Source organism: Leopardus geoffroyi, chromosome B1 (genome assembly GCF_018350155.1).
Source record: "Leopardus geoffroyi isolate Oge1 chromosome B1, O.geoffroyi_Oge1_pat1.0, whole genome shotgun sequence".
Classification (NCBI taxonomy): Eukaryota; Metazoa; Chordata; class Mammalia; order Carnivora; family Felidae; genus Leopardus; species Leopardus geoffroyi.
Genome location: NC_059327.1, coordinates 117,642,778 through 117,714,866, shown reverse-complemented (window position 1 = coordinate 117,714,866; position 72,089 = coordinate 117,642,778). Strand labels below are relative to the sequence as shown.

Below are 72,089 nucleotides of genomic sequence, written 5' to 3'. Positions count from 1 at the left end.
TTACAACAACTTATTGGACATCTCCAGTCCAATATCACATAAGCCCAAATTTGTTGTGTCCAAAACGAAATGAATCTTTTCCCACAAACCTGATCTTCCTGCTTCCTCTTTACTTTCAGCTAATGATACTTCTAGGAACTTTGTTGCCCAAGGTAGAAACCCAGGGATTAACAATGGCTCCTTTTTCCTCTCACTATTGTCTTCATAAAATCCTTTATTAAATTTTGTCAGTTCTACTTTCTTATGCCTCTCAAGTTCCTCTGCTTCTCTGGATTCCCTATCATCCCCTCCCATTTCCAAGGTCACTACCATCTTCCAACAAAACTACAATGTTAGCTTACTACCTGTAGTCTCACCCCTCCCCACTGCATGCCCCACACTGTTTCCAACATGCCATTTTAAATGCAATAGTTTTCATGGTATTGCCCTACTGAAAACCCTCCAATGGTTTCCTATGTTTTCAGGATAAAATAGAAATCCCTGAACATGACAAAAATTCCTTCAATTATGTCACTCTTGACTACGTCCTCATTCTCAACATCTCTCCTAAGTTACACACACACAAAAAATGCCTTTTCCTAAATATGCCATTAGCATTTTCATGTGTTCCATCCTTTTCACATACTGCTCCCTCTACCTTTAACAAATCCCATCTTTCTCCACCTGGAAAAGTTATGCTGGTTCTTCAAGACTCAACTTATACACTGCTTCTCTCAGAAATCTTTCCCTGGCATCTCCAAAGTTTACTTAAGAGCTCCTCCAGTGTAAACCTTTAGGCAGAAAAGAGATTTATTAAAAGCATTTGGGATAAGTCACAGAATTGATTAAAGACTGAGAAACCAGGGTTGGAAAAAGACAGTAAATAGGGGAGCTCTGGAGTCTGGTAGCAAAAACCCGACACTGTTGTCAGAATGCCACCACTGAAACAAATTTACCCAGAGCTCATTTTTCATACTGATGTCATTCTTTCCTGATTCAAAGTCCCAGGAGAGACTCAGGTTGGTTTGAGTCACATGATGACCACTTAGCTAGAGAAAGGCATATTGGCATACATTCTTTTTTTTTTTTTTAATTTTATTTTGAGAGAGAGAGAGAGAGAGAGAGAGAGAGAGAGAGAAAGTGAGCTAGTGAGCGCAGGGGAGAGGCAGAGAGGGAGTGAGAGAATCCCAAACAGGTTCCGCCCTTACAGATGGCGGGCTCGATCTCACAGATAGTGGGATCAGGACCTGAGCAGAAGTCAAGAGTCAAGACGCTTAACTGATTGAGCCATCCAGGTCCCCCAGTTGACATACATTCTTACCGTCAGCGGTGTCAACATAACGTTCTTCCCTCAGCACTTCCTAGGCTTATCTGGAATGCCCCGACGTTATTCTGATTACCCAGATGCATATACAACTTGAAACACAATTTCCTCAATAGGCTCTTTAATTTCATTAACGGCAGTTATAGTAATAGTTTTCATAGCATACACACAGTGAGAAGGTAATACACCACAGTGAAACCAAGGTGCTGCTACAAGAAAGAAGAAAGAAAGAGAAAGAAAGAAAGAAAGAAAGAAAGAAAGAAAGAAAGAAAGAAAGAAAGAAAGAAAGAAAGAAAGAAAGAAAGAAAGAAGAGAAAAGAAAAGAAAAGAAAAGAAAAGAAAAGAAAAGAAAAGAAAAGAAAAGAAAAGAAAAGAAAAGAAAAAGAAAGTTCAAAACAACAAATATCCACTAAAGCCTTGAACCAAGTGTCCGAGTCACCAGACAGGTGTCAGAAATATACTTTTTTCCCTCTAAAATGTGAGAACACACTGGAGAAAATCAGAGTGTCCTGTGAGCTGTCTTGTTTTCAAGGGAAGTTGGTATGTCATTATAACAATGACCTAATAAGTCAGCATTCATTAAAATGTGCTGCAGGCTAAATTCAGGGCCATTTCTCTAGTCATCTGAAATATAATTGAAAGCTCAAAAAAGGCATTTTGTGCTAAAGGAAGGGATATTTCTTTTAAAAGCTTAACCATGTGTGAGGAAATTTCTAGGTTAGATGAACATCTTATTTGTAGTCCCAGGGCTCATGAGAATAAGTGAAGGGCTCTACCCTTTTCTGAGGAGCAATGATCATCTTTCTGTTACCTCTTGTTTTTCTTAGGAGCTTCATGGAAGTCACATGGTACAGCCCACTGTAGCATAGATATACTCTGAATTTCAGCACACATCCACTGTATTTCCCCCTCAGCTCCTGACCTTGCCAGCCTCCCTATGTCACAGGCATATACTTTTATTTTTTTAATCAGGACACAAGTTTCCCATTTGCAAAAGGAATAGAGTCCTCAAAGACACATCTTGGTTCAGAAGCAGACTGTGTAATATGACAAATCTATAGTAGAGTGGTCACAGATAAGCCCCCTCTCGGTAGAACCGTTTGGAAAGATCACATGAAAGAAGCTTTAGTAAGTTACACTCTCATTGCAGTGTCAAAGTTCAAACCTAAATCTTGAAACGCCTAACAGCCTTGTTTTCTGTAAATCAAATACAAGGTATCTGGACAGCACATGGACTTCCACCAAGTTCACTGGCATTTACTTTTTACATTTATCTACTGATGAATATTAACAGAAGCAGACTACAGTCTGGTTCCCACAGTCTGGCTACAGTCTGATACCCCACTAATAGAAAGAGGTGCTTTTTTTGAAAAAGTAGCAGTAACTTTCAGAGAAAAAACTTGTGGAGAAAGACTGTGTTCTTATCCTGGCTTCTCTGCTAACTGGCAGTGTGACCTTGCATAAACTACTTAACTTTGCTGTTTCTAATTCTCTGCTGCGCATAGTAATATCACTTGGGAGAGCTCAATGTGGTAACTTACATAAAAGTAATTCAGAAAATAAAATAAGCTACCATAACCAAAGCAAGATGAGATCAGTGCTTTGACAAATTCACTAATGTACTCCAAAGTAATAATTCCCATCCAATAATAATCCTACTTTAGGTTCAGAAACTAGAGAACAGCTCCATTTCTTCCCACTGCTGTATAATGCAGCTACTTTTCAGCCATGACAAACAAGTTATCCTCCCGAGATAACTATTGAGTGGATTTTGGTCAGTGGATATTTTGGCTATCCCCCGCAAAAAAATAGGAAAATTAAAATTTTGAAAAGTTCACTGAATTAGATTACAACTTTTACTAATTTCACCTCTCTAATTGTTTAACTATCAAAATACCAACTCTTTAAGGAAAATTGGATACAATATGAGCCAAGTCAAATAAATATAAATGTTGACTATTCATGGGTACATATATGTTGAATCTAAAAATCATGTTTAGTTGATTCTGGAAGCACTTTTTGAAGTTCAATAAATGCTTCAGAAATCAGTTGGAAGTCCACAAATGGTAATAGTATTTAGCTCATTTCAATGGAAATGGTCTCATTAACATGTCAGCTGTTAAAAATGTATGAGCCCAGCCATGTCCTTTGCCTGCCTGGAGAAAAGAAACTCTACTTGCACAGTTTTGCTTTTAAAAATAATCCTTGTTTAAATTGTTAACAGTTGCTCTAGTGGTGGCCCGTGGCAAGAAATTCAAGCCCCTCTCCCTCTCTCTTAGATGAGCATTTCCAAACCCTTCAGCCAGCTTTTATACTGCCAATGCAAAAGGACTTTTCTGACTGCATTTAAACTATTTTAACCTGCTTTAGTGATAGACTTTCTTCCTCGTTGCAGAATATGCATTTTAACCCACAACTTCATAATGCTAAACTTGTGTGTTTTGTACAAAATGATCACAAAATCTCCAAAAGTAATGAGCAATATCAGTAATAACATCAGAATAGATATCCAGTAAAATAACCAGATGTCATTAAGTAAGCAACTCTTTTGGATTATCCGTTCTTTAAGAATTCACTAAATGGAGGGGCGCCTGGGTGGCTCAGTCAGTTAACCACCCAACTCTTGACTTCAGCTTAGGTCATTATCTCATGGTCGTGAGATTGAGCCTGGCATCAAGCTCCACACTGACAGCATGAAGTCTGCTTAGGATTCTCTCCCCTCTCTCTCAACCCCTACCCACACTCACGCACACACAGACTCTCCCTCTCAAAATCAATAAATAAAAACATTAAAAAATTAACTAAATGGAAACTTTTCAAATAATTTTATTCTTAAGGGTATGAAGTTTGCTTTAAAGTAGGTGGTTTCATAAGGGGTTTCATTTCTATATTTGGTGACTCAAAATAATAGGATATTTAGGAAAACATCATATAGAGTCTGCTTGGAATTAAAGCAATCTCAGCAAATAAAGCTCATATCAGAATTACAACTCATGGGAAATATTTTTTTAATGGACCATTGAAGCCTGCATCATTATCACTTTACATCCTTAGAACTGCTCATTTAGCACCTATGTTGACTATTTTGAGCCATTAGCTAAGCTCACATTCCAGAAATATTCCTTTCAAATTAAGGAAAAGAATACCAATTGAAAGAAGGAATATTTTATTTTTTAAATGTTTATTCATTTTTGAGAGAGACAGACAGAGAGACAGAGCATGAGCAGGGGAGGGGCTGAGAGAGAGAGAGAGGAAGACACAGAATCCAAAGCAGCCTCCAGACTCTCTGAACTGTCAGCACAGAGCCCAATACAGGGCTGGATCCCACAAACCATGAGGTCATGACCTGAGCCAAAGTTGGATACTTAACTGACTGAGCCACCCAGGCACACCAAAAGAAAGAATATTTTAATTACACTTCAAGATTAAAGCCCCCAGTAAGCAAATAAATGGAAAGATATTTCATGCTCATGTGTCGAAAGAATACATATGATTAAAATGCCCATACTACGAATGGCTAACATTACCAACTCAGGCAACAACAGATGTTAGTAAGGATGCAGAGAAAGAGGATCTCTTTTGCATTGTTGGTGGCAATGCAAGCTGGTGCAGCTACTCTGGAAAACAGTATGGAGGCTCCTCAAAAACCTAAAAATAGAACTACCCTATGACCCAGCAATTGCACTACTAGGCATTTATCCACGGGATACAGGTGTGCTGTTTCGAAGGGACACATGCACCCCCATGTTTATAGCAGCACTATCAACAATAGCCGAAGTATGGAAAGAGCCCAAACGTCCATCGATGGATGAATGGATAAAGAAGATGTGGTGTGTGTGTGTGTATATATATACACACACCCAATGGAGTATTACTCGGCAATCAAAAAGAATGAAATCTTGCCATTTGCAACTATGTGGCTGGAACTGGAGGGTATTATGCTAAGTGAAATTAGTCAGAGAAAGACAAAAATCATATGACTTCACTCATATGAGGACTTTAAGAGACAAAACAGATGAACATAAGGGAAGGGAAACAAAAATAATATAAAAACAGGAGGGGGACAAAACAGAAGAGACTCATAAATATGGAGAACAAACTGAAGGCTATGGGAGGGGTTGTGGGAGGGGGGATGGGCTAAATGGGTAAGGGGCACTAAGGAATCTACTCCTGAAATCACTGTTGCACTATACGCTACCTAATTTGGATGTAAATTTTAAAAATTAAAAATAAAATTAAAAATAAAATAAAATAAAATGCCCATAATACCCAAAGCAATCTACAAATTCAATTCAATCCCTATCAAAATTCCAATGATATTTTTATAGAAATAGAACACACAATCCTAAAATTTGTATGGAACCACAAAAGACCCCAAATATCCAAAGCAATCTTGAGAAAGAAGAACAAAACTGGAAACCTTATGTTCCATGATTTCAAACTGTATTACAAAGCTATTGTAACCAAAACAGTATGGTATTTTCATAAAGCCAGACACATAGATTAATAGAACAGAATAGAGATCCCAGAAATAAGCCCACACATGTATGGACATTAATTTATGACCAAGAAGCCAAGAATACACAATGGAGAAAGACAGTCTCTTCTTCAATGAATTGTGTTTGGAAACTGGACAGGCACATGGAGAAGAATGAAACGAGACCACTATCATATACCACACACAAAAAAAATCAGCTCAAAACAAATAAAAACTTGAAGACCTGAAACCGTAAAACTCTTGGAAGAAACCATAGGTGTAAGCTCCTTAACATCAGTATTGGCAATGAGTTCTTGGGTCTGAATCCAAAAACAAAGGCAACAAAAGCAAAAAATAAAAAAGAAAGCAGGTCTACACCAAATTAAAAAGTTTCTGCATAGCCAGGGAACCCATCAAAATGGAAGGCAACCTATTGACAAGGACAAAATATATGCAAATCATACATCTGATTAGGAGTTAACATCCAATATATATAAAGATCTCATACAACTCAGTAGCAAAACAAACAAACCAGAAACAAAAACAAAAAATAAAAAAACCAAAATAAGGCAAAACAAAAAAACCCAATCTGATTAAAACAGTCAGAGAATCTGAATAAATACTTTCCAAAGACATAGGTGACCAATAGACACATGAAAAAAAGCTCAGCATTGCTAATCATCAGGGAAATTCAAGTCAAAACCACAACGTAGTATCACCTCACATCTGTGAGAATGGCTATTATCAAAACGACAAGAAATAAGTATTTGTGAGAATGTGGAGAGAAGGGAAAGAAACACTTGTGCACTGTTGATAGAAATATATATTGGTGGAGCTGATATGAAAAACAGTATGGAGGCTCCTCAAAAAACTAAATATAGAACTACCATATGATCCAACAATTTCACTTCTAGTTATTTACCCAAATAACACTAATTTGAAAAATATATATATATGTACCCTCATGTTTAGTGCAACATTATTTTCAATAGCCAAGATATAAAAATAAGAGTCCATCAATAGATAAATGGATAAAGATGATGTGGTGCGTGCGCGCGCACACACACACACACACACACACACACTGGAATACTATTCAGCCATAAAAAAGAATAAAACCTTGCCATTTACAACAACATCAATGGATCTTGAGAGCATTATCCTAAGTGAAAGAAGTTAGGCAAATACCATATGATCTCACATATACGGAATTTAAAAACAATAACAAAAACCAAGCTCATTGGTACAGAGAATAAACTGGTAGTTGCCAGAAGTGTTGGGACATGGGCAGAAACGAGTGAAGTAGGTCAAAAGGTGCAAACTTCTAGTTATAAAATAATCAAATCATGGGCATGTAATGTACAACAGGGTGACTACAGTTAATACTGTATCCCATATTTGAAAGTTACTACAAGTAAATCCAGAAGTCTTCATCATCAGAAAAAATTTTTGTAACTATGTATGATGATGGAGATTAGATGTATTGTGGTGATCATTTCACAATTTAAATATTGAATCATGCTGCACACCTGAAATGAACATGTTAAACTCAATTTTACTTCAATTAAAAAAAGATTTAAGTGCCAAGAAAGTTCTTCCCATTTCTCACCAAATAATAAATGTAACTGATTAACATTTCAAAATATTGTAAAAAATGGCTTTTGCTTTTTCTTGGAAAAACCTACTGAATACCTCGGAAGCCTTCCTGACAAGTTCTTTAAAAGAAATCACTGGCTTTTTTCTTTGTTTGAATGTGAGGTTTCATACCAAATTTTCAAGGCTCCTGAACCCACCTTCTTTCTAATGCATCAAATCCAAATGGCAAGTCAGATGGCACAGAGCTGTTCCATGCAGAAAACAAGTCTCCTGACATCGAGTAACCTACTCTATAACTTCTGCCCCTGGTACCAAAGAATGAACAGAGAAAGAGAAAGAGGAAACAAAGAAAATATGCTTTGTGACCTTAGATTGGGCCAACACTTCTTGTCATGTACCATCAATAAAATACCCAGCACCTGCCCCACTACAAAAGGACTTCTTAAACACTGTACCAAAAGCAAGATCCATAAAAGAACAAATTGGTTAATCGTACATCACTGAAATTAAAAATCTGTTCTCTTAAAAACACCATTTAGACAGTGAAAAGGCAAGCCACAGACAAGGAAAAAACAGTTGCAAATTATATATTTGATGAAAGATTTGTTTAAAGAATATATAAATAATTCTTAAAACTCAATAAGAGATAAGAAAATTTGGGACCCCTGAGTTGCCCAGTCAGTTAAGCATCTGACTTGGCTTAGGTCATGATCTCAAGGGTTCGTGAGTTCGAGCCCTGCATCTGGCTCTGTGCTGACAGCCTAGAGCCTGGAGTCTGCTTCAGATTCTGTGTCTTCCTCTCTCTGTCCCTTCCCCACTCCTGCCGTCTGTCTGTCTGTATCTCTCTCTCTCTCTCAAAAATAAATGAACATTAAAAAAATTTTTAAAGAAATTAAAAACTTTAATAGGCACAAAATTTGAACAGACCTTTCCCCAGAGAAGTCATGCAGATTGCAAATAAATAGATGAAAAGATTTTCAACACCATTAGTCAATAAGAAAATACAAATTAAAACCACAATGAAATGCCACAGCACATCTAACTGGAACAAGATTTAAAACATAGCAAATGTCTGTAATAATGTGGAACAACAGGAACCCTTACACAATGCTGATGGAAATGTAAAATGGTGTAACCACTTTGGGAAAAAATGTGGGAATTTCTTAATATACACCTACTGAATGATTCAGCCATTCCCTTCCTATATATTTACCCAAGAGAAATAAAAACATCTGAACATATGAATACCTGTGTATCAATATTAATACAGCTTTATTTGCAATAGCCAAAAAACTGTAAATAATCCAAATACCATCAACATGTGAGTGGATACACAAGCGATCCTTATCCATATAATTCCACTCTGTAATACAAGAATGGCATATTGATATATGACAATCTCAAAATAAGTATAATGAGTGAAAGAAATTTTTAAAAGTACATATTGTAGATTCTCTGTATTGTAGATTCTATGTACTAGAAAGTACAAAGTAATCTATAGTAACAAACAACATATCAGGGGTGCCTTGGAAAGAGGACAGGAGTGGGGAGGTTAGGGAGCAGCAAGAGGGAAACAATTGCAAAGGAACACAAGAGAGCACTCAAGGGTGATGAATATGTTCATTATGTTAATTTTAGTGCTAGTTTCATGGATATGTATATATTTACAAATTTATCTATTGTACATTTGATGTATGTGCAGTTTAATGTATGTAACTTATACTGCAAAAAGCTGTATTTTTAAAAAAAGAAAAGAAAGAAAAACACTCTCCAGAAACAATGCTAGAATGTCATATAGAGGGAAACAAACCAAGTTGTCTGCTCTTGGCACACACTGAACTTCCCTTTCTCCCCTGATAATATCTGCAAATTTATGAACTATCAAATAAAGTTCGCAGTCTTCATGGATAATATACTTACATATGCAAAAGAGAGCCAAACAATTAGCCATTCTCCTTACTTGCCCAGGAGAATAATAATCAATGTCTGATGAATAGCAAAGCATACAAATTTGATTTACAACGTCTCCCTCCTCTGTGAGGGGGGGCCGGAAAAACATGCTTGTACATTGGGAAATGCTTACATACCACACGTCACCAAAGGGCCAGGTGCACATTTTTTCCCCAACTTCTACACCAGTAGTGATCTACTGTCTTGCATCCTGGATGGTTCTGTCAGTGGAGCATATGGAACAGTTCTTTCCTACTTCTAGTTAGATTTGATGCTCACTGATAAGATCAACATTTCCTCCTTGCTGAGTATTCTTGTTCACATGTGTTCATTTGGCATCGTACTTGCTTACAAGATGTTCTAGCGACATAGGTGCCAAGTCATAGTGGTTCTGCTCTGGGAAGTTAGGGGTCCTCAGGGTACTATTAATTCTGCCCTCTGTAGCTTCCTGAGGAGGAAGAACTGAAGGAAGGGGAGGAAGATAAAGCTGTAGACTTTTTCTGCAATTACACGGTTGATATTTTCAGATAAAAAGGTCTTAAGCTGAACTTATGAAGGTATCAGTTTTTGACAGCCTCAGTACATGACAGAGACCAGGTCTTTACCATTTCTGTTTCTCCCCTTAGGAGGGTGCCAATGGCTTTATTAAAAGGAAGGGGCCATTTGCCAGTTGGAACTGCCTCACATGCCCTGTGAAGCTGCCCAACATAGCTGGTGGGCCAAAGAACCCAGTCTCCATCCTGGAGCGTGCTCCTGCCAGAACTCACACCACCTAAGAAGCAACAGAGAAGATGGCCAAGATATGTGCAGTGTGTATAGCTATTTTCTTGGCACAAGTTCAGTTCAGTTTATACCAGTTAGTTCTGTCCCTGTAGAATACTTACTACATACACAAATAGGCAGTTAATATGAACCTTGATAGACATGGCAGTAGAGTTTGTACTGACAATTGACCTAGAACTGCATTCTGCCAGTTATACCATGATTAATCCACTGCGCTGGCACAGAAAAAAAAATCTCTGGCTGAACCTTTAGATTCAGGTTGAGAATCAGCCTTCCAAGAGTTCTACAATGATCTACTCAATGTACAGTGAACCCAAAGGTTTTGAATACTTTAAAACCATTTCCAATATACATAAAATAGAAAGATAGCATCAATACAAGCACTGACTCTTCCTAAAATTCCAATCCCTGTTGAGGTTGGGTTGTTCTTTTGTGGTCTGAAGTCCCTTGGAAGGTTTAAAATACATAATTAACCCTGGCTTCCAAAATCTTTTGGATTTTCAATGAAGAAACATATGCCAAGGAACATAATGCCAACAGTGAGCAAATTCCCTGAGATTCCTACCAGCCAAGGGATTTGGATACAACTGATTTGTCTCCAGAAATGCCATGAGAATACTGCTACTCAGTAAATGGTCTTTGCCTGTCTGTACTTCTTGCCTTTCCAGTGCTGACAGTATGATTTTGTTAAAAATCTCTCTTTGGGGGCCTCGGTGGCTCAGTCAGTTGCGCCTCTGATTCTTGACTTCGGTGCAGGTCGTGATCCTGGGATCATGGGATCAAGCACCACATCAAGCTCCATGCTGAGAACCCAAGCCTGCTTGGGATTCACTCTCTCTCTCTCCTAGTGCCCCTCTCACCTACTCACACTCTATATAAAATAAATTTTTAAAAATATTAAAAAAATTTTTTTTAAATCTCTCTTCAACATGAGGATGAAATGACTCTTAGAAACTTCACAGAACAACTTAACTCCTGAAAATATCAGGTAGGAAGGAAAGTGGGTCCTAAGGCTCAGACCTTCCCAAATTCCTCATACTGGCAGGACAGAATGACAATTGCCTTCCTCTAGAGAAGTCCTGAAATAGGTGGCTCTTACACATTCATACCCAACATAGATCAAGAAACTCGTGATCTGACAGATTCTCATCAAACCAACTGATGTCTCTTCCATGAACGTATTCTCACCTCAGCCACAAAATCAGAGCCACAAGTGCTAGGGGTTTAAATCAAAGATATATACAAAGTATTAAACATGTACCCATGGAATAGTTAGGCACAGTGGTATCTTTAGACACAAATCCACATCTTAATATTTTAAAAAAAGCTGATCGGTTCACATTTAAATTATTACCGATGTTGAAATTAAATTGAAATAGTCACAATTTGGTTACTCTTTGTCACCTGTGATTTTTTAAATTAAATATTCACCAAAGTAAAAGTTGCAAAGTATCTTTAAAAATATTTCATCCTGGAGCACCTAAGTGGCTCAGCTGGTTAAGCATCCGACTCTTGATTTCAGCTCAGGTCATGATCTCACAGTTGGTGAAACTGAGACCCATGTCAGGCTCCAAGCTGCCAGCACAGAGCCTGCTGGGATTCTCTCTTGACCTCTCTCTCTACCCCTCCCCTGCACATGCTCTCTCTCAAAAATAAATAAACATTAAAAATTTTTAAAAAGTAAAAACATTTGATGTATATGCAGAGAAAGCTCCAATTACTATGCTGTAATTCTTAAAGGTACAGAATTAAAACTTCACTTACTGTTCCAATTTTTAAGGAACTGGGAATCTTTCCTTATTTACAGTGGTAAGTAGTATTTGAAGATAAAAACTAAGCAAGAGTGTATGCATTTCATATAGTACATTTCTCCAAGCAGCTCACATTTAGTGAAGTCCTTCCCTTTCCTCCTTATTCATGTACTTCCTAATGTATAAAATATCCATTTAGTTAGTTTGAAAGTACACATTGCCATTGTCTGTGACTATTCAGGGCTAGAAGTGTGGGATGCTGTGGGCTATCAGTTGGAATGTGGGCACATGCCCCTGTTTGGTTACTAAATATTTTTAACATCACCGCCGATTACAAAATGTAATTGAAAGTTAGTAGCATATTTTTTTTCCCTACCATAGTGCTGAGTTATAAACTGCCCCTTTAGTGAATGCATTAGCATGGGCTATATTATAAAGGGAAGAGAAGAGCAGGAATCCTCCCTCAAAAACAGGTAACAGGGACTTGATGAGTACATCAAGTTGCTTCCTTGTTGTCTTAACTAGTGTGGGCTGCTATAACAAATATACCATAGACTGCATGGCTTATAAACAACAGAAATGTATTTCTCACAGTTCCAGAACCTGGGAACTCCAAGATCTCATGCCTAGACTGTTTGTTGGTTCATAGATGACCATCTTTTTACAGTGTCCCCACATGGTAGATGGGGCTAGGGAACTCTGTTTAGTCTCTTTTATAAGATGTTAGTCTTGGCAGGAGTGCCTAGGTGGCTCAGTCAGTTGAGTGTCTGATTTCTGATTTCAACTGAGGTCATGATCCCAGGGTTGTGGGATGAAACCCCACATCTGACTCTTCATTTCAGCTTAGGTCATGCTCCCAGTGTTGTGGGATCAAGTCTCACACTGAACGTGGAGCATGCTTAAGATTCTCTCTCTCCCTCTACCCCTCTCCCCTGCTCATGTACTCTCTCTCAAAGAAGAAATATGTTAGTTTTGGCAAAGATTTTTTATATGACACTGAAAGCATTCTGACATTGATCTTGACAGTGATATATTGGATATGACCCCACAAGGAGAGGCAACAAAGGAAAAATAAACAAGTGGTAATATGTCAATATAAAAAGCTTGTGCACAGCAAAGAAAACTAACAACAAAATTGAAAGAAAACCTACAGAATGCAAGAAAATACTGCGTACCATATATTAGATAAGGAAATAGTATCAAAATATGTAATGATCTCCTACAACTCAATAGCAAAATAAACAAACCATTTTAACAATGGGCTAAGGACTGAAAAGGCATTTTTCCGAAGACATGCACATAGGTGAAAGGGATTAATAGATGAACAAACTTGCACTTAAAAGTAAATTAGTCATAGAGATGAAATGTACAACATAGGGAATATAGTCTATATTATAATAACATTATGTGGTGACACATGGTAACTGTACTTATCATGACAGCATTGAGTAATGGCAAATCACTATGTTGTACATCTGAAACTAATAAAACATTTCAACAGTAAAAAAGAACATTAATCCCATTCATAAAGTCTCCACCTTCATGACTTAATCACCTCCCAAGGAACCCACCTCCCAAGGGAATACCATCCCGTTAGGCATTAGGATTTCAGCATATTGAAATTTTGAATTTTGAAAGCACATAAACATGCACCTGTGGTAATAACCAGAGCACCTGTGGTAATAACTTTGCCTGCATTTCTTAGCTTTTTGTTACTGTCACCTTTTGAGACCTGTAGGTCTTCATTGCATGTCTTCATCACAATATAAAAAATTCACAATCTAGGCTGGTAACAATAATAACTACCATGAGTTGAATACTTACGGCACACCAAATACTAACAATCCTCCCAGGTAAGTGTCATCCCTGTTTAACACACAAGTAATTGAAGGCTCAAAGAAGGCAAATCCTTTACCGACAGACATAAGGGTATTAGTAGAGAAAAGCTTCAAACATGGGCTGTCTACAAAGCCAATGTTCATCCTACTATGCTTTAGAGTATTTCTTCTAGAGAAGTGGTAAGGATTGTCAAGCTTTCCCTGGGAGTCAGCACATTTCCTCCATTCCTGCCACCTTCTGCTTTAATGAAAAGAGCAGCCATTCCCCTAGCTATTTTAATATGGTTATGTATGCTAACAATAACAATAATACCATATTCATGCATGACTCATTAAGGTGTGTTTTTTTTTGTTTCTTACCAGAAAAATGGCTCTGGAGTCGAAGATAACATAGACTAGAAGAGCCCAGCCTTAGCTGGAAACAGACGATAGACATAAAGGAGATAATTTCAGAAGTTATTAGTACTCTAAAGGAAACATTTCTTGGGTAATCCAAGAATTCGTTTTTTCTTAAACTAAAGTGATAATATAGATTCCTTAGCAAATCAGATAAAAACTATAAATTTGTGGCAGGAAGAGATGTACAGAGGTTTAGATACCTACAGAAACCAGTAAAAACTCTTAAAGCTGGATTCTGGATCTATTCTTTCTACCTTTTGTGTTCAGACTAATTTATAACTCATGTATAACTTTTGCTATTCTCAAAAGTGTTATTTTTCAAATGAGTAATTTATTCTTCCCTTCTGAAAGAAAATGGTAACTGTGGAACCTCTGGTAGGTTTTGTTTTGTTTTGTTTTGGGTTTTTTTTAAGTATTAAATATAAATTTATGTTTGGAAAAAAAATAAATATATGTATTAGGCACAGTCGAAACCATGGATATATCCAAATTAAGTTCATGTGATAAATGATACTATTTTCCCGAAACCAAAGTGTAGGTATTATAGATAGTAGAAATATATACTCTCATGTCTTGTTCTTTATTTTAACCATTTCTATGTGCTGAATTCAGTAAGGCTTACAAATATCCTTTTAACTTAAACATGTGGCATATAATGGAATTAATAACTTCAAGATTATTATTGCTATTTCAGGATAATCAGACATTATATTTAATCAAAACTACAACAATCTATTTTCACATGCCAATGTAAATAATCATAAAAATGACCATTTTAATTGAAAATTAGTATTATTGTACACAGTTAAGATTAGTTTGGTAATAGAGATAAATACCAGTGGTTTAAATTTCTTTAGACTTTTTTCTTTTAATATCCTAAAAGAAGTCTAGAAATAAGCAATCCGTGGCTGATACAGGAAAGCCATGATGTCATCAAGAACGCAGGCTCCTGTATTTCTGGTCCCGAATCATATCTTCCATTTTTAAGGTCATCCCATCATGCATGGAGCTCATGCTGGAATTCCAAGTGCCATATTCACATTGAAAGCAACAGAGCAAATGCAATAGCACAAAAAGGACTCCTTTCCACAGAGTTGGGTCCCTTTAAACAGCTTTGCCATAATTTCCACACAATATTTCTATTTCTATCCTATTTGCCTAAACTTAAACATATGGCCATACCTAGTTGCAAAGGAAGAAGAGAAATATGTCTCTCTGTTTTTGGTTTTCCAGGCAGCAGTGTGTCTGGGTTTGTTACTAAGGTGAGAGAGTAAAAGGTTTATCAGAGCAAGCAACTATTAATCTTTGTCACATGTTATACTTTTAAACTCTGTACTTTTTAAAAATCTAATGCAGTTCTTAATAAGAAACATTTACATTTACCACCAATAACCAATAAACCATTGCCATTTGGTTTATACAAAGAGGACAAACTATAGGAAAGTGTGAAGTAAGAAATGTATATATTGGTCTTTGTCTGCCAGTTCCTATTATCTAGCTCCTGTTAATGTTCTGCAAGATGAGCAAACAATTCTAATAAATTTTAGCTTTATAAATGAGTGATATCTTGCAATACAAGTAGTACATGACGCCGAAAGTCACATTATCACAACTGAGTTCTTCTCTCTCTCTTCACAATGGTACTTCTCTCTCTCTCTCTCCCTCTCTGGCTGTGGGATTGTGGGTTATCGGCTCCCATGCTCAGATGCTCAGCCTCAGGCTGCAGTGTTTGGCAGAAATCAGTAACTTTTCAGAATGGTGAAAGGTGCCCACAACTGACACTAGGGTATTTCTTGTCACTTCAAAGCAGTGGACCGTCCTATGGACAGTCCTTTGCTTTTTCATACAAGAGTAAGCTTAGGAATGCTTTGCTGCATTCTAGGTCAGGCTGCCTGCAGATATACACCCTTTCCTCTGCTGCTTTATCGCCAGTTACATTAAATACAGTATAAGAGTTGATTAATATTGTATGTAGTCAACATCCATGAGAGCATATACAATGGCCCCCATGCAGACGAAGGTTGAAAAGAAAGGCAGTAAGAAGAAAATGAGTACAATGGAAGTTAAGAAGGAATAGAGAAGTACAATTGAGGTATGTGAGTGGCTGAAATTGCAAGATTTATAAGTCCATGTCTGCATCTCATCTGCAGAGGAGGAAGAGAAAAAGGCAGAGGAATCCCTCACTTCAAATGAGATTAGGAACACGTGCAAAATGTGGGAAACAGTGCAACATTTTGTAGAAAAGCAACACCTGAATAAAGCTGTGGCCGTGTGAGCAATGAACCTGTTTAACGGCAATGTAAGGTCACATTTCTGCAAAATCCTCAAAAGGAGGCAAAAGCAAGTGTCATTGGATAGGCTCCTTACTAAAGTTGCATGAAAAGAAAAAGATTTCATTGAGCCAATAGACTGCACTGATTCCGTTAGTGATAATGAAAGTTGTCCTACACAACAACCCTCCTCTATCTTGTCTCCCTCACACCAGCCCCAAAAGTTTTCAAAGGTAAGTGCAGGTTAATTTATTTTTCTTTATATTTTGTATTTTCTTTATTATTTTATATTATTACAGTATTGTAATAATTTTATATGAATATTTTTGGGTTGTGGAACAAATCATCTGAGTTTCTATTACTTCTTATTGGGAAATTCACTTTGATATACAAGGGCTTTGGATTACAAGTATGTTTCTGTAATGAATTATGCTTGCAAACCAAGGTTTTACTGTATTTGGGTTTTGACCCCAGTTCCTGAAACAGTACTTCTTAATCCCTTGGAATTTATTGAGTGATAAAAATGTCTCTTGTTCTCATGGTCTAGACTTGTGGATATCTAGAGAGCCTCAGGATATGGACTGGTCACCAAAAAGAACTAATCCTTGATTAAATACTTAGAACTTTGAGAATCTTATTCATCATGTGGATAAGGGAGAAAGGCTGGAGGTTAATAGTCCATCATGCCTATATGACAAAACCTTCATAAAACATCCTAAAAGTGTGAGGTTTGGAGAGCTTCTGGCACATCCATGCGCCAAGATGGTGCACCCCAGTTCCATGGGGACAGAAGCTCCTGTGCTTAGAACCCTTCCAAATTTAACCCTTTATATCTCTTCATCTGATGGCTGTGTCCTTTTTATAATAAACTGTTAAATGTAAGTAAATGTTTCTGAGCTCTGTGAGCCATTCTGGTAAATTATGGAACCCCAGTAAGGGTTCCAGCCATTCAGTCAAAAGTACCACAGAAAATCTCAAACTTGTGATTGGCATCCGAAGTGGGGGCAGTCCTGTGGGTCTGAGCTCTAAACTCAGATGTGATGCCAAGTCCAGGTAGAGAGGGCAGCTGAATTGTGCAACACCCAGGTGGTATCACAGAATTGCCTGCTGTGGGTGGACGAAAAATATCACATCTGGTGTCAGAAATGTTGTGTGTGTGAGTAAAGGAGACACACAGGAGTGTTCTTGCTACACATTGTGTGTCTACTTAACTAAGAGAAAATGGTAATACCACTACAGTTCACATGCTTTCTGTTCTATTTGCTTAAACTCTCATGTACAAAATGGTGACTTACTCCAACCATTATTTTTCTCTTCTAAAACTCTAGCAAAATTATTGTTCATACAGCATACAATGACAGTTTTCAGTCTCTAATACAGCCTCCAGCAATCTGAAGGATCAAAATTATCTTTTTTATAGAAGAAGAGTCTGAGGTGTAGAGAGATTAGACAACCTGCCTGAACTCATGCACCTAAATCCAGCACTAGACCCCTCTGCAGGTCCTGTGACCCCTCGGGCCTCCTTATGACAATGTATGCCAAGTTTCTTTGGCACAGAGTCACTTCTAGGGATCTATTTAACATTCTGCATGGCCATGCAATCCTATGTCAGTTTCCTAGTGGCTAATAAGAATGTTTTTCATGGCACCTCAATTTCAAGGCATCACATGGGTACCATGTAGATCAAGGGCTACTCTACCAGTAATGATGATGGTGGTTTACTGTTTTATGTTGTTGATGGTGAATATACAAGTTTCAGCTATTATTATTGAAAGAGGACATATCGTTGTGGTTGAGAACTAATTCTGGATCCACATCACTTGGTTTGGAATCATAGCTACAAAATTATTGGCTGTATGATCTTCACCAAGTTAATCAACCTATGCCCCAGTTTCTTCATCTGTGAAATATAAATAAGAGTACCTACAGGGTTGTTGGAGGATAAATGAGTCAATATGTAGCACTTAATATAGTGCCTAACACATAGAAACGCCATAGTGTTTGCTATCATTACCCGAAGTATTTGTGTTATTAGTATTGTTATAGTCACTGTACAGAGGCTGAAGGGAGCAATTTTGCATAAATGGGAATACTCTGATGTGAGAGTCATAAAGAAGGAGGAATTCAGAAAATCATATAAAATGGAAATGCACTTAAGAATCACACAGACCTTAAATCAAATAAGATCTCAGATCCATCCTTATCCTGACTAGAGACTTACTGCTAGCTAGCAGTAGAGAAAAGGAAATGGTCTTTTTTTATTCAACAACTGTAAAGCTTAGCAAAATTGATTTTGCTAACTCAAACTGCCAAGATAACATTATAAATAATGACAACTGGCTGCAAGAGGGAAGGAGGGAATAAACCTTTGGGCTTGGGTGGGAGAGGGAAAGAGCACCCACACATTAGGGAAAGGTAGAAACTATTTAATGCAGAGAGACTGAACTACATGTCAGAGACAGAGGCCTGACCATAGTCAGCCCCAAACAGGATTTTTCTGAACATTTTCCTACTTCTGATTGACCTTCTGTTATCCTCCTGCATTTGGATTTCCCTTACCTCCTGATTCATTTGAAATTTCTTTTTTCAATTTGACATCACATGTACCATGTTGATAATGTTCCAGAAAGAAGTATTAAGTTGAATATGACAGGCAGTAAAAAAACAGCTCCAGTCTTCATTTTATGAAACAAAGTACAATACTCATGCAAAAATAATAACCAAAAGAAAAAACATGTTTCTGAATAGTATTATAGAAGTGGTTTTTTCCTCTCTATTCTGTACAGATGAATGCAGGCATAAGGCTTCTGGGGAGAGAAACTCAAGAGTTCATATCCTCTCCCCCTCTCAAAGAAAAGATTGAATTAAAAAAAATCTTTAGAACTAAATGCAAGAAATTGCAGAGAAAATGAAAGTAGTTATGCATGAGGAACACTGGTATAGTTTGACTCATTTGGTAAAACTTTAAGACTGGTATATATGTGACTGATACATGCAAAACTTGCTTTAATACTTGCTCTTCCTGTAAACTGATAGTTCTCACAAAATTCGGAAGGGATCTCTAACTCCTTTTCTTCCTCTTTATGTGCTTTCAGCCTCAGATCCAGCACAGATGCATAAAGAGGTTGATTTGATTCCTTGTGCAAGTAATTGATAGCGTTGAACAAAGGATTCTGCCCTTCATCGTAAAAATGTATGTATTGCTAAAATGAATCATGAGTTGTTATCAGGCAGAACACCACCAGATGGTAAAGCCTGGAAGCAGAAACTGAAGTACATACAAAGCAATAGAATACAATCATTATGGGTCCCAAGCTCTTGTGCTGTCTAAGCCTACACAAGGGAATCTCCATACCTCTTCCTCACTGAGCAGTCCCGACAGCTTCTGGACCTTGGCATGTGTGTAGCCATCAGGGACTACATTTATACCCTGGTGTGGTTAATGCAGTTATCCAAACTCCACCTCACAGCCTTCTTCGTGTTTTCTAGCACCATAGCACCCCCACTAGAGGGCAGGAAAGGGCATGAAGAACCAATAGAACTCTATTAACTGAGTTCCTAAAGTTTTGCGTGAAGGATAGGATTAAGAAAGAATCACTTCTATCCACAGAGTCTGTGGCCCTAATTAGCATACATAATGGAGTAGATCCCACTTGAGTCCCAGAGTCATTTTTACAAATTCAAAATTCTAATTATGTGACTGACAAGCTTTTCCTAAGTTATTCGATTTGGTCAATTCATTCTCTCTCCTGGACTCTAGATACCTTTGAGCAGCTCTGTACAAGACCACTCACATTTTGTGATAAAAGGCTGATTAATACTCATCCACTCCAGGAAAATGCAGACAGAGTAAGAAATTGGAATCCACAAATAATTTTATAGTTTTTGGAAGCGAGTCCTAAGATTTAAAAGAGTCAACAAGGTTTTAGTGCAAATAATGTATTTACCCAAGCTCAGCATAATATGTAGTCTACAACTATCCACGTATGACAGGAATAAAAACAAAAATTAGCTAAAATTGACTGAATTGACTCCAAATTCATCTAAATAGGAAATATTTGTACAATGCTGATCCCTGAAAAACAAATGGGGTCTTTAATTCGTGGGCTGAATTTTTTAAAATCTGTGTTTTGTGAGCTCTTGGGGAATATAGATTTGATGCCCTTTCTTTATAATATGTAACTGCTATTTCTAGTCTGGGGATTTCTCATAAATTTACAGCCCCACTGTCACATATGGTTGCCTTTCCACCTAGTACTGTATAGGGTAAAGTTCCTAGTGATTTCTGTTATGGGGTTTGTGGGGGGGGGGTTGCTTTTTAGGTCAAATGTATTTTATCTGCGAGGTCATGGTGTGGCAGTGCGGCTGCAGTCTGACATCCCCAGCAGGCGGAAGGTAACAACAACACACTGTGTCTATGGAGCCAAGCATGAAGAAAAACTACAATTAGCTTTTGCTGCTTTTCTGCACAATCTGCATTTGCATTTTAAATTACATTTTGGTGTACTCATTTTCATCTTTCTTTTGGCTTTTAAAGCTGGAACAGAGACTCCTGACAAAAACACTGCCTAAGATTGGCATTTATTAGGGGGGAAAAAAACATATCCACATGATTTTTTTTTTCTAAAGTATTCCTTTGAGATTAGTTATTTCAGAAAGTCATGTTGACAGGCAGATGGAGAGAAAGATGCAAGATGGTTCAGAGATTCTAGGAATCTCAAAGCCTGGATTTCCATTTCAACATTTCAATTCCTTGCTAGTCAGTGAGTTTCTCTAGCTCACGATATTAAAATGTGCACTATAGTAATATGTATTAAACTTACTCTCCTGATACATGCTGACAATTATAGAGTTTATCATGCCAATAAGTTTGTTGAAATCAAATCAAATCAAATTCATCTCTTAAGTCTCTGGAGTGATGCTCTTTCTACAAATTTGTTAAGCTCTGTATGTTCTGTCTCCCCTTGGTTAGTTTAAATACTATTGATTAACAACAGTCTTCTCCCAAGCGATCACTGGGTGTTAAAGAAAACTAGAAGCTCTCATGACTTGGATTGTGAGCCCATTTTCACTTCTTTGAAAGGGACCAATCCCTTCTCATTAAATGATTAATTCTCTTTAATGACTTTATGGATGGGAAAAGTAAAAAAGAATACCTTACTTTTCATTTTATCACTAAAAAACAGATGCTGGAAGACTAAAGGCTGAGCCAGGTGTGGAGGGGGAATAGAAAAATCATAAAACCCAACTGTCAATTTTCTAAAGGAGATATTATCATGGAAGTGTACTGCTATGATCAACTCAAGTGGAATTAAAGGCACTGATATTATGGGATAATTATAAATCTATAAAATTCTAGAGAACTCTAACTTTCTATATCTTACTGGTATATCTTAGTGGTTTATGTCTGAGTACAGCCCAGTCTGTATTTCATCCAGCATTCAGTGGTTTCATGCAACAGTTTCCTGATATGTGATAATAATGAAACCCTATAGGTTTGAAACACTTTTACATGCATTTATTTAAAAATTTTATTTTGAGAGGTGCCTGGGTGGCTCAGTCAGTTAAGCACTCAACTGTTGTTTTAAGCTCAGCTCATGATCTCACGGTTGGTGAGTTTGAGCCCCACATTGGGCTCCATGCTGACAGCACAGAGTCTGCTTGGGATTCTCTCTCTCCCTCTCTCTGCCCCTCCACTGCTCATTCTCTCTCTCTCTCCCTCTCTCTCAAAAATAAATAAATAAATATTTATATTGAACACAAAAGGAACTAGGGATGCATTTGTGAAACACACAGATAAGACCCCTGATCTCAAAAGTCTACATTCTAATTAGCAAAATCTAATAAACAAAATCATTTTGGATAGTTAAAAGCTCTATGAAAAATAAAGAACAATGATAAACTAAAATGATATGGGTGAGATGAGGCTAATTTAAACTGAGTGATCTGGAAGGCCTAACAAAAAAATGACACTTAAGTTCCATTATAAGAAGAGATACTGATGAAATGATTTGGGGTCAGAGTTCATGCAGAGGGTACAACAAGTACCAAGGTGTTGGCACAGGAAGAAATTGACTTACAAAGAAGCTAGTGTGGCTGCTGGGCAGTAAGCCAGAGGGAAAACAGGAGATGAACTACAAGACAGAATCAAGAACCACATTTTTAGGTTATTGGAAATGACTGGGCTACCGATTTCTATAAAATCACCCCTAAAATATAGTAGCTTAAAGCAAAGATTATATTTTGCTCACAGTTTGAAGATTAGGAATATGGGAAAGTTCTTCCAGGCAATTTCTCTCTGATCCATGTGGTATTAGCTGGGGCAGCTACAGCTGGAAGACCTACCCCCTGGTGATTTCTTCATCCAGACCCCTTTCTTTATATGGCACCTCACATTCTAGGGCCTCTCCAAATGGGTTGTTCTTCTCACAAGATGGCAGCATGGCTGCCTCATGGTTGTTAGTCTTCTTACACAAAGACTGTCTTCCCCCAGAGCAATCCTTGACCCACATTTCAAGCCTTCTACATGACCTCTCTTTGAAGTCTCAGAAAGTCCCTTCTCCCACTTTTTACTAATCAAACAAAGCAATAAGGCCATCCCAGATTCAAAAGGAAGAGAATCAGACATCTCTACTCTAAGGGAGGAAGGTCAAAGATTGTGTGGCCATCTTGAGTCAGCTACAGAGGCCATGGTAAGCATTCTGCGTTTTTTCCTGAGACTAATGGGAAGCCACTGGAGGCTTTAAAATATGGAAATGACCTGATTTTATTTGTGTTTTTAAATGATTATTTGGGCTGCTAAACAGAATATATTCAATGAGGAAAAGGGAGAGAAGCAGGGAGACCAGTTAGATGGTGTTACAGTTGTCTGGATAACTGTAATGGAATGGTAGCAGTGGAAAAGGAAAGAAATAAATAAATGTAAAGGATATTGTGAAGGACATGCAGTTGGATAGGTTTGGGGAAGAAGAAAAGGATCGGAGAGACTCAGAAAGATTTTACTGAGGAGTAGGCTGGATGGGAATACTATTTACTAAGACAGGAGGAAGGGGATCCAACTATTTACATGTCTCATAACATCATCCCAATAGCTCTCTGTGACAGCTATGTGCTAGATCTTATTATTCCCAATCTTTTGTCAGATGAGAACAATGGGATTCATAAATAAAAGGAGGAAGGGAGATGGGGGAAGAGGGAAAGAAAGGAGAGGTGAGGGGAAGGTAAGAAAGGAAGACTTTCCTAAAACAATTAACTAGATACTGCAAGAATGGGTCTAGAATCAGTTATCTAGTCAGGGCATGTTCCCATAATACAGCTTAGTTAACTTTCAGCCATTATTATAAGAGAGGCTGAGTTTTAAATCTCTTACTCTTATTTTAAAACTACTCAAACAATCTTTCCTTTTGAGTAAAAGGGAAACAGTGAGAATGATCACAAGCAAAAGTTTTGCTCTTAGGAATTACCGAATTTAAATAATGGGATGATTAAATCTTTTCAAGGGTCTCTAAACTTAGGTCAAATTAATTTTGATTTTAGGTCTGTGAAATATCACCTACTATGTATAATTTTTTAAGTTGAATTGAAAATCAGAGCAAATAGAGGAAAAGTATGATCCAGTAGAAATGTCCTGGGGTTCCCACTTCTCATATTTCTGGCTTTGACATTAAATACACAATTGATTGTATGAAAATCCCTTAAACTCTGTCCAATTTGCTCCTCACCAAAGCATTATTACTTTTAATAACCATGTCATGAAAATGTTAAGGAAAAAAGGTTTTAGACTTCAAAAAAGAAAGCTAGATGGTCCGTGATTATTATGAATTCTTCCCCAAACATTTATTTAGAATTTTAACACATCAGTCTATTATTAAATAAAAAGAAACCAAAATAACCCAAAATACTAGGATCTTTTGTGAGTAGAACCTCTTCACTGCCACCTAATTGACATTAAGCAGCACATAGTACTTCCCAGAATTTTTGCCAAATTAGTCATCGAATACAAAAATTCACAGCATGGTAAGAAAACAAGCATTCTAAGAGAATCTTAGTTGCCAAGTCTATCTGAGACCTTTCTTACAACAGCATAACTGTTAAATTTTGATAACCACTGATAATTATTTTTATCTCCCATGCCCTGACATTATATTGAATTGTTGGTCACAGTCAGCACTTTCCACTTGGTAAGATCCTGGAGCACTGGGCTTGCTTGTTCTCACACACACACATAAACACATCCACACACATACCCTGGGATAACTTTCTCTCCCTCTGAGCAATGTTCCTTTACCCACATGGGAACATTGACTGGGCCTGTTTCTATTCTAGGAGAGTGCAAGATTAAAGGGGTGCGATCTGAATAATCATTTGGTGATGTGGTCTGAATTTCATATTCCTCAGCAGAAACAAGCCAGAAACATCAGAACTTCTGGGATTTTTTTTTTTTTATCTATAGTCTTCTGTTAGATCTCAAAGTGGTGCTGTATATAGATGAGGATGGTAGGTCTAAATACAGAAAAACCAGACCATTTCTCTACTTGTTGTGGGAAACTGAATTACAGATTTGGAAATGCTTAAAGGCAGGTTGAGAAAATTCTGCTAAATGTCTAAATAAACTTTCTGATTGTTCAACAATTTAATTAATGTTTCTGAGAAATTTGCAGCCAAAAGACCTTTGGATTTCAGTGCAAGCAAAATGTAGTTACACACTGCACCAGAGTCATCATTCTTAAAATTCAAATTCAATAAGCAATGTTCCAAAGTATAAAACTCCAAATACATTTTCTTTCCCCTCAAAAGGGGGAAAAAAATCTTTCTTCCTCAGATGTCACCAATTCTGTTCAGAAACCTCCATCCCTCCACCTGGCTCAGTGAAGCTGCCCTCACATGGACACGGTATTGGTCTCCCAAACTTCCTGAACCTGTGATTGCTTCTTTCATGGACGATAAATCACCTCACAGAGTCCCTTTGCATTATTATAATTCAAAATACAATTGGGTTGCTACATGATGCTAAATATCCTTTCAGTGTTTACCTATGGACTATGAAATACAGTTTAAAGTCTTTAATCTCACTCTCCTGGTCAGGGCCACAACTTGGGTGTGTGGGGTTGTAGGCTTTTTTTTTTTTTTTTTTTTTTTGGCAAAGCTCCCATCTACATAAACAGTTTGATTAAAAATGTATTAAGAAGACAATAGGGGAAGGGAAGGGGAAAAAATTACTTTCAAACAGAGAGGGAGGCAAACCATAAGAGACTCTTAAATACAAAGAACAAACTGAGGGTTGATGGGAGGGCAGGTGAGGGAGAGGGGAAAATGGGTGATGGGCATTGAGGAGGGCACTTGTTGGGATGAGCACTGAGTGTTGTATGTAAGTGATGAATCATGGGAATCTACTCCCGAAGCCAAGAGCACACTGTATACACTATATGTTAGCTAACTTGACAATAAATTATATTAAAAAAAAAAAGAATCCATAGATCCACATGAGGTATATTGATTTACTAACAAAGACTTAAAGTCATAGGTAGAAAAGATAGACTCATCAGAGCAGTTAAGATTTTTCCTAAGGTCCAAGCTCCTTCTCTTCCTGTTCAGGTCTGGTAACCATCTTGTCGTCATCTTTTGATGGTGACAACTCCTCATTTTGTGCTAAAAGCATTTCTTTTTCATTTCTTATTTTTCTTCTTGACATTCCAGAAACTATTGCCAGTTCCTGACCTAATTTGAATTCAAAATAATTATGTTTTTATTTTTCCCCACAGAGACAAAAAAAAAAAAAGTAGCAATGCTGTTATCACCCACAATGCCAAGGCTTTTTGAATATTTTTGTAGTAGTACAATATAGATCTTTTTGCCTCTGCAATATCTTAATATTATTTATCGAGTGCTTGCTGGTTATGTCACTAAAAAGACTTCCTCAGCCACGGAGCAGCCCATGAATACAGGTTTCCATGGACTATGCTTTATGATGATGAACAAAATGCAAGTCTTATCCAAAGTTTTCAGAAAATATTAACGACAATTCATCTTCCGGTCGTGTTAAATTTCCTGTTTGGAATTTTATCACATAGATGGAGGATAACAAAGCCCTCATCCATTTTTTTCCCTCAAATTCTGCAGGCTACATCACTTCATTCCTTGAGTGTGCACATTCAGTGTTGACTGCACCTCTGCTTCCCATACACACCACCCCTGGGAAAAACAGAAGAAGGGCCTGTCGGCGAAGTGGAAGAGCTCCCCCTTTTAGGTAAGACATGTCCATCCCACACCCAGCATGGCATAGGACCAGGCTGAAAGAGCATGAGGCCACCTCATCTCTTGATGGCAATAAGAACAGGAGTCAGAAGGGCCAAACGGCCTTTTCTAATATGCACATTCTGATAAATACAACTTTAGATCTCATTCCTGCAATTAGGATGAACTAATCTCCAAATAAAATACCTTGGTGAATGCCTGTGGAATATTTAAACAAACCAAATATGAAGGATAGAATTCAATCTGGTATTCTTGATTTCATATTGTCATCAAAAACTATCTATTGTTATTTTTCCAAACATCCACACCTACTGAAATGATAGTGATGAATTACAATGACACCATTTTTATTCATCTATCTGGAGCGCATACAATTGGACTTTTATGGACTTGTTTTTCCCAGGACTACACAGACGTCCACTTAAATGAAAACCAAACAGTGATCTATCTGGTTTCACCTTCCAAATTGAGTGACTCAGTGATTGTGAAGGCAGTACTGGTGTGCTGGGTCAAGCTGACCCGTTTATCAGTAAATCAATTCTGATACTGTTATCTTCCAGAATTGCACGGTTATGAAAGGTGTCTGGAAAGATGTCAGATGGAGCCTGAGTTTCAAGGAAGCTGGTTGTTTTCCCTCAGTTCCTAACACCCATTCTGAACTATGCGAGGAGGAATACTGTATATTTAAATGCATCTGTTGTACAACTGCTGAGTTCAGAGTACTCTAGCAAGGGGTGGGTAATCACACAGATGGTGTGCTTCACAACCAAAACCACTTGCTGTGAGATGCCACATTCACAGAGAACATGTAAATACTTGGCACAGTTGTGAGAGTTTTCAGAGGTGTTACATTCATTTAGAGAGTTACAGCTTTCGTGGTGACAGCTTCTCATTTGGGGCTAGCAGGATTAATTCTTCCTTCCTTATTTTTATTCTTGACATTCCAGAAATTGCCACAATTTCCTGATCTAACTTGAGTTCAGAAAGAGTTGTGTTTTCTTATTTTCCTTATTTTTCTCCTTAAAGAGGGTTCCTATACCAACAAGAATGTGATGCAGAGGGACTGGGTGACCAGAATACTGGCTTCATGTGCCACAATGGAGTTTTCAGGCCTCTATTCATGTGCCTTCCCACATTTCAAGAAATACCACCAGCAGCCAATAGTATCATACTGGTTTTCTTTCACTCCAAAATTACTAGAAAAAGCATTTTTCAATGCATATTTTCTGTGAACATTCACTTGCCCATCCACTTACTTATTAAACACATTACTGAGGGCTTGCTGAGTGCAACATATAATCAGTTCTAGGTCCCTCTACATGAGCCTCCCTGTCAAAGTAAGAAAATCTCAGAGGGGACACAGTTGAGAAGATCTGGAAAAGAAAAGGAGCGAACATACCTGAAGAACGGTGAGAAGATAAAAAAGAAAACAAGTGTCATTGGTGTCTGTGAGAATTGACTAAAGTATGACAAGATACAGGTCAAGTCTAGGACATTCTCCACAGAAAGCATGTATCTGAGCATGTAGCCCTTACTATAGATACAGGTGTGGCTGTTTAAAGGGAGCAACACAGGGCTGGACACTAAGGGAAGATTAAAATGACACAGTAGCTCCCCTAGAGGAATCCACCAACTAGGCAAGGATATAAACCAAGAAACATAATATACTATCACTATGAAAATAACCAAAGAGTTGGTCACTTCTAGTTTCATGGAGGAAATAGCACTTATGTTGGGTCTTATAGAATGAGTTGATGGTGATAGCCCAGAGGAAGAGGGTAAAAGAGAATAACACGGAGTTTCAAATGTTTGTTCCTCCTAATTCCATGGCACGTGGAACCATGGCTGGCACATAAGAGACAGTTAACATTTATTAAATGGAGGAATGACTCTAGAAGACTACTGGGTGAAACTTTTCAAAATAAGACTCAGACTTCAAGGACTCCATACTCATACCTGCAACATCAGACTGTTACAGACTACATTAAAATGGAAAATGTGTTAGAACGACCTTTTATAAAACAAATGAATAAAAAACAGCAATATGGGAAAGAAAATTAAGAGGTGAGTTTAGAAAGCCAGAGAGAAAAGAAGAAGAGGAAAACAGTGTCAGCCAGAAAAAAAGCTTGCCGTAATAAGATTAGTTTGGTGTTGTCAGAGCCATTTTTAAATTTCTGTTTATATGTTTCCTATGGGAAAGTTATAAAAATAAAGCAAAACAAACAAACAAAAAAAAACCACACTCCTGATTCTAACATCTAGAGGGACTCAATTACCCAGCCATAATCACTGTTAACCCTGTTCAGACATATTTTAAAACATTTACACTAATATTTAAATGAAAATGGGCTGATATTCTTCTGTTTTTTCCTAATTAGTGTATCATGGAGAAGGAAATACCAATAAAGTGAAAAGTATCAGAAATAATTCTCATCTGATTTAGCACAATTTTCTGAGATATCTAAGAAAATGGGAAACTTCTAGAATTTCTAGACAGTTCTCCTGAAATATTTTAAGAGACACATTTGTTATTTAACTAATAGTAACTGAAAACATTGAAAACATTTAGTTAATTGTTAAGTGGCTGGAGGTAGGCAACCTAGCACCTGGGCAGTAGCTCAGTGGCATCATCGGAGCCTCAGTCTCCTCCTCTCTGCCCCCCATTCCCTATCTACATGCTGGCTTAGTCCTTCAAGGCCCCAAGATGGCTGCCTCAGCTCCTCTTCACGTTCACACCGTGGCAGGAAAACAGGAGGGATGTGCAGCACTGGCTTTGTCTGTCCCTTTGGTCAAAAATGCCAAAGATCTCCATCCCTCTCAGCGTAGTAGGCATCCTCTACTTGTAATTGATCAGAATCGGATCAGTTGGCTGGGAAATTAGAGAATACAACTGTTACGATTGCCTTTAATCAACGCATCTTTGGAGCTGAGCACATGGTGATACCAAACAGATTTGGGGTTCTGATAGCAAGGAAGGAAGAGACAAAGAATATTAGGCAGCCAATTTGCCTGCTATACACGGTACTAACAACAATGGGCTTGTTCATGAAAGCCACCTCACAACCTTCCAGGTACTTATCAGATGTTTCCCACTTTAGGAAAGTTTCATGTTCCACCTCTAGAAACCATTTGCCTAATCACTAAAATTACACAGTTCTCTTTGCTCTCTGACACAATTTCACTTGTGCACCTCACTGGCAGAAACACACAGTTCGGCTCTCAGTTACACTATCATTATTTACTATTTCTATATGGTTCTCTTAGGGCTGGCTTTATCCTCTATGGCAGGCAGCACATGAGCCAAATATGGCCTACTACTTATTTTTGTAAAGTTTTATTAAATATAGACATGCTTGTTTATTTATATATTGTCTATGACTGCTTTCATACTTATTGCGACAGAGATCACCTGAACTTCATTGCGAAACTATTTGCTACCTGCCCCTTTATAAAGAAAAATTTGTCACCCTCTGGTCTACATGTCTATAAATCTCTCAATGGCAAGGTCACACCCTATATTTCTCTTGCATCTACATGAGCACAACTCTAGAGACATAAGGGGTGCTCGACAAATACCTTCTGTGTGATGGAAATAAAAATCAAAGGATAGGTAAACTGTAATATGTTAAACTCTGGCATAATAAGTGATACATATTTAGTGCTTCATTAATGTTTGTTGAATTATTCCAGTAATTAACTAAGTAATTGACTAAGGCAAAATCCCTTACTATTTAGAGTGTGGGCTCTGGATCCAGACTTCTCTATTTCAATGCTGTGTGTCCTAGGTAACAAAATTAACTTGTCTCTGTTTCCTCTGCATAAAATAGAAGTAACAGGATTCAATCGCCTGCAAAGTGCTTAGAACAATACCTGGCATGTATTAAGCTCTCAAAAAAATTTGCTATTAGTGATGCTGCAAGGGAGAGTCCTTTAACATACAGAGTATTTTTTTTAACACTTTGTGGTAGGTCTTCAAACCCATCCTGTAAAAAGACACAGACAGGAGCAAGAAAATGTCCAGCTTTTCCTGGCAATGTGAAACCAAGTCTGAATCAAAAGGAAATTTGAGGTAGGTGTCACAAGGACGCCCAAGGAAGTATTTGCCAGTGGCGGGGTCAGAGAATAAACTAGCACACGCTGAGGGGGGTGACCAAAAAGTCACAAGCGTGTCAACACAGCATGACTGAACTCTGCTTCTGCTGATGAGAAGCGTCAGCACCACAGACGTGAGGTGAATGGCAGGAGAGCGCTTTCATTGAACCGTCAGCTAATGAAGTGGTGAGAAATTAGCAGGCCCTGTGATTTACACACTAATTCTCCCTAATGCCACCTGGGGGCTTCCTGCAGGCAGAGGCACAGAGGAGTGGAAATGGTGTCGTCCAGCCAGCAGCCAGCCTGTCTGCTATTCTCTCTCTGCCAAGCAACACAGCAGCCCAGCTTGTTCCCATTCACTATTCAGCAAGCAGTTGGCAGACTGCCCTCAGAGCTCGGGCAAGCCTCAGCTATACGAGCAAAATGAAGACAATGGAAGGAATTTTAAAAGGCTTCCACCTTTCTGCGCTTTCTGTAGGCTCTCTAAAAGTTGACTCAGCAGGCGACCCTCTACCTTTTCTGCAACTCTGCCACCTCTCTCCCACTGCAAGAATAAGCCAGTGGAAATGGTCACCGCAATCAATGCTGGCTATGAAGCGCAACTCAGAAAGAAGACTGGAGAGACATAGCATCCAGGAACTGTTCTCACTGCATTTATCACCATTATTTAAAAGAGAGGGGTTTCTTTTGGTAAAGCTTCAGCATGTACTCCTCTAACAGAAATGAAGCTTTGCCCACCGCCTGATCCCTAGACTCTCCTGGTCTGAAAGAAGGAACAGTTCTCACCCCAAAAGCACATGCCAGGGAAAAGCAGGAAAGGACTGTCTTAGTCTACTGGCATCTTTCAGGCAGAAAGCCAAGTCAGAACTGTGGAAACAGTGTGTGATTGTGTATAGAACAGCCTCCTGTATTATAATCATATATTTCCTTGGACGTCCTCTGACTTTCAAATGAATAATGCTGCATTTCAGCTCCCCCTGGTAAGCTAGGCCTGATTTTAAGACCATTAGGAAGGGGGAAGAATGCTACAGTCTTAGTTTCTCTAGGGTCACAGTGTAATTGTGTGGCGGGAGGAACAGGGCCCTAGAGATGGTGTGACAGTCACTTCTCATTACCTCCCACTTGGTTCATTACATCTGTAGACAGCGATTGCCCATGTGTGGATACTTCCATTACACGGAAGGATGTAATGTGCGGTAGACCTCGAATGGCTTTCAAAAGGGGAGAAGGCAGTTTATTCTAGGCACATACCTATCTTGTTTCCAGGGGCCATGCCAAAGGAATGGAAAGTGACAGAAGGAATAGATTAGTGGTGATCAATACAGAAGAACAGGCCCCAGATATGCTTATACCCAGTGAGATATTTATACATGTGCATCCCACTAACATATAATACAGCACACCCCCACTTACTCATCCACAAGTTTTACTTTAACCACCAGATCCAACTCCTTCAGGGTATGCACATAAGCTATTCTGTGTGTTCTCTGAACTGACATTACTTCCCACCCCATCTCTCTCTCTCTCTCTCTCTCTCTCTCTCTCTCTCTCTCTCACACACACACACACACACACACACACACACACACACACACGCAAATACATCTTTCATTTGTAAGAGTGAGTCTGGGAACCGTGCAATGCAGATATACTATTTCATAATTTGTCTCAGGAGAGGAAGACACCCCAATTAGATTATAAACTAAGGAGAGTTAATAAAAAAGACAACAGAATTATAGAAAATTTGATATTTTTAGAATTAGGAATGAATCTTAGCTATTATGTATAATAGCAATGCTCAAACTTTTTCTTAAAAAAAAAAAACTCACCCCCAAAAGTTAGTAAGACATACCTAAAAAAGAGATACCCACACTGAAATAAAACTGGGATGCTATATACTATATCTTACTATTGGAAATTCACAATGATGCCAGCTTAATAAAGGTTCTGAGAATTCCTATTACCAAAAAAAAAAAAAAAAAAAAAAAACTAATCCACAGTTACCATTATTAATTCAACGCACACTTTTTTAATTGCATCCTATGGAACAATCATACCACAGTGGGAGATTCTGTTCTACTACAGACCCATCGTTTTCTATAGGTTTTCTATGTACTAGTAATTCTCAAATTTTAGCATGCATTTGGATCACTTGGGGATCTAATAATAACCTCTCATAGAGATTATTCAGTAAACTGGATAAGTTTTGGGAATCTTAATATTAGCTAAGCAATTTTAATGCAGAGACAGCCTCATATCCCACTTTGGGAAATACCAAACCACACACGTGCTGTTTGTCTGAATTCATCAGGGATTAAACTACACATTGACAAGAGAGCTTGACAGTTAATAGGCTGGATGTATGCAGCCTTGACTCTGAAAGTTGGCCAAGCTCATCATGAATTGCAAGAGCTTGTGAATATGAAAATGAATGTTTGCTTCTTCTATAAATTTACCACAAGGGATGGTTCACCTTTACAGCTGGCTTTAATGGTATATCCTTTTCACTCTCCAACTCATCTACTCACTTGATTCACTAATCCACTTTTATTAATTTATTTATTCAACAATTGTCTACAGAGCATTCTCTATGTGTCAGACACTGGATGGAACACTAGGGATACTAGTGAGAGAAAAAAAAAAATCCTCACTCTTGTAGGCTAATGTTTTAGCAAAAGACACAGACAACAAAACATCAATATAATAAGTAAATGGCATATTAAGTTAGAGTCAGAAGGTGGTAAGTGCTATGAAAGAAACAGTAGGCTGAGGGAGTTCAGGAGTACAGCGGGGCAGGGGCCTCTGAGTTTTAAAAGGGTAGTGGGTATAAGATAATGAAAAGCGACATTTGGGCAAAGTCTTTAAGGAAGTAAGGGAGGTGGCCTTTCAGGGATGTAGAGTAAGGGCTCAGGACTAAAGAACAGCCAATGGTCATGGAAAAGGAGCAAGAGGAGGGTGCTCGAGGAGAAAGCGGGGAATGAGAAATAGGAAACGCAGCCCCACAGGCAGCAAAGAGCAAATCACCTAAGTCAGGGCTTTGGCTTTGACTTTGACTCTGAAGGGAATGAGGAGCCATGGCAGCATTTTGAGCAGAGAAACGAGACTATCTGAGTCATTTTTAAAGGCTCTGACTGCAGTCGACAGTATTCACCATTGATTGGATGTCTAGTACTCTGCCAGGCAGTGAGCGCAGTGGTGCCATTTGCAAAGAAGAACAGATAGCCCTTGCTCTCAGGGTGCTCGTAGTCTCTGGGCCTCAGGAACAGCTCGTCGCAGTCAACATGTACACATTTAAAATCTGTCATCCTTGCCCCTTGCATAACTAGCCCTCTGCTTGGTGTTTACTCTGTGATCTCGGCATCCACGTGCTGCCCTGTCCCAGGCTAGAGCAGGAAAGCCTCGGTCAAATCAGTCACGAAGTGCAGGTGCCCGGTCCTGCCCCTGAACACACTGTGTGGCCTTTGACAAGACATTGATCCCCCGTTTTCTTGGCTTCTTCATCTGTTTACACAATTTTCCGCAGAAGTATATTTGTGAGGGCTGATGAGATAGCCGGCACCGAGAGCTTTCACATGTAATGGAAAACTGGCAATTTTAATTTTCCCTCAAATTATCATACTCTAAAATAAATAGAAAAGTCGAGGAGATTCTCCAGCTATTCATTCTGGCAGCACTTCCTCAGCTGAAGACCGTCTATAAGTTGGCAGGCCAGAAGCGAAGAGAAACTTCATTCCTGGAGATAAAACCTGCTAGTTATCAACAACTGAAACTCTTGAGAGAGGGTCTTCTGGGGAAGAGCCATTTGTAGCAACAATCTCTTTTTAGAATTTTACTTGCTTGCCTCCTGCTAGCTAACTTCTTTCTGTGGAAGAAGTATGTGAAAAGTCTCATTTAGTTTCAGCCTCAAACACAATTCTAAATGATCAGACTTGCTCACCTCACCTGTCAGTCATCAATAGACACTTAAGAGACAAAGCCTCCACCCTGAGGAAATGGAAAATAAAATGACAGGTTTCAAGGAAGACAGAAGAATTATTATTATGGCTGTGTTTGCCTTAAGTATGCATATGCACCCTTTACGAACAGCAACACTGTTTTTTATCCAAGGCTTATGATGTAACCTCAGTGAAATCAGAGAAATTCAGGGATTTGGCAGGCAACGGGGGGAAAGAGAAGTGCAATACAATGCTATTTCACACCACACACTGCTTTGGAGCTAAGCTATTCCAGATGTTTTCCTTTTGTCTTCATTTAATGGTTTCCCTAAATACAATGTCTTAGTATCAGCCAAGGCAGCAAAATATACAACATAGTAATTAATAGCAAGATGCTTAGCTAAGCAATTCTGTCTGTGAATACGTAATTATATTTTTAGAGCTTTAATTTTTTTTTCTTTCACCTTTCTTCCATCAGATTTTACTGGGGGAGTAAGGGAATATTAGGAACACATAAATCTTCTGTGGCTGTAGCATGATTAACCTTACTTAAGCAACAAAAAATAAGCTATACTATGTATCCTTAACCATCCTGGTTATATTGGTTTTATCAGCTATGAACTCCAAACAGAACGAAGTTGTACAGGGAGTGAGAACCGCAGCTCACAAAGAATAACTACAGGTGTAAAGCTGCTTCTTGCTATTACTGACCAGCTTAATTTTAAAAATCAAAAGCAAAATTAGTCCTTTTTGCCCATACAGAGATTCTTGAACTTCATATTATCAGCAAAGCATAGTGCCGCACCTGTTCTGCCAATCCCCAGCCCAGAATCAGTCCAACCGTTAACTTTCTCAGCTCCTGCTTCCAGGCAGCTGAGCATGGATAAGGAAAAATCCTATAACCCTGTTTCCTGGCACTGCACCAAATCTGTGTTCTCCAACATCAGCTGAGCCCTCAGTGCTACTGGCAGTCCTTTCATTTGTCCCCCGTCAGCTCCGTTTCAGATTTCCCCTACAGCTGTTCCGAATTGTCAACATGCTCTACAATCCCCTCATTCAAAGTAGATGCCCTTGTCCATCTATCAGACAAAACAGAGGTCCTCTCTTTCCCCACTGCCTGCAGCCTGACCCATGGGGACAGCTACCTTTTCCCTCCCTTCTTCTTATATCAGAGAATTATCTGATCCCCGAATTTAACATTTCTAGAGAGTACTGGACACCATCTCCTCGGGCATCTTCCGGGACTTCAGTAATTTCCCCTAACCCTTTGGTGTCTTTAATCCACTGCTTTCTATTCTCTGCCTTCCACCCTTTGGTCTACAAATTTGCTCAACTTTTTCTTTATTGCCACACACACACTCTTGCGTGCACATATGCACGTGCACATCCCCCCCCCACCACCACTCACAATGTTTTAATCACTGCAGCCTTTCACTCATGCTGCAAATTGCCTTGTATAGCAATTATCTGTTTACATGACAGTTTTCAACTGGTCCAGCGGTTTTTAATCATTGTTGTGTCACAGATCCCCTTGGGAATCTGATTAAAACAATGGACCTTTTCCCTGAAGACATGCCTTCCCACCTCTGAGCCCAACACACACTCACGACTTGTACATGCAATTCCAGGTCATTCGCTGACCCCCACAGAGGATATTACTACCACTCATCAATACTTCTAGTTCTACTCATGTTCCAGGAATGCTGGAGAACCACACTTCCTTGCTGACTTGAGATTAGTCACTGCTTTGGCCAATGAAATACGAGAGGAAGTGATGTGTGCTAAGCTTTAAGAGCCCGGAGGTGCCATGCTTTCTTCTTACACTGCCTCAGTAACTTCTGTGTTCCAGGTAATGACGCTCTGTCGGCAAGGGTTGTGGAGGGTGGAGCACATAGAGCAGAGCACCTAGCCAGCTGCAGTGGACATACAGAGTGAGTAAGAAATGAATCTAGTTGTTTGGAGTGGCTGCAATTGGGGATGGTCGGTTCCGGTAGCACAACCCAGGCTATCCTGCGTGACAGCAGGGTGCTCGCCACTGGATATGAAATTACCTAAGTCAGAAAGATCCTAATTAGGGAAGTCTAAGCTACCCTCCTTCCTCTTCCTAACCAACAAGCTTCTTTCACTTCATATTCCTGCACTCTTAGTTCTGTCTACCTGCACGACTCTTCCCCTGGTTCTTCCCAGGACTTCTCATCCTTTGGACCTCAGGTGATAGGTTACCTCCTCAGAAAGCTTCTTTTTGGCCTCATTCCATGACCACCATTCACAACCCCCCCCTTTCTGTCTTTCACAGAGCACATCGTAGCCTATAATGATCTTACCTATTTTCTGTCCCTCAGGTTTCCTGTCCCTCTGAATTCACATTTGCATTCTTGTTATCAACAGTGATTCATAAATAACTAATGCCAAGCCACTTTAGCCCCACATGAACTTAAGGAAGCACGTTCAAAATATGGACTGCTTTCATTTGTTTACTATAAAAATAAAAATAAAACCATAAGCGTTCAACTTCTACTTTATACTTTCCTAAACTTTGTTAATAGAAGAAAAAGCTGTAACTAAAAATGTTGGACAGACATCCAAATGTTTGGATGTGCAGCAAGAACCAACCACTGAACCTTGGTTTTCACCCAGTCACCATTAAGAGGTCAGCTTGACATTTTGGGCTCTTTTCAGATAGTTGTGGCCAATAGCACTAACAACCTTTGGTCCCAACCCAGTTAAATAGTAGTTTTTGTAATTCATTGGCATACATGTTTGTTTTGTTTGCCCTTTTTCTTCCTTTTCACTTGGGATATGCACCAAACAATCTTGCTTCATACTGACAAGAAGAATGAGTCCTTAGGTTCCAGAAAGTATTGAGTAGCTAAACCTTTGTTATGCATCCAGAGATATAGGTATAATATCTTGTTACAGAGTAAATAATTCATACTTGTTCAACGAATGAATAAAATCAGTATAAAATGACTAAGTATTTGTTTCATTTGTCTGTGTTATAGATAACTAGTACCGTAAAAGACAACTATTCCAATTCTAAAAAAAACTTTTCAGCTTTGTTTCACCTGCATACAAAACATGTTTAAAAATGTTAGAAATGCAAAACTTAAAGTTAATTGGTAACTCTTCTATTTTCATGGTCTTTATAAAATGTGTTAAACAGTCTTAACATTTGATAAAAGATTCAGAAGTTGCTATGCTATCCTTCCAGCATATGATAGAATTCTATCATTGCTAATAAGCCTGGTTTGGAAACAAAAATAAACTTAGTTTAATTTTGTTTTTTTTTTATAAACTATTTTTGGTTTTCTTTGAATTTCCTATGTGGCAGTGTATACTGCAAAATAGTATCCCTTAAAATATGGAGACACCCATTACCCTAGCTCTTATTAGAATATGCGTAATTGGCATGTGATAGCTACATTTTTCTACTTCTATTTTACAAAAATCCACATAGATGACTTAATAATAACATGAATTTTTTTTTTTAGGATGAGGCTGCATGTTTCTGCTCTCTACATTGCTTCATATCAACTAATTTTTAAGAAGAGATTATCACCTGCCACCCCATTTTAAGTGAATATGGGTAATCAGATGGGGCTTAATGTCTTTAAAATGGGAAATGCATCAAACATGCTTGCACACACATTTGAACACAGATAAAAAGATATATTTTTTAATTTCTTTGCAAACAAGGCTGGTCATTTCTCAATTCCTCATCACTACACACAGCCTTCAAAAATTTTTTACAGATGCTTCTCTTTTGTTCTACTGGGGCATTTCAACCAAACACATAAAATCCACAGATATAGTTGCTATAGAAATGCACAGGGGATAAACAAGAATGAATTATGCAATCAAAACTTGCAGCTGAAGGAGGGCAGTAGCAAGGTTTATGTTTAATAATGCTGACTGTATTTATTCTTGACTTTATATATACTCCAAATTGAATATTCTGAGTCCTAAATTGGAAGGTCCTTTTACTACCCAAAATAACACATCTTAATGAAAATATTTTAGCAGGCATTCCAGATTAGGAAATCAATACATGCCAAGCCAAAAATAGTTAAATTTAATGAATAATGAATTCAAGTGATGCCAATTACTTTCCTTTATTTCACACAAAATGGTCTTTATATGAAATGAAAGAAAGAGAGGTTTCCTACATGAGTTTTGCAGACACCTTGGCTCTCAAAAATAAATGCTTCTTCAGGTTTCTACATGTCTTTCATTTATTTTGCTAAGGAGCTTATTTTGAAATAGTGCTCTATAGCAGCACTTAAGATTTTCCATTAGGTTTATTAACGAAAAAAAAATCTTAAATTAAATCTCCTAAAAAAACATTTGTCTCTGTTTTTGACTTGTTTGGAGATTACACTTTAAATGCTGAATTACTAACAAGGCATCTGGTAAATGTGATTGTGGCTATTAAGCTCTTGTAGCCTTTGATCTTGCTAATTAAGTTTCATAAGACTTTAGAGAGAAAAAGTTCCATCAGTCATCTTATTTAGACGTAGTTTGAGAAAAAATTATTTCAGCAGAATGGTACAACCTGTATTCTAAAACCAAAATAATATTATAAGTGTATAACAATGACACACCCATTCATATTATAAAATTTAACTATTTACCAATAAAATCAATACAATCAGCTTATGAGAAAGAAAGTGGGGGGGGGGGAATGGGAGGGAAATCCTCTCAGAAAATATTATAGAAAATTAACCTACACCTTTCTCTCTGAAAATATTGACCTTTACAATTTCTGTGAGCCTTCTATTTTATACTGCTTTGACAACATTATAATCAAAATTATATCTGAGTCAGCATTTTAATTAAGTACACTTTTCAGAACCTGTTTAAAAGAGTGGAGGAGCACAGGTTGTGGTCTTGGATAGGCAAGAGTTCAAAGCCAAGCTCCAACATTTACTGTGGACCGTGGTCAAGATTTAATACCTTCAGTTTTTTATTCATAAATCATAAGGCATTTATCCTACAATGATCTGAATTTTACATCTGTGCTCCATTAAAATTATCTTGATGAAGGTCACCAATACTCCCTTAATTTTAAAATCTAATATTTAACTCTTAGATCTCTTTGCAATATTTGACTCTAACATTTCATAATTCTTTGAACTGTTTTTCCTCAAACTGACCTACCCTTTTTCTGCCATTTTTTCTTCTTTTCTGGGAGTTTATTATTATTCTCTTGTGGATTCTACTCTATTAGTTAGATGACCTCTGTATTCTTCTTCTCAGTGGTCTTCCCAGGAAATTCTATCCACCATTGCTCCTTCCCCTGGCTTCACCCATCACCTATACCCTGATGACTGCCTTGTATATGCCTCCTTTCTGGACCTCTGTCCCCAACTCTTAGCTCTCATATTACTACTGCCTATTAGACAACTTCACTGGATTGTTCTATCAAGTACTATTCAAAACTTCCACCCATGTAGACCCAGAAAACTAGAACTCATCCCACACTCCTTGCTGTCCCTCCTGCTCACATCCCACCCCCACCCCCTTAGTCTACAGAAGGATATTGATTCTACCTCTAGACTATGTATTCTTGTTCTGCCACTGCCTCAGTTCCTTTTCTCATGTTTAGATCAATGAAATAGCTTCTACATTATTCAGAGTAGTCTAATCGCTGTAACAGAAAACATTTGTAACAAGAGTTTAACAAAAAATCTCTGGCTCAGAACAATACAATTTCTTCCTTGCTTGTGTCACAATCCAGTGTGGTGTTGGGCAAGCCTCTGCTCCATTCAGGTAACCAGGCTTCCTCCATCTGGTGGCGATACCACCTCGTCATGGCATAGAATCTGTGTCCAAACCTGGCAGGCAGGCAGGCAAGAGAGAGAGTGGAGTTTGTTATGGGCCTGGTCTATGTACAATGGTGGATGAGGTGCAGGATAAAGGCAATTAAAACTTCCGTTCAAAAAGGGGAATAATAGGAGATACATAGTGTTCACTGGTCTATTGCAGTTCTGAAATCCTGCTTGGCGGGTCTTATTAAAGCCCCTACCCTGCGGAGAAGGGGGGTTATTTGATTAAACTTTAATTCTACTGCTCGGGAATAATTTCATTTTCCTCTTTCCTCCTTGCACCTCAAAATTTTAGTTCTTACCATCTATTTATTCTCTTTGGTCACAGCTGAAATGAGTGTTACCGAAAGTCTGAGAGCCAAAATGTGATTTTGCAGCTCAGCCAATGAGCTTTTTTAGTCTGATATTTTGAACTTCTTGACAACACAAGTTCTATCAAAAACATGCTGGACTTCTGATGTACTCACTTCCATCTACAATTCTCAGATCCTTCTCTCCCTTCCCTCCCCTTCCTCTCCTTAACAGCTACTTTTATCATGGTTTCTCATCAGAAGGCTCCACTCTTAATCTGATCTTTGACAGAACTAAATCATGTTGTCCAACTAAAAAGTTTTACTGGACTTTTGTGGCCCCAAATGGAACAGTTGGCTCCCCAACCACTTTTCACCCCAAGTTTTTGGACTTCCCATTGTTTTCTAGTCAACTTGAAAACTGGCAAATTCTCTCTGAACACAGCTCTTTGTTGAAACACGCTGATTCTTTTTAAACCATCCCCTAAAACAGTGGTTTCTCAAAGCGTGGCCCAAACATACCTAGGAATCCCAAAGACCCTTTTAGTGAATCCACAAGGTCAAAAATACTTTTGTAGGGGCACCTGGATGGCTGAGTCGGTTGAGTATCCGACTTCAGCTCAGGTCATGATCTCGTGGTGTGGGAGTTCAGGCCCCAGGTCGGGGTCTGTACTAACAGCTTGGAGCCTAGAGCCTTTTTCGGATTCAGTGTCTCCCTCTCTCTCTGCCCCTCTTCCACTCATGCTCTGTCTCTCTCTGTCAAAAATAAATAAACATTGGGGCGCCTGGGTGGCGCAGTCGGTTAAGCGTCCGACTTCAGCCAGGTCACGATCTCGCGGTCCGTGAGTTCGAGCCCCGCGTCGGGCTCTGGGCTGATGGCTCAGAGCCTGGAGCCTGTTTCTGATTCTGTGTCTCCCTCTCTCTCTGCCCCTGCCCCGTTCATGCTCTGTCTCTCTCTGTCTCAAAAATAAATAAACGTTGAAAAAAAAAAAATTTAAAAAAATAAATAAATAAATAAACATTAAATAAAAATTTTAAAATACTTTTGTAAAAACCCTCAGTTTATTTGCCCTTTTTCACTGTGTTGACAACATTTGTACCAATGCTACACTACAATGAGTGGTGGTGGGTAAATCTGCTGGTCCCTTAGTGCAAATGAAGGCACATGATCTGCACTGTGTACTGTGTCATTGGACTTTGCATCCTGTTTGTCACCATATACTCATTTTTTTTAAAGCCACTTTTGCTTAAGAACGACCTTACTGAAACAGGCAAAATTATTCACTTTATTAAATCTCAACCCTCGAGTACAAGTCTTTCACACATTCTGTGGGATCAGAAGGAAAGAACACATAGAGCACTTTTGCTGCATACCAAAATACAATGGCTGTCTGGGGGGAAAGCAATATGTGATTGTTTGAGTTGCGAACTGAACTTCTCTCTTTTTCATGGAACACCATTTTTACTTGAGGGAACAAGTGATAAACAAAATATGGTTATTCAGACTTGGGTATTTGGCAGTCGGTTTCTTGAAAATAAATGAAGTGAGCCTGTCACTTGAAGGCGAACAACCTGACAGTATTTGTTGCCAATGATAAAACTTCAGCTTTCAAGTAAAAATTAGAATTTTGGGAAAATTGTATCCTCCACCATGTGCTTGCCAGCTTCTGAATCCTTAAAGACTTTTCTGAAGAGATCAGTACTGATATTAACAAATGCAATTTTTAGAAAGTGTATAATGAAGTGCGCCAAAGGTACAAATCCATGAAACAATATTTCCTAAGTAACCAATGTAAGATATTACAAAATCAGGCATAGGTAAGAGATCCCTTACAAGAACAAGTAAACCGATAGATTTTAATGCAAGGAGAAGTTCCTTGATATAGTTTCAGATTCCACATGGCAATCAACTTAAGAAATTATCACTTGCTGAATCATTATATGGTATTAAAACATATCCTCAATTATCTGAAAAGGCTATTAAAATACTCCTTCAGAAGGTCGGCCGACTTCGGCTCAGGTCATGATCTCGTGGTCCTTGAGTTCGAGCCCCGCGTCGGGCTCTGTGCTGACAGCTCAGAGCCTGGAGCCTGTTTCGGATTCTGTGTCTCCCTCTCTCTGACCCTCCCCCATTCATGCTCTGTCTCTCTCTCTATCTCAAAAATAAATAAACATTTAAAAAAATTAATTTCTAAAAAATACTCCAGAAGGAGATTGGTCTTCCAACAAGAAATACCTACATATCTGTGTGAGGCCAGATTTTCCTCATGTACTTCAACAAGAACAACATATCACAACAGAGTAAATGAAAAAGCAAATGAAAATCTCTCTGGCTTCTATTAAGCTGGACAACATAGAGTTTTGAAAAAATGTGAAACAACCCCACTCTTTTTTTTTTACCAATATATTGCTTCTGTTGACATAATAGATTTACGATTATTTTCAATTCATTAGCATATTAACTTTTCAGTTTTGATATTAATATGGTAATTCTTGCTAGATACAACCCATAAACAAAAACTTTTTGTGATCCTCAGTTTTTAAAAAGGTAAATGAGTCCTGAGACGAAAGTTTTTGAAAATCATGGTCCTAGAGAGAGAATCAGCAAACAGTGGCCCACAGGTAAAATCCAGCTGCATGCCTATTTTGTAAATAAAGTTTTACTGAACATGGCCATATCCATATTCTTACATATCGTCATGGTGGCTTTCGTGCTATAACAGCAGGAGCTGAATCCTTGTCACAAACATGATATTGCTCTCAAAGCCCAAAATATTTACTATTTGGAACTTTAGAGAAAAACAATTCCAATATCTCCCCTAGAACTTTGGTTCTCAAGCTTGGCTGCATATCAGAATTACCTGGAAAACTGTTAAAATAATACTAACGTCCCTTCTCCTTCTCCAACACATACACACAGAGGAATTAAGTCAGAATCTCTGGGGTGCCTGAGTGACTCAGTGGGTTGAGCATCCGACTTGGGCTCAGGTCATGATCTCAGTTCCACAGCCCCCCACACTGGACTTTGTGCTGACATCTCAGAGCCTGCCTTGGATTCTCTGTCTCCCTCTCTGCCCCTCCCCCACTTGCACTCGCGCTTGTGCACTCTCTCTCAAAAATAAACATTTTTTTTTTTTAAATGAACCTCTGGGAGTGGGGTCTGAGCATGGATAGTTTTTTACAATTCTCCAAGTGATTCTAATATGGAGCCAGAATTAAGAATCACTATCTTAAATCTATAAGATTTTTAAGCACAAATTGTGGCTTATGAGCTTTCAGACAACATCCAAGGTTTTTCCCATTTAAAACATGGGTTACCATATTTCAAGCCCCTAATATTAGGGTTCTCACCACCCACTGGCCGAACACTAAATCAGTGTCCCATTTATTGTTACAGCAGCACCCCACCGCTAGGTGCAAATTTCAAGATCAGTCAAGTTAGGCTATCTACTGTAGCAAACACTTCTTAAATTTCAGAGACTAACATAATAAAGGTTTATCATGCAAATCATGGTGAAACATGCTTTGGTAGGGGTCTCTGCTCCACAAAAGAACCCAGTTGTCTCTAGCTAGAGATTCTACTATTCCTGGAGGCCTCAAAGAAATTGCCGGATCCCTCCACAGCCAGCCAGCCAGCCAGCCGGTGAGGAAGAAAAGAGCATGGAGGGTTGAGTGACAGGTGTTTTATGGGCCAGGACCACAGAAGACATACATAACTCCTCTTGGCCAGAACTCATTCTTACTGGCTACAACTAAGTGCAAAGAAAGTATTAAAATGTAGCCTACCTTTCTGCCAAAGAAGACAAGCAAAAACCGTTTTGGTCGATTAGCTTATCCGGGCACAATCATTTTCCTTACCAGTCTTCTACTTCTAGTGCTATGAAGTACCTTCATGCCCCTTGTGATAGGCAGAATGGCTTCCTATTCCCCAGAACCTGTGAATATATCTTACATAGCAAAAGAGACTTTTGCAGATGTGATTAAGATCAAGGACTCCGACAAAGGGAGATTATCTTGGATTATCCAGGTGGACTCAATATAATCACATGAGCCCTTTCTGGAATGCACTAAGAGACAGATGGGAAGACAGAAAAGGGTTCAAGAGATGCAATGTGGAGGCAGAAAGACAGAGGAAAGAGGCCATGAGCTGAGAACACAGGCAGCCTGTAGAAGCTGGGATGGGCAAAGAATGGATTCTCCTCTAGAGCCTCCCAAGAGGAAGAAAACCATGCCAACACCCTGATTTTAGTCCAGTGAGACTCAGGTCAAACTTCGGACCCAAAGAACTGTAGCACAATAAAATCATGTAGTTTTAAGCCACTAAATTTGTGGTAATTTGTTACAACAGCAATAGAAAATACACCCTTCTCTTCCATGTTCCTACTGCTATCAGTGATGCTCCCAAAATTTAAATCTTAATTAGTTGCTCCTTTTCTGAAAATTCTTTAATGGCTTATTGGTCATTCCCTTAATAAATACACAATTCCAGCCACTTTCCTGTCACCAAGATTGTTGCATTGGGCGAGGTAGGCATGATTGCTGCCTCCGTGAAGCTTACATACGATGACCCAGGACACAATCAAAAGACCTTAGCATGCCATTCAATGCCTGCATGATCTACTTCTGAACAACCTGCATAAAATCCTTTCACTACCCGTCTTTCTGCCAGAAAAAAAAAAGGGGGGGAAAAAGCCGAGACTTAAGAGTCTTAACATAATGTACTCATTAACATTCATTCCATTGTCTTCCATGGACCTTTTTATTTTTTTAATGTTTCTTTATTTTGAGAGAGGGAGATTAAGAGAGTGAGAGAGAACACGTGTGCATAAGCAGGGAAGGAGCAGAGAGAGAGGGAGACAGAGAATCCTACACAGGGTCCAGGCTGTCAGCACACAGCTTGATGTGCTCCATGGCCCTTTTTAAGAATGTCGCTGGCCACAGTGTGAAATGGTTTGTTCTGTCCCCCCTACTCCTGTGTCCACCTGGAAAATTTCTACTTCTTACTTAAGAGTGATCTCAAATATCACTCCAGAAAATAAGTCCACTCCTTTGTTCACTGCAGATTTGATACATGTAATTGAGTACTTATTTCACTGATTTTAACTGCCTCTTTCCCTGCCCTTATACAGCTTTTAACAGATTGAGAGAGCAGTGGCTGGCAAATCTACTTCTAAATAAAGGCTGAGAGTTTGTTCTTTCATTCATTCATGCTCTGAAAAGAAGTTCATCATGACACATACTTCACCAGAAATTTATTTTGTGGGAAGATTGATAGTACCATAAAAACACCAAAATAGAAGACCAGACAACTTTCTAAACCTCTTTTGCAGTATCTTTCCCAGGATGCAATTCCTATCCATTTCAAAGAGCATCTTTCCTGGAGAACACAAAATAGAGAGGAACTCTGAGAAACCTACCAAACAACAATCATTCTGAATAGAACTACCACAAAACAGATTCTGCATGTTCCTCTTTTAGTGAATTTCTCTTAAATTCATGAAAGTGTATAATACCTATAATTTCAACACATACCTGCAACAGATAACCCATTGGTGGCCTGTTTGTAGGAATCATTTCATCTGGACGAATTCACTGCATGTGTGTATACAAGAACTGGAAGAAAAAAATCAGTCTTTTACAAACATTTTGAGTGTAGACTATAAAACTTATATTGTGAAGTTATTTTCTCATGTTTAAGTTTTTCTTGAAAATGAGACACTGGCCTGCTTCACGCACTGACACATTTTCCTGGCATAGGCAAGTAGTTCAAGATGCACATTCTTTTTAATTAAGTGGACAAGGATCTTCCTCATCAATTATTCAATTTCCTTGCATCTGGATAGTTTATATTCACCACTGTTAGCGTTAATATATTTTACTCAGTAATGTATTAGTTGAATTGTTACCTGATGAGTAATTTACTGTTTATAAAAAATATTTTGATAAATTATTACTGTCACTATTGCAAAGCCATTTGGCAGAGCCAAATTTTAATGCATTTTCAACCATTTCTTGAACTATTTTGCACCCACTATGTGTAAGGTAAAGAGAGAGAGAAGAAACACCTGTAGAATAATTCCCAGTTGGTGGATTAAGTTTATTGACCATAGACACATAATTTTCAATATAGGAGTCCTGAATGTCAATACATGAAGTTTCTCTGAACCTTTATCCTTCGTTAAGACCTCTCACATTCAGAATCTAGCAGACATTGAATTCCTACTGGCCCCTGTAGTTTATTTTTCTTACACACTAAATATTAACAGTAATTAGCTATTGTCCTCATCCTCACCTCTCAACACATTATCAGTTTTCCAGTGGGCATTGATTCTGTACTGTGGGGTCTAACCCGCTAACCACAGCGGTACAGAGTCGCTAGGGAATTATCCCTCTAGGAGGACAGGAATTCTTCCTACCCCTTAGTCAATGATCATTAAAACCAACCAATACATTGTTAAGCTTAACAAATTGAAATGGCTGTAGGGACTCATTTCTGTAAGCACAGAAAATTGCAATGGTGAAGTCACAATTATTCAACAAGTGGGTTTACAGCTGTATTCACCTTTTCGATAATCAAGTCTACAAAAATGTACCCACACTTCTTTCTGCTGAACTCAATCTGGAAGGTTTCTAAAGCCTTCATTTTTATGCAGGTTTCTGAAACCAAGGAAGCAATTGCATCTGAATGAAGTAATGACAAACCCTATGAAGCAGAAAAAAAGTTTTTCCACCTAACATAAGCCTTATTTTAAAAAAGGGGGGTAGGGGGTATTTCCAGCCTATATATTTCCAAATAGAATATTCTCTGAGCCATTATAAAAATTTGGCTGCCAGAAGAGTATCTAGTTTAGTAAATATAAACATGGATACCTAATATTTTAGGAAAGCTTTCAACTACAGGTAACAAACAACCTAAGTGTTGTGTTTTGTTAAATTAGGGAGTGTTTTTCTTTTTTTTCCCCATACAGAGAAATCCAGTTACCAATGCTAGATTGGTTCAGCAGATCAATCATGCCAAAGACTCAGCTTTCCTTGACCTTCCCTCATTATTACAAAAAGGCAGCTGCAGCTTCTATAAATATATCCCCTCTCCACCAAGGAGGGGGAAGAGGATAGGACAGCAAGAAGGGATGGTGCCAATATCTGTTTTAACAGGTAATATCCTGTTTTAACAGAAAGCTCCCAGAACATGTTTGTATCTCTTTGGCCAGAATTTTGTCCCAGAGTCACCTTTGGCCTAAAAGTGACAAGAGAGAAGATGCAAAGAGAAAAAGAAAAGCAACTTCAGAAATTCAAAAACTAGCCTGATACTTAAAGCTAGGCCTTAAATTGTTAAGCGCTAGTGCAGCACTCACATATAGCCTTGGTATTCTACTGTGAACCACAGACAACCATCCAAATCACCATCAGTGACCCTGATGAATAAAAACAAGACTATTTCATAACTTCTCTAAGCACAGAAACAAGGTCATTGTGCAAACCACAGAAATACCGAACATCTCCATATCCTAAACTGATGCTCCTTTCCCAATTCTGATTTTAGCCTCACTTTACTTCTATCACCTCATTCACAAGATTTTTGAAAATGCCCAGAATTATCCCCAACTCCTGATAACATCCAAACCAGGACAAAGCCACTTCCTTAAACCATCCCCCCAAATCACTTGTTAGTCCTAATCCTGTGATAATCCTTTCAAAAATTTCTACTGAAATGCCCCATGTTTCCTAAGGAAGGTCTCCTTCCTGGCACCCAGTAATAAATCCATCTTGTCCAATCATAGGTGTGTGCCTGGTAGTCTGTCACTGGACAGCACTGACAGAAGATTGGCTCAAACAAGAGTATTCACAACACCTGTGTTTCTTTCCAGCATATTTTTAATTAAAATGCTGCACCTTGATATGCTGTGCTTCAAGATCTGGGATATAGTGAACCGAGCATAGGGTGAATAATCAAGAGATAAGGGCTCTAGTCAGTCTTGTCCAGTTAACTAGATAAGTGACTCCAGGTAAGTCATTAGGGGACAGGAAAGGAACTGACCTCACAATAGTCAAGTGAGCCAGTTAATGTTAAACATGCGTGAGAAATGGCAAAACTGAAGCTCCAAGAGGTTGAGTACATTTTCCTATTTACTTTTGGCAAGTGACAGAACCAGGATTTGAACACAGGTTTTGACTCTAAAGTCTAGAGGTTCTCCATGACACCAAGTCACCTCACCAAGTTTTACCTTCTCCCTCTGTAAACCGACCAAATGGTTGAACTAGAACTTTAAAGACCCTTTCCATGCACCATTCTAGATCTCTGAATGATGAATCGTAATATTTACATTTACTTTTTTAGTCCCACCTGATCCATAGGTGAAAGGTACAGGAATAATGTAAGGTGATGTATGCCGATGGATTTTTGAGTTTAGGTAAGCCCTTTTCAAAAGGGCATAAATCATGAATTTGATCTACCCTTTGAACTCCCATGGTGACTCAATTTTCACTTCCTTGTAAGTTAAAATAGGACTACTTCACTTAAGGAACTGTGTGAGAGCCTACAGAAAGGGGCTGAGAACAGTAAAGCCTTAATAATAAAAGCAGGAAAACAGATCTGAACTTAAGCACTTTAACATTTGCATATTCACGTGGGATACCTTTGCAAACCAGTAATAGACAAACACAAGAAAATATAATCACACAATTGAATAAGGACAAATGTAAAATATATGCTTTTTTAGTCTCACTGACTTAATAAAATTTTGTTTGTTTTTTTAAGAGAAATAGTAGTCAGCAGTTGAGGCTTTGGGGAAATACACACTGAAGGACTAGAGTAAAAAAATGTCATTTTGTAACTTGCTTTTGGAAGACAATTTGTAACATGCATCCAACACTTCTATTATTTTTGCATATCACCTTTGACCCAGAATTTCCCTCTGAACAAAAACCACACATGTGTGTAAAGAGTTAGCCACAAAAAATGTTTGTGAAAATACTATTCATAATTGGTGAAAAGTAAAAAGTTAAAAGATTAATAATAGAAGATTGGGTAAATAAATTGTGGTTTATTCATGCAGTGGAAGTCTTTGGATATTAAAAATGTAAAGAAAAAACGATGATATGGACAAATGTTTAAAACACATTGCTAGGTTGATAAATGAAAATTACAAATGAGTGATTGAGCTTCTGCTTTAAATAGATGTGTATATGTAAGTGTTGTTATGAACTATTTTTGTGCCCCTAAACTCATCTGTTGAATCTAATTCTAAATGTGATCGTATTTAGGAGGTAATCAGGCCATGAGGGTGGAGTCTTCTTGAATGGGATTAATGCGCCTTTAGAAGAGTTGGGAGAGCTACATGGCTTTCTTTCCCCCAAGTGAGGATACAATGAAAAGTCAGCAGTCTGCAACCCAGAAGAGAGCCCTCATCAGAATCCACCCATGCTGGGACCTTGATCTTGGAATTCCAGCCGCCAGAACAGTGAGAAATAAACCTCCATTCTTTATAAGCCACGTGGTCAACAGTACTTTTTATAGCAGATAAAACTGAGTAAATTAGGGGCGCCTGGGTGGCTCAGTCGGTTGAGTGTCCGACTCTTGATCTCGGCTCAGGTCATGATCTCACAGATCGTAAGCCTGCTTGGGATTCTGTCTCTCCCTCTCTCTCAAAATAATCCTTTTTAAAAAACTGAGTAAAATGGGTATAAATGCATTTTTTTTTTTAAAGACTTACATGTGTCTAGTAATTATCTCTGATGGGATTATGGGTAGTTTTATCATCTATATACTATTCAGATGGTAGCTGCACTTGTAAGCAGAGCTTAACAGAGAAGTTGAATCAGTATGTTGTACACCTGAAACTAATGTAACATGGTGTCAACTCAAAAAGAATTTCTTTAAATATACTGTTTAGTATGTCAAATGCTAATCTCACTTGCCCTTAAAAAAAAAAAAAAAAAAGTTAAAAGTTAAGCCCTCACCATGCCATGAACTAGCTCAGACACCAAGCCAAGGGCCATCTCTATTCTGAGAACCACGAATACCCTTATCCTAAGAGGTTTTTCAAATAGTTTTAATTCTCTGCTCTGCAATTTGGAAATCTAGAGTGAAAGGAATACTGTATGTGTAAACATAAATTTTTAAAAAGCAAAAATTATTAAAATAAGAGTTATTTATCTTGTAAGATTTTCCATTGTGGAATTAGCCACATTGACTTCTGAGTTATAAAAGCAATTTGTTTACTTGGAATATTTGCTTTAACATGTTGCATTTCTTTTTTTTTTTTTTTTTTTTTTTTTTTAAGCCAATGCAATGTTGCAAACCAACAATTGTGCAATGATATTTGGAGAGAGATGGTATCACAGCAGAAATGTGTATTTAGTTAGTTTTCCTTTGGGTACTTTTTAACATAAAGGACTTTTAAAAACCAAAAAGTATGTGCCTTATTTAACAGCTACATTATTAGTATAAATTTAAACCCTACTAAAATGAGAAGTTGAAGAATTAGTTTGCCCACATAGAAAATATTACAATAACCACCTTGTATTTGTTGTTCATGGTTATTTAGTTTCTTAAATAAGCACTATTTTATTTCCTCCTCTCATCCCCGCTGTGAAGGAGATAGGGTTATCCCCATTTTGCAGATGAAGAAATTAAGGCACAGAAAGTTTTAAATAATTTGAAAGTTTAAATACCTTTAGCAAAATCATACAGCCAAAAAGAGGAGAACGTGGATTTGAAGTCAAGTCTCTGACTCTAATCTTATGTTCTGGTCACTACGTACATTGTTCACTATGTATTAGACTCCTTTGGGATCACATTGTATGATGTGGCTATCTTTCTCATTCATTACATATTGAGCTTAGAAGGATCTCTTCACACCATAGGATGGACTATTATGAAGCCATTCAAACTCAATTTTGAAAAACCTTTGATGATTTGGAAAATACCCACAATTTAAAGTTTTACGTACATACCATGGAGTTTGAATATGTAATTGGTATCCTCTTCTTCCCCAGCTTGGGATACAAACAGACTGCAGTATATTTCAAAGCACAACTCCAAGTCTCCCAGTATCTTTTTGAATTCTTTTCCCTAGTATGTCCAATTATTCCCATGATGCTTATTCTATTCAGAGGACCAACATTGTTTGCTCTCATCTTGCCCCTTGATCCCTTGTAGGTTGGATGACTGCATGGTGACTGCCCTGTTGATGCTTGTTCTTCCAGAACTTCCTTCTGTATTGATGTTTTGTTTTCAGTGCTGGAGACTCGATAGCCATGCCTGATGCAGCCTCCTGTATAGATTACATACTGGGTATTCCTGGGGTCCTTGCTTACCACTATAGCTGCAGTAGAACCAAAGTAGCCTATAAAGATGGGCTTGAACAGAAACACCTCCTCTGGGCTTTGCCAGAATTTCCAGCTCAGACTTCAGTCCAGAAAAAGGAGTTCTTAATTACATCAAAGGATACTCCTATGTCAAATCTGGCTTGAGCTCCTGAAGCTGCAACCCTTTGGGTTAATGCACACATACACTTTTATTCCAAAATGATAGGGTTCCAAAAGGTTCTGAATTAAGCTCCTTGGAGAATCAAAACCAACTTTCCCTCACTACATTTTCCTATTAGTATTTTAACTTAACCTCTAGATGTGCTGTTTATCAGATAGCAGGGCATTCCTTTGCATTTTATGGACATCTGAACTTGGTCAGTATCATCCCAGTCCATCCTACTGGATGTTTTAATAACTTTTAAACTAAAAATTATCCCAAGGCTGAGGTTTCCTCATAGGAAATCCTGTTTCTATGAAACTTCTGTATAAAAATGCTGCCCAAATTTCCTCTGGCAGAATCTAAGTCTGTGTGCTCAGAGATATGCCGAGGAGGGTCATTTGACTGCCTTAGTCTCAGACGGCCAACCCCATAGCACTTGTAAAAAAAAAAAAAAAAAAAAAAAAAAAAAAAAAAGGTGCTGTTACAAGGTTATGCATATTTACTAATTTGCATAGAAAAATAAATGAAAAGGAAATAATTACATTCATTCGCAGTCAGAGCCATGAAAGCTGTACAGAGCACAAGCCAAGGGAAGCCAGTTAAAAGGACTCCACCAAGAGTACCCTCTGTTATTGCCTTGCCTAGTGACTCTGATAGTGGTTATCCTTCTGTAGGATGGGTAATATAGTATTGAGGGATTTTTATTTGCTTAAAAATGATGCCACACTAATGCTTCCATCTGTGGTTTAATTTTTTCCCCTTTCTCTTGTGAAACAAATACCAGCAAGTCAGCCATAGGGGACGAGTGATCTTAGGAATTCATGTGTACCTTGAAGGCTCAGAAGAAAAGAGCTCAGATGACTTCCCAGGGTTGAAGAAATGGATGTGTTTGTAGGCCATACTAGGCAGACCGCATACCACTCTTATGCCAGGACTTGTAGAAGCTAGAGTCCCTTCAAAGAAAATTGACCCAGGGAGTCAAGTTGCTGGGTGCCAGGAACTGTATAAACCCTGGACCTCAAGGAGAAGCAACCTGGATTGAAAGCTATCTCATGAACATCCGATGAACAAGGACAGCATGAATAACATTCTCCTGCAGTGTCAATGAGAGGTGGTCATCTAAAGAAAGATGATCCTTTTACAGAGCCACAGGAGTACAGCAGGAAAAATGGCAGCAGGAAATCCCACAGATAGATTTAACACCAGGGCTCTTCCTGCTCAGAGAGGGAGAACCTCAAATGAGATACTAGATCAACATATGGACGGACGCTTGGTCCCCTTTTAATTTAATTTGGTGAAATAAAAGGTATGTAACTATGCATAGCCATTACTTCTCCATGCCTTTATCTTCTAAGTTAGCTGCAATGGGCATGCGTTACCATTTTTAAATTTAACATGACTTGCTTAAAGTCATTAATCTGACAAATTACATTAATTAGATATGTATTATCTTACATGTTAGCTTAGTCATTAGAGAATATACTATCAGTTTAAAGAAAACTCTTTAATACTTTCAAGCCACAAACATACAGAAAATTTTACCTCGATGTGCTAGAAAAGATGAAATGTGGTTAGAATATATAGCAAAGGAGATAGGCAAAAATCTCTTAAAACAAATGTTTCTTGAGGATATACTGGCCCTGATAATTACACATTCCCTCATCTCCTACAGGAAAGGTGTAGGCGGGGAGAATGTAAATATTTTGTTTAATAAATGCCTGGTCCTGTTGTAAGTATTTCTGAAGATTTCTTCCTGAGAACAGTAATAACAACAACAAAAAAAAACCTCCCTCTCTTTCCTTGGGTCACTTAGGAGATACATCTCATTTATCCTTGTGCCACTTTTTTTTTTTTTTTTAAATTAAAAAAATGTTCTTGTCAACTTTGCCCTGTATCCTCTTATCTAGGTTGGCCACGTCAGAATACAGGTGAAATCAAGATGGCTTTTAAAATTTCTCTTTACTTTTGCTCCCTGTAGAAAAGCCCTTCAAAAAATGTATTGCCAATGACTCTGATTACTGTTATGTGAAATAACCAATGGGAAATTTAAACACATACACACACACACACACACACACACACACACACAGCATTTACACTTAGACTATGTTTTAAATTGTACATTCAATTGTACTGTGACTTCCTTAAAACCATCTAATGATTTATTTTAACCTCTTTTATACAAAACACATTCTGGTAACAAAATGTATGATTTCAGAAAAGGAAAATGGAATGTTACTATGATTAAAGGAAATATTATTTCTGGAATAAAATAGGATTAAAATTTACTATTTATTTACTTATATTTTACTTGCATTTGACTGAAACTTTCTGTTTACAAACTAACGCACTGGGAGGATCTAGGGAGAAATAGCCAATCCTTTATTCTCACAATACATAACTTTTAAGGTTTGTGGTAAACTGCTCATGAGATGCTGAATCTCAGTGGCAAAAATCAATCAAAAACAAAACACTTCAGCTAGACTCAAATCAGAATTTCCTGGAGGACCGTCGTTGCTTTTTTGAGTGTAAACTCTTCTATCTCATCTACCAAGTGCTCCTACCCATCGTGATTGTAGAGAATAGTAGCGCTGCGATTCAAAGTCAAAAATTAATATATTACAGTGGATTTGAGAGTGAAGCATTGGAACTGGTCAGATGACTTTCTGTGATGAAAACCCACAACTAAGAAAAATTAAACTTCCTATAATTTTGTAAATTACAGCAGGAATACCTGTAATTATCCACATAAATGATGACAAAAAATTTGCCCTTAAGGGGTTGGATTACATTTGAAGGGAAGCTGACTTGTTTGCTATGCTCAAGAAAGAAGGCATGTTGACATACAAGAGAATAATAGCGAATGCATTCTGGATAGCACTGAGAAAAAGGAGTTTAAAGAAACCTGATAAACAGGACAGGACTCTTTTCTATAAGGCGATTCATTCAGCAAGTCCAACAAAACAAGAAGTCACCCGTGATAGCCAAAACTATCTCTACACCTACACACACACACACACACACACACACACACACACACACACCACCTTTTTAAGCTAGCTCCACCAACACAACATTAACTGGCAGATTGTAATCTAGAGTGAATCCAGATCTGATGTTTGTTTTCCTTTTTGGACCTGGCTACCACTGTAAATCAAGCCTGACTCCCCTCAAATAGGAGAGAGTCCTATGTGCTCTGGAAGCTATAGAATTCCTGCCCCTGGGTAACTGGCAAAGCCTCCAAATGTTAATCCTATCACAAAACAAAACAAAATCAAAAAACAAACAACAACAAAAAACCCATCACTTTCTTTAGTCCTGGTAAATTAGACATTGAAGATAATGAAAACGACATGCATTATTCCTGTAACCAGTCTTCCAAAATACATGGTCTCATTTATATGTAGCTTTGCTCCTTAAGAGATATTTGAAGACAGACAAGCCTAAAGTTAGAACATGTTATGTCAAGCAATTTAGAAAATCCCATAACTTATGTTATTTTTTCCCCTCCACAAACAGTTCACATGCAGTATTCCAGGTGGAAAGTTCACTAGCTTCCCCCTAACACATTATGAAATCCTAATAGAAGACACTTCCATCTATCAGCAAAGTGTTTCTCTTTCTTAACTGTACATAATACATGAACTTCAGAGAATAAAAGTCCTCAGTAACACATTATTTCTAAGAAAGCTCCTCTAACCACCCTTCCCACAGAGTAAGCACTGATCCTTTTGCAGGGTTTTGACATTTATCTACTTGAATACAAAGGTGGTTTGAAAATTCTTGCTATGTTTGTTATATAATTCTAATGGGCCAACACCCTTCATAAACAATCCAGTGCTCTTCAAAACAGAAATAGCTCATTTAGCCTAGTCAAAAACATGTGGGAAGTATCATCAAATGGAGCTCTGCTCTGGGTAGTCCCATTAAAACCAGTCACAAAATAAACATATAAATGTTCTTTCATAGACAAAACATTATTCTTAATTGCCTAGGTTACATTCTGCAATCCAGTTGAACACTTTCTGAAACTACATGTCAATTCAACAATGCTATGTTGTTTTATTGCATCAACTGGTGCCTAAAAGATTGTGGTATTGGAAAGTATTTGGAGTCAAAAGTGGGAAGACATGCTCGCTATTTCCAACACTTATGTCCAGTGTTCTCTTTTGCCAAATATTGTTTAATTCTAGGGCTTAAGTAGTTCTTAAAAATATCAACCCAAAGAGGAAATGCAAGCTATCTAGGAGGAAAGGGTCGGAAGAGGGAGGAAGCAACCATCTACTTGGGTCCTACTCCACAGCCCTAAAGGGACACCTGGGATTATATCTTCTGTGCACATCTCTAACCACCCAAATACAGTCTTCATTATTCACAGAAACATACCGGTGTTTACAATTTTAAACAATCCAGAGAAAATTGAAATGATCAAACTAGAAATGCCTTTACTGCAAAAGGTAGTATGTATGCACGTATAATACTAAAGATCTTAATATAAGAAATTAAGTTTATACACAACTTAGATATGCAGGGGTTTTGAGGTGACCATCTAGAGCTACAATCTTTATACCTAGATCCTTCTACGATTGCTCCAAAAATGTACATTCTGGACCTATGATGCATTAGCTGCCCCCAGTGGTTAAAGTTCCTACTTTCCAATGGACATAGCAAAACAATACTTCATGAAACAATAGCATAACCTATGTTAGATTGACAGTACAGGAATCCTAACAAAATGCTTTTGGAAGGCCTTTTAAAAGGTCAGTTAGAAATAACCACATGTTCTTAATTACACTGTCACCAGTACTTCTATCTCTGTTTATCTGTCATTGCCTCAAGCCTCAGTTCCTGTTGATTAAATCTGTCTTAGCAACAGTTACATAATTTTGCTTCTAGATATGAAATGGCCATAGGGACTCTACTTTCTGGTTAACCTGTCTTAATGAATCGCCACAGGAATGGAACATGGTAAAATAGAATCAAGTTAAGGCATAATGATCTCTCCCCACCTTTTTCCTACACAGGTCTCTGAATATTCTCGTATATATCCCTGTATCCTTTCATTTGTAAATAAGGAAACCTGTATGGAGTTTAGCTTTTAAACAATGATGCCATCAGTGGTCACATTTCTTACAAAGATCTAGAATTTATTACACATCAAAATGAGCAACTAAAAAGGAAACAATTCCAAAAAGTAAAAGCTTTAGCTAATTTGCATAATCACTAAAAATTAGCACCAAGTGATACTGAAAAAGATAGAATCCACTCACCATCAAATGGTCATTCCCGTACCAAACAGATACATATTCACTAAGTAGGAAAATGCCTAGTTAAATGCTCAGATTTTCTCTGAAACACTTAAAAGTGTTTTTCCAAAATATTGTAAGTCATGGTATTTTAGACCTCCTCACATCTGCCATATAAAGTCAAAGATTATTGGGATTTTAATGGTAAGTTAAATACATAGGCAGGCAAATTCTGTGTGTACAGATAACATTCCAAAAGCATCCCATTGTTATTTGCACATCCTATTTAGTCATGAGATACTGAGGAAGTATGTGTTGACAGAGTATTTACAAACCGTCTTAAGGGCAGGCAGTCCATGGGTTGGAAAACAAAACAGCCTCCCAGTCACTTGCGATTGTCAGGATGTAGGGGACACTTGAATCTCCCTCCCTGAAATATTTATGGAATTCTGAAGCCATATAGGCTGCTCCGTGATAAATCTGGCTTCTGGTGGGTAATAGATCCATCTTTTCTTACATTTTTCTGGTTATTTTGCTCAATAGGTTGCATAAAACTCCTTCTCTAATGCCTATTTGACAAGTATTTTTTCTAGGAAATAAAACTGGGATACCCAGAAAGTTCTCAATCACAAAAAAAAAAAAAAAAATCCAAGAAGTATTCCATGGTTGAGGACAGTCAAGCACCCAGTCCATTAACAGGAGACTCCTATCAAATACTAGGTCTTTGTCAATAAAGCCTCAACTCTTAAACTTGCCTAAAAGTCCTCCAAGATTTTGCCACCAGCTTCATTTTCCTCCTCCTCTGTGGAATATCTAAGCTGACCACTAAGGGCCAATTCGCCTGGTTTCTGCTGTTAGAACTCTAGTCTGTAGGTACTCATCATGATCATTCTAAGACAATAATCACAACATTTCCCCTTGCAAGACAGTCATTTTTGCACCCCTTTCTGCAGCTAGGAGCGACCATATTTCCTGATAAAGGGAACAGATGTGGATGGAACGTCCTCTTCCCTCTTCTTCCTGTGTGGAAATGATGCTTGGTGCTGTGGCAACCATGTGAAAAACCACCCAGCCTCAAGCAGAGGAGGGAAGAGCCAGCAATTTGAAGGAACACAGAATGGAAAGCTATACAGAGTCTATATGCTTGACAGCATTGTGAACAAGAGAAACCAGCCCAGTAACCACCTATCATCTTGCCTCTTGCTATGTGAGAAAAAAATAAACCCCTATTTATTTAGGCCACAGTTAGTCATATTTTCTGTTACTTGCAGCCAAAATCATCCTGCGTAAGAACTTCTGTTTCATGCCTTCAGTGTGGTCCCATCAGACAATTTATCATTGCCCCCAACATCACACACTTTCCCACCTTCATATCTTTTCTCTGCTTGGCTTTGCATATGGCAAGGGTTTAATGAATAGTATAAGATGAACGATGTGAACTGGTTGATGAAATTTTAAGCCTAAATAAGCAGTCCATGATTAGGTCAATAAATAATTCTTCACTATGGTATGTAAGGCATGGCACTATAGTTATTTTACCTTTTGAGCTTCCATTTAATCAGAATCATTCTATCCATTTCAAATGGCAACTTCTTGTGCTTTGCTTTTATAAAGAAACAAAAGGCCTCAACACTAATTTGATATACAGGGTGGTTGTTTAGAGGACAGGAACAGCTTTCCTGCTGTGTTTTATAGAAAGTCTAGCTTGCTGCTGGCACTCAATGAATATTAAATTATAATAATACTTCTATGGGTATCATTCAGATTCTGACATTGTTATAACTTTCTACTCTGTTTCTGAAGTGTGTGAGATCCTATAATAAAAATGTTTTATGGAAGCGAATGCACATTACATAGAGTTTGTCAGTCACCTTAGCCAGGTTGTATTAAGAACGTGTTGGGCTCAAATAAAAATGTGCTTTAAAATTCTATGTTCAAAATGTGTGATTCAACTGCAGGAGCCTAAGTTTCCTAATTTACTATAATAAATTATTTTCCAAAACCTTATCAGAATGCAATTATTCTCAATTCTAGGGCCAAAAAAAAACAACAACAAAAAAACACTCTTTTCTATAGGAAAACTGAGGTAGGGCAAAAAAGAGTTTTCAAATATAAAAGCTTAAGTCATACCTCTATTTAAAACAATTCCAGTGACATTTGATTTTAATAATTTTAAAACTATTGGGGTGCCTGGGTGGCTCAGTCAGTTAAGCATCTGATTTCGGCTCAGGTCATGACCTCATGGCTCATGAGTTCGAGCCCTGCATAGGGCTCTGTGCTGACAGCTCAGAGCCTGGAGCCTGCTTCAAATTCTGTGTCTCCCTCTCTCTCTGCCCCTCCCCTGCTCACGTTCTGTCTCTCTCAAAAATAAAAATAAATATTACAAAAATTTTTAAATAATTTTAAAACTATTGCATGTAGAAGGGGAATATAATTATTAAAGAAAAAGAAGTTTTAAACTCATTCATATAACTATCACCTTAAAGAATACAAAGTTTCCAAGACAGCCCAGATGGCACAAGTCATATCTCAAAACTTCCAAAGCAGTCTTAATGCTTCATGGAATTTTGCTTGAAATTGTCTTTACTTATCAACCTAAGGGATTATTAAAGCACAATGATGGGCCATTGTCTTTTTAGCTGTTTGTTCATCCATTCTATTTCTGAAGCTCTACCAAACTTTCTTTTTGCTTACTTAACTCTGTTTTCATAATCAGGCCTTCAGCTGAAGAGAGGAACACCCTTGAAAAACTTATTAAAAAGTATGGAGAAGTTCTTTAAGATGGAATAACCTTCATTTAAAACCATGTTTATTTTACTCCTGGGCATTTATCCCAGAGAAATGAAAACCTGTGGTCATACAAAAACCCGTATGCTAATGTTCACAGCAGCCTTATGTCCAATAGGCAAAAACTGGCAACAACCCAGATGTCCTTCAACAGGTGACTGGTTACACCAACTGCGGTACATCCACAGCATTGAACACAACACAGCTATAAAAAGGATATTGATGCATGTAACAACCTACGTGAACCTACATGAGAATTGTGCTAAGTGAAAAAAAGGCCATCCCAAAAGGTTACAAAGTGTATGATTTCATTTACATAACATTCTTAAAATGACAAAACTAAAGAAATGGAGAACAGATTAGTGGTCGCCGGGGTTTAACAGGGCAGAAGACCAGAGGGGAAGTGGGTATAGCTATAAGACGGCAACATGACGGATCCCTAAGGTGATGGAAACATTCTGTGTTTTGACTATAGTAATGTCAATATCCTGATTGGGGATATTATACTGTTAATTTTGCAAGATGTGACCATTAGGGGAAATTGGATTAAAAGAACTCTATATTTATTACAACTGCATGTGAATCTTTAGCTCAAAATATAGTTTAATTTTTTCCTAGCTTCCATTCCATCTCTGATGTTTCTTGGAACCACGTGTCCTATTTTCAGTCCATCTGGTTCACACGGTCTAATCCAGCCTTAAGCTTCATGGATGGACATATAATTCAGACTTAATCAACCAGCATGGTCCAACTGGTTATCACCACCGATTGGTTCAGGAATGGTCATGTGATTCAAGTAGTGCAGTGATAGTCAACTGTACTGTAGAGAAAGAGAAACTCTTTTTACCGAAGTTGCTTAATTTTGTAAGATGAAAAGCTAGAACCAACAGGGCCCCCCACATTGAGCCAGAGTGGAAGAAAGCAGAACCTTAATGACAGTTTGTGCCCCTGAATCCAACCATGCCTAAAGCTAGTATACCCTCTAGACTTTCCAGTTATGTGAGCCAGGAAATAAACTTTAAAAAAAAAAGTGTAACAGAAAAATATCTTCAGTGAAGATATATACCACAATATAGTCTTGAAAATCTACCCATATTTTCTTCTATTAGTTTTATAGTTTCCCAAATGGTTGTATATGAAACACTTATTCACTAATGCAGATTTTCCTCACCAATTCAAGATTCTAACTTTCTCAAATGCTAAATCCCTATACGTATTTGAGTCTGAGGAGGGATGTTAATTTGTTTAACCATCTGTGTCTCAGTACCATATTATTTTAATTTCAGCAACTTTATGATACACTTTAATGTCTGGTTAGGCAATGTTTCTTCTTAGTATTTTGTGTTTTTCAGAATTCTTTCAACTATACTTGCATGTTTATTCTTCAAACTGAAATTTAGAATCATTTTGGCATATTCCTCACTACCCTCCCCATAACAAATCAAGATTTTGATGATACACTGTGTATAGCATAAATTTAAACCAAATTGACCTCTCTTAAAATAAGCCTACTTTGTCTAAGTAGGACAAAAGGGAGGTATGTCTCTCCATTTATTCAAATCTTTTGTCATGTTCTCAAATCTTTTTGTCATACTATTCTGTATGTTGTAGTTTTATTCATCTAATTCTTGCACATGTCTTAGGACTATTCCAGATATTAGATGCTATTTAGCTATAGAAGCAATGCAAGGTTTTCCCTTTATATTTTCTTTATAAGAACATGATAGATCAAAAAGCAACTGGCTTTATTTTGTACCCATGTACCTTAATGAATATCCATATTTTCTTATAACATTAATAAGCCTGCAAGATATATCATTTTTTCAACATTTTCAAAAATAAGTTGTTTTAAAATAGTTCAAGAAACAGTTGGGTGAACAGTATAATTTAAAATGAAAAGGCAGCACACCTGGGTGACTCAGTCGGTTATGTGTCTGAATTTGGCTCAGGTCATGATCTCACAGTCCACTGTCTGTGGGCTCAAGCCCTGCATCAGGCTTGGGGCTGACTAGCCTAGAACCTGGAGACTGCTCTGGATTCTGTGTCTCCCTCTTTCCGCCTCGCCCCCGCTCGCACTCTCTCTCCCTCTCAAAAATAAACATTAAAAAAAATAAAAACTAAATGAAATTAAATGAAATTAAATGAAAAGGTGATGCTGGTTTAAAATATACCCATACTGGGGTGTCTGGGTGGCTCAGTCGGTTGAGCGACTGACTTCGGCTCAGGCCATGATCTCACGGTTGTGAGTTTAAACCCCGAGTCAGGCTCTGTTGCTGACAGCTCAGAGCCTGGAGCCTGCTTTGGATTCTGTGTCTTCCTCTCTCTCTGCCCCTCCCCCACTCATGCTCTGTCTCAGCAATAAACAAATACAATAAATAAATAAATAAATAAATAAATAAATAAATAAAAATATATACACATACCATGCCCTACACATATATACATATGAATCCTTTGGATTTGAACATGTTTTCTTCTAGAATTTAAATACTAGCAGAACAAGGAATTCAGGAGCTTGACAAAGCACTCACACTACTTTCAGAGCTCTTCCTGTTACACCATTTTGTTTCTCTAATAAGAGTGATTGCCCCCAAGAAACCCACTTTTCCAGTGATTCTCAAAAATCATATATTGCGATTTTAAAATCGGAAAAGGAAAAACATCTTACCTGAAGCTTCTGTTACTTAAAAAAAAAAAAAAAATACAGGTTTACAACGTGTGATTAACAATGCATATAAACTTGGCTCTGTGATTTTGTATTTAGATAATGATTGAAATCCATTAAACGATCCTTTTATGGTTGATGATCTGTCAGTTGAACATCCAGCAGTTTCTTTTTATAGAAATATGATTTGATCTGCAGTGTCCTGGAACATGTTTTTCCAGCTATTTGGCTTCAAGCTTATGCTAATTAACAGGCTTTATCTCACAACTTCCGTGGCACATTAAAATCACCTCCCTCTAGAAGCTTTCTTTGATGAACCAATGGAATTTCTACAGCATTTGCTGTAGGTACTACTCAAGTGATAATTTTGTTTTAATCCTTTGTAGCAAATCTTAGTTCCTATAGGTCTCCTTTCTCTACACCCCTTAAAAGGTCTTTGAGAGAAGGAGGAAGTAATAGGTTTTGAATTCCTAAGTGCCAGGCTAAATCTAATTGTTTTAAATATATCTATTTTTATGGTAAATATTGGATCTTATTGACCATTCTATCTCCTAAGACACTTACTCTAATGCCCAGTAAATAACAGTTGTATGTTACTTATATGATTAAACACTCATCAGTATTTCTTTTTTAAATAATTTCCATCTAATTGAAACAACAGTTTCCTTATTGCCATTAGTACTACTTTAGCTGCCAGTATTAACAATCAAAGTTCATTGCTAATCAAGAAATGTAACGAATTTAGGACTTTAATTATGAAGAGTCAATAGGTTTCTATCAGAGCATTACATTTTCTCAAAGAAACACCCTGAGCTATAGCAAAGCCTTGTGGAAAGATATAGAAGATTCATTTGTCCTTTCGTAACTGTTCTTTTGACCAATAATTACATCATAACTTTAGTCAACTCCTACTTTTTTCTGATTCTGCTAATGACACTGGTTAGTTTGTATCTAAATCCCGAAAGCATAGATTGAACTCCCTCATGTGTACATGAAATAAGACTAATAACAACCACTTATTGAGTGACTATTATGTGTCAGGTACCGAGCTGAGGAATCTACAGGTAATTTAATTATTATGACAACCCATGAAGTTGATATTATCCTCATTTTAATGAGGAGAAAACAAAGGCTGAGGGGAGTAACTTCAGATGGAATGTAAAGTCTGAACTCATACATGTACATGCACAATAAAAAAGCCCCTAAAAATTGAATCCCCATGAGTGGCAGGAGTAATCTAACTTCCTAGTGAACTTTAAGAAATCAGGGAATGTGCATGTGGCAGTTATTATGACCAGAAACAGAAGCTAGGATAGTGCAAATGAGCTCTCATTGGAAACACTTCCAAAAAATTATCTCACTGAAACTCCCTGACCATCCTATTAAATCGCTGTTGTTTCCATTTACAGATGGGAATGCTTCAAAGTCACATAGCTAGGAAGTAGCAGATACAAATCTAATCTGGTTATTGTAGATCCAAGACCAACACTCCCACCATTTAACTCCAGTTCACAGATATGGTGGAAGACGTAGCAAAAACTGTCCCTCGTAGTGTCACACTCATAGCATGGTAAAGTTCAGCTCAGCCTCAGTGCAGACACTGTTTCAAGCCTGCATCAACCAAAGTAACCGCTGATCTCTAACTTTGCAAAAGAGAAAACATCTCTTAGTAATGTATTTCCTTTTATAGCCTATTTTTTTCCTTCCTGGATATCAACAAAGTGCCAACCAAACGAGTTCAAATTCTGTAAATAACTTTTAGTCCAATTGATGCTACACAGTTTGACCTACATATTATAAAATTAACTATTTGAAAATCATGTACATAAATTATTTCAGCTTAACTATTCTATACAATTCCACATGCCACTCACCAAGGACCATTTTTAAAGCCTTCAAGTTGCTTTCCAAATTCTCCTACATCCTCCACAAGGTCTTACTGTTCTACTTATGGCAGAGATAGCTGTGCCCCCCTCCACACCTCAGCCTCTCACACAGTTAGGCTGGGGATGTAGGACCAGGTTGAGCTGATGAACTACTTATACATTAAATCATTAAACCTCACAAGAAGTTAGGCATTCTGTGTTTTCTTAGATTCAGTATATGTCTACTTGGCATCCATTTATCATATGGCTAGTTATATTAACTATATCTTCTGTGTGTTTGATGCTCCGATAGTTAGATGCCTCACAGACCTGGGGAGAGCTGCCCCTCCAAGGGCCGGCCCCTTCTTAGAGTAAAAAGCTTGGCTGGGAGCATATCTCCTATATACAAACCACCCAATCCTAAGGCTATACCTCCCAACCACCTCTTTATCTCTCACATACCAAGCCTGTATTTCTGCATGAAATCTAACCCCACCCCACCCCCAGAGCCAGATACCAGACAACAAGAAACCACCCTATAACTTGAAGCCTGTGAGAATTATTCAAACTGACCAGTTTCTAAACTATTTACCCTTCCCCGCCTTACCCTTCCTGTGGAAACCCCAAGAAAAACTCTTCCCTCTTGTCTTATACCACCTGATTTTCCCTTCCCTCTTGTCTTATACCACCTGACCAAGACATGGCACTTCCCCCACAGCCCAGTGTGGTATTCAGTGACCCTTCTCTGGGACCTGTGCATATAATAAACTTCTTCCTTCCAAGCCCCTCTCCTTTGGCTGTACCACTTTTACCATATCACATCCAACATGGACATCCTTGGAACAGCAGTTACCATCTTTAATCTCATTTTAGAGAGGATGAAACGGAGGCACAGAGTGTTTAAATAATTTGCCTAAGATAACATGATGAGCCAATATTCTAAACCAGGCAGACAAGTTCCAGATAGCAATAAATCAAGGTTTTGTCTTCTCTGTTACCCTCTCCCCCTCTACTCTACCTGGAACAGGGCCTGGCCTAATGGTTTTTCTCTGAATTCAATGGATGTGATGTAAAGCCACTTGTGTATTTTCAGTGTTCTAAAAAGCAATAGCCATAGATTTAGTACTTGAATTGAAAGTCTGTTATCACAAATCCTAGTGTGTGTGTGTGTGTGTGTGTTTTAATTTTACTCAGTTTTATTTGTAGTCTTTAGATTTCTAGATACACTTCTATTCCATAGTCTTCATGGTCTCCTGGACATAAATCTCTCAGTATTCTTGAGCAGCTATGACAAAAGTCCAGTCCCATTGTTTCTGAAATACGTAGGAGTAGGAAGACAGCGTCTAGGAGATTATCCACGAGGTATATTCACAAAGACAGGTAAAATAGCATTTAGGAAGATGAGAGCTTCTCTTTTCTCTAAGTTAAACCATATCTAAGTCACCTCTACATCAAGGCATCAATATTTCTACCATCTACCATCTACCATCATCAAAGCTCCCAGGATTTCTGCCACACTCAAGCAGGCTAATCTATCATGACTGAATATAAAACCAGATATTATAGCCCCAAACTTTAAGGAAAAAAAACCAAGGCCAATGTAACTTAACAATGCAATAGATTAGTTCCTCCCAAGAAACAGATTTCAATCGTATCTCAAGACATCTAAGTAACTCCTTGACCTCCATTAGTAGATCTTATATTAACTCATTCTCCCAAGGATCCTTTGGAAAAAGACCAGAACACTTATATGGAATTCTTAGACAAGAATTTAGGTGTTCACACTAGATTGAGGCCAAGAGTAGGGAAGAAAGGTTTCGAGCTAGATCAATGTATAATTCTTTTTTTCTTTAACATTTATTTATTTTTGAGACAGAGAGAGACAGAGCATGAACGGGGGAGGGTCAGAGAGAGAGGGAGACACAGAATCTGAAACAGGCTCCAGGCTCCGAGCTGTCAGCACAGAGCCTGACACGGGGCTCAGACTCACAGACCGCAAGATCATGACCTGAGGTGAAGTCAGCCACTTAAACGACTGAGCCACCCAGGCGCCCCAATGTATAATTCTTTAAAAACACCAGTTTTGCCTTGCATATTCAGTTTTAGTGTTAAAAAGTATTTTTAATAAATATTTGCCAGTACATGTAGAAAGATAAGAAAACCTGTTAGGGAAAATTACCAATGCCCTAGTCACCTGTTTCTAAGAGAGCTTCAGGGCACCTGGGTGGCTCAGTGGTTAAACATACAACTCTTGGTTTCAGCTCAGATCATGATCTCATGGTTCACGGGTTTGAGCCCCATGTTGGGTTCTGTGCTCACAGCAGGGAGCCTGCTTGGGATTCTCTCTGCTTCTCTCTGCCCCTCCCCTGCTGGCTCTCTGTGTCTGTCTCTCAAAATAAATGGATAAACTAAGAAAGAAAAGCAGAAAAAAAAAGAAAGAGCTTTTAGAGTAACCCTTCCTTCCTCCAGCTTCCCCACATGTCCATCTGTGCTCCCTAGACAAGAAGAAAAGACATAGATGATGGGAAAGATTAGAACAAGGAACTATGTAAGCATGGTTCAACCCTTCCACCCTCACTCTTTGAGGGCTACAGAAAATACAGGGCTTTCTATAAGGTAATAGAAAACATTCCAGGTTCTGCTAAAAAAAATATATATATATATATTTTGGAGGTTCCAAAGAAGAGTAGACTAACAAAACTCATCATGGAGCTTTGTATGCAGATTCTCACCCGTTTCAGAAAACCAGCCCCAGTTATTTATACTTGCTTCTCCCCTCTCATTAGCAATGGCCTTCTCTGGATATTAAACTTCGTGTGGTGAATATTCATGGGCCAGGGCCCAAAATTCTTTCTTAAAAGAACCATCTTCCTCTGTGTCACCTGCTGGAGTTCAGCAGATGTGAAGCAGGAAATTGGAGAACGCCTTCTTTACAGAATTCTGGAAGATCATCCCAAAGCATACACTTCTAGGACAATAGTCAGAACAATCAAGTTTTCCATGATTATGGGACCATCTAAGATATACACTCAGATCTGGCCTTAGGAGTTTATCATTTGATCCTAATCTATCCGGCTCTGCCTATTTCTCATGCAGCTCCAAACTCAGGGGATTTATGGGGTAGAAGTATTGGTCATCCACCTCTTCAAACTTCAACAATGTCTTGTCAAAGGTAACCTAAAAAGCTATGTTTCTTTTAACACCTACCCTGTATTAAAGAAAGAGGAACTCATCAAATCCAAGTTCGCTGAGGTCTCCCACAGTCCTAAGGTCACTTCCTAATAATATCAGGTATAGCTAGCGGTAGGCCTTCATTCTGACCTTGACTTCATTTTTTAAACTTCCCAAATCTTAGAGCTGAAAACAACTATATGAACTACTTGAGGAAAGACCTCATTCCAGATCACAAAGCTAGTTGTGGACAGAGCTAAAAGTGGGACCCAACTCTTGTAGTTCCTGGCTGGGTTCTCTTTCCATCATACAAGACTTCTTTATCACAGTTGTTTTTGTTTTTTGTTTAGTTGTTTGTTTTGGTGAGTGAATTCTTTTTTTTTTTTTTTTAAGCTTATTTATTGAGAGAGGAAGAACCACGACTGCACAAGTGTGGGAGGGGCCAAGAGAGAGAATCTCAAGCAGACACCACACTGTCAAACCATGAGACCATGACCTGAGCCAAAAATCAAGAGTTCGGTGCTTAACCAACTGAGCCACCCGGGTGCCCCTGGTGAGCCGTTTCTCTGTTTGCCTTCATTCCTTCGTTAACACGTAAAAGACATTTTGTGGTGGCAAGTAGATAATGTGAGGACCATAAAACATCAGAACTGGAAGCAAAGTTAGAGAAAAATATCAGCTCTCCTTTGATTTTACAGATGAGGCAGCTGAGGACTAGACAGATGGCACAGCTCAGCTACACCACATGCCTCCTGCATCTCAGCTCACTTCTCTTACACAGAAATGCCCATTTGAATTATTTCAAGCTAAAATGTGGGTGCTATTTCCTTCTTAATTTTATAAGTTTTTTTCATCTTTATGTATCCTGGAGAGAGAGAGAGAGACAGAATGCAAACAGGATAGAGGCAGAGAGAGAGGGAGACCTAGAATCTAAAGCAGGCTCCAGGCTCTGAGCTGTCAGCACAGATCCCAACACAGGGCTTGAACTCACGAACCACGAGATCATGACCTGAACCAAAATTGGACACTCAACCAGCTGAGCCCCTCAGGCTCCCCAAGGTGTTTTTTCTCTGCTACTGGCCAAGCAGAAAGAAATGAGTAGATGTTTAACCACCTAAATAAAAAGATAGGTAGTACATTATCATAATTGTCATGTAACTCTCTACAGAGACAGTTTTATTGATTGATTTAAATTAGTTTCCTCCCAAAACTTACTATGTACCTGTTTAGTAATGAGGTTCCATTCCTAGCACAGACACTATTTAGAAAAAAACCCACCCCATTTCTTAGGTGGAAAACAATTCAATGATGAATGCTGATGAAAAACATTAATCGTGAAAAACCATATTAAGTTGTTTCAGTAATGAGACAGGAACTGTTTAATGAAGCATGTCTCAACAATAAATAACAACAATAATAAAAGGAAATGTACTGCTTTTGTGCTCTGTTGGACATTTGTCACACATCCCCGAGCATTAGAAGTTAAAATCGGAAATACTTCAATGTAGAAGTAAAAAGGTAGAAAATGTTTAAAAGAGGCCAAATTATACTTTGTTCATCATACTTTTAAAAAGTAGATTCATCTCTAATGCAAATATATGAATTAAATAAGTGCCACATTTATTACACATGCATTCGCTGTCTCTACCGAACAATAATATGAACACTGACACTCCTACACAGTTGTTACGCTTTTGGAAGCACTTGCTGAAAGACACTGGCTTATTATTTTCCCAGAAAATGCTAGGATAAATGAAGTGCTGACCTAAGAACTGACATACTCTGTGCATCCCAGGCTTGAGGACCCCGTCTTTAGAAAAACAGACCAAAAGAGCTCACAATCCACAAGGAGACCACCACAGAGAAACAGGTCAGTTCCCAAGGGTTGAATCCCAGGCAGGACCAATCGACACTCCTGAAGATGTGGCTCACCCACCTAGATTAGCAGCTGCTTGCGAGCTGGGATGACCTGTCATTCGCCATGGTGCACTCAGCGCAACCTGGACCAAGATGCCACTTCCCGGCCACAGTTCTGAAGCATCCCAGCTCCTCCCCTCAGGCCTTGTCCTTTTTTTGAACAGCTTCCCTGTTGACTCACTCCTTCCCTACCTTTTCTACTTTCTGGCTCTTCCAAATGTTGGAAATTGAGCAAAACGCTCAATATAAGCACTGCAAGGAAAGGACTGTGCCTGTCTTGTTATATCCATACTGTCCAACACTAAGAAAGTCTAGAACATCATTGACAATTGGTCTGTGACTACCTGAACACTTTTAGGAAGTAGTGGAAATAGTCCCATACCTTAAGACAATTCTAAATGACAAATCCTTCTTGATGAAGCTCAGATGCATGGGGATCTTTGGGTGGGGTAAGGATAAGGGTAGAATTCTGCTTCCTAGAAGCATATTTTCACAACTACTATTATATTTGAGCAAAAGAATGCCTCACCATTTTTCTTCTCTTTAGAACTATACAAGAATAACTATAAGCCTTGTCCTTGATATTTAGTTAATTGACAATAAATAACATGCACCTAACTCCCCAATGGTTATGATTTAATATAGCTAATTCTTTGCACAGTCTCTCACATTAACTTCTACCCAACCACCTCACCACCCTTCTGATTTTATACCTCTGCTACCTGAGTCCATTTACTAACAATACTGGACAGGTTACTTAAACACTCCGATCATCAGTCTTTTTAGCTGTAAAATAAGGATAATGCCACTTAGACTTGAGGATTAAAACCCAGTATACAACACTCAGTAAGTTGTGACTATCACATAAATTCAGTCATAAAAATATGTACACAAAGTGTTTTGATTCCAGTATAATTTTTAGAGGGGCCTCTCAAAGACAGGCCATCAGCTACCATTTTGTAGAGAACAGAACTAGGAGAGGAAGGATGAGGAAACAGAGAAAGGGTGGGGACTGCTCATCTTCCTTAAAGAAAAAGGAATATCCATTGGTATAAGATAACTGACATTTCTGAAGAAGAAAAATGAGTAGGAAAATTTATCAACAGGCAACACTTTGAGGAGATTCTCAGAAGGAACCAGCATGGTTGAATAAAGTACTATCAGACTAATCTTCTCTGATCAACTGAAAGATCAGGTAGATTTCAAATTTTAAATTCTTATCTTGGAGCATATTTCCCCACAAATCAAAAGGTAAAATCCACCTATCAAATAAAAATTATGGGGATATAAACCTGATGGGAGAGCTGCACCAATGGTGTGGTTGATTCTTTAACTGAAGCACATAATAATCATGTTCCACAGACTCGAGTCACGCAGGAATTAGAACTGAGTCTAGTGAAATCACATGATTTTATCCATGTGAATCTTGCATATGCATTTTCTGAACTATATCTGATTGCACAATACCTCTCCCTTTTGCACGCTTACACCTTACACACAAGAATGAGAAAAGTAAAAACAAAACAAACAAACAAAAAAACCAAGGATACATCTTATATATACACAATGGTCTCAAGTTAGAAATATATGGTCCCTAAAAAAAAAAAAAAAGAAAGAAAAGAAAAAGAAAAAGAAAAAAAAAAATATGGCCCCTTTCTAAATCAGAAGGAAAAAACAAGGTTGTTGTTTTGCAAATATCAGGCCCCAGGATGCATTTTTAAAGAGCACAAAAAGTGCAATTAAGGGTATGTAATATAAAGTTCTTTTGTATGTTTTACCACATTGACATTAAATCAGTCAAAAGTCAAAATTTCAATTTCTAAAACTAACCCAACCATCTTAGCTACCCAAAGATTTACTTTGTAATTGCCTATTTACAGTCAGACTTATTGTCACTAAAGTGTCAAATTATTGCTGCTGGTCAGAAATATTCTGATCTTCTATGTTGCTGTTTTTTCATGCCTGGGAGTGCAGATGAGAAGGAGGATACACAGAGTTGTATCAGCAAAACTCTTGGTCTTGTAGCTTCAAAGGGGTTCACATAAGAGGAAAGCAAATACCTATTACAGTCACATCTACAAGTAATATGTCCACCAAAACAATTAGCAAAAAGATACATCAGGAATACTAAGTTAGAAACTATTTGCCCCAACACTGTCCCCCTCCTCATTCACATTCTATGTAGAAAAAGTTTCCATTGTT

The 72,089-nt window shown here is 38.1% G+C and overlaps 1 long non-coding RNA gene across 1 annotated transcript; it reads left to right on the top strand.

The window, feature by feature from the left end:
• Nucleotides 1-36,456: 36,456 nt before the first annotated feature.
• Nucleotides 36,457-38,328, top strand: LOC123594565. The gene is made up of 2 exons (XR_006710783.1): nucleotides 36,457-36,579; nucleotides 38,140-38,328. It is a non-coding gene; the product is annotated as an uncharacterized LOC123594565 (long non-coding RNA).
• Nucleotides 38,329-72,089: the final 33,761 nt, after the last annotated feature.